This window comes from Amblyraja radiata, chromosome 30, assembly GCF_010909765.2.
Source record: "Amblyraja radiata isolate CabotCenter1 chromosome 30, sAmbRad1.1.pri, whole genome shotgun sequence".
Taxonomy (NCBI): domain Eukaryota; kingdom Metazoa; phylum Chordata; class Chondrichthyes; order Rajiformes; family Rajidae; genus Amblyraja; species Amblyraja radiata.
In genome coordinates, this window is record NC_045985.1 from 5,149,021 (window position 1) to 5,206,054 (window position 57,034).

Below are 57,034 nucleotides of genomic sequence, written 5' to 3' on the forward strand. Positions count from 1 at the left end.
GCAAGGCATCCAGGCCATCACGGACTATAGACCCACCAACACCACCCCCACATCCAGCGACGCCTCCTTCCTTATTTTATTTAGCGAATGCAAAGTCCTTTAGCCAAGCAGTTGCCTCTTGATCTGCTGTATGAAGGGTGACAAGTCCTCCTTTGAGTCTTTGTTGAGGGCATGCTTCAATGATGTGTTGCATTGTTTGCTGCTCTCCACAAGCACACCGTGGGGTTGGACTGCTGCCCCATTTGTGAAGGCTGGCCAAGCAGGGGCCATGTCCAGTCCTGAATCTATTCAGCGTCGTCCACTGCTTCCTTGGGAGATTGGTGCCAGGGACCGGTAGGGTGGGGTCTGACACCAGATGTTTATTTGGGACGTCCTTGGACTACCATTCCCTTTTCCAAGCTGATTGGATGGTGAAATCAGCTGGTGGTGGGTTCTTCCAAATTGGTCGTCTAGATGGAAGTCGAGCAGTGGGTGGGTTGAAGATGTCCATGTGAATTGGCAGGTGAGGGGAGTTTTTGGTCTTTTGGAGCATCCTTTGAGTGAGGACTACTCGCCGGATGTGTGGAGGGGCTATGTTGGATAGGACAGGGAGCCAGGGGATTGGTGTTGAGCGGATTGTTCCTGTGATGATCCTCATTGTTGAGTTCAGTTGAGTGTCTACATGGTGTGTGTGGGATGACCTGGACCAAACAGGGGCACAATATTCGGCTGAAGAAAATGCAAGGGCTAGTGCTGAAATGCGCAGTGTGGGGGCTGCTGCCCCCCACTTTGAGCCAGCAAGCTTACTGAGGAGATTGTTTCTGGACTTCACCTTAGCTGCTGTTCTTTTAAGATGATCCTTGAAGGATAGGGTCCTGTCAAGGGTCACTCCGAGGTAGGTTGGAGTGGGGGCATACTTCAGTTTGGTCCTGCTCAGATAGATGTTTGGTTCTCTTGTGGCTTCTGCATTATGGAGGTGGAACACACTGGAGACCGTTTTTGCTGGGCTTGGTTTTAGGCGCCAGGTTTTGCAGTACTCGTCCAGTTTAGCAAGGTCTTCATTGAGCACCTGTTCCAATGTACCAAAATCTGGTGCTTGGAAGGCCAAACAGATGTCATCTGCATAGATGAATTTGCGGGATTTGGTGGTGGGTAGGTCATTTGTGTAAAGGTTGAACAAGGTTGGGCCTAAAACTGACCATTGCGGGAGCCCATTCTTCTGCGTTCTCCATGCACTCTTGTTCTGTCCAAGGTGAACTCTGAACCTGCGGTTGGAGAGCAGAGATTTGATGGTTTCTGATACCCAGGCAGGGAGTGCTTTGGTGAGTTTTAGGAGGAGGCCTTTGTGCCACACAATGTCATAGGCTGCGGTGAGATCAAGGAACACTGCCCCGGTCTTCAGTTTGTTCTCAAAGCCGTTTTCAATGCAGGTGCTTAGGGCCAGAACTTGTTCTCCTGTGCTGCGGTCCTTGCGGAAACCTGCCTGATCCACACTGAGAATCTCTTCTACTCCTGGAGATATACGTTGTAGTATAAGGCGTTCTAAGATTTTGAGTGGGACGCAGAGTAGAGAGATTGGGCGGTAGCTTGCTGGTAGTTTTTCGTCTTTGCCAGGTTTTGGTATAGCAATGACTTTTGCTGTCCGCCATATCTTTGGGATGGAGTTAGTCTGTATGGCCCTAGTGTAGAGTTGGGTCAGCCAGGTTAGAGCTCGGGGGCCCAGGTGTTTCTTGAACTCTGGAGAGATGTTATCATAACCTGCTGCCTTTCCACATTTCAGGCCCTGCAGGACCTTCTCCAGTTCAGCCACCTCGAAGGGCTCAGGGTTTCTTTCCTTTCCTTCCTTGAGGAGCTTAAACACTTCTATGGCCGCTTCGACAGGGGCAATCTATAGACAGCCATCAAGGCTGTGCTCCCTGCCGATCACCAACCCCTCACACTCACCCCCTACGACGTATACATGGCACTGAGTAGGACTAATGCACGTAAGGCTGCTGGCCCTGACGGCATCCCCTGGCGCGTGCTCAGGGCCTGTGCTGCGCAGCTGACAGACGTCTGGACTGACATCTTCAACCTGTCACTTGCCCAAGCAGTTGTCCCCACGTGCCTTAAAACCACCTCCATCGTGCCAGTGCCAAAACACTCCACTGCGGCAAGCCTCAACGACTTCCGCCCAGTTGCACTTACCCCCATCATCACCAAGTGCTTCGAGAGGCTGGTCCTGGCACACCTCAAAAGCTGCCTACCCCCCACACTGGATCCCTATCAGTTTGCCTACCACAAGAACAGGAGTACGGAGGATGCCATCTCAAAGGCACTTCACTCCGCCCTCTCCCACTTCGACAACAGAGACACTTACGTAAGAATGCTGTTCATCGATTACAGCTCAGCATTCAACACCATTATACCATCAAAACTGATCACCAAACTCGGTAACCTGGGCATCGACCCCTCCCTCTGCAACTGGATACTGGACTTTCTAACCAACAGACCCCAGTCTGTTAGGTTAGACAAGCACACCTCTTCAACCCTCACCCTGAACACCGGCGTTCCACAGGGCTGTGTGCTGAGCCCCCTCCTCTACTCCCTCTTCACCTATGACTGCACACCTGTACATGGTACTAACACCATCATCAAGTATGCAGACGATACAACGGTGATTGGCCTCATCAGCAACAACGATGAGTCGGCCTACAGGGAGGAGGTCCAGCACTTAGCAGCATGGTGCGCTGACAACAACCTGGCCCTTAACTCCAAGAAGACCAAGGAGCTCATTGTAGACTTCAGGAAGTCCAGGGGCGGCACGCACACCCCCATCCACATTAACGGGACGGAGGTGGAACGTGTTTCTAGCTTCAGGTTCCTGGGAGTCAACATCTCCGATGACCTCTCTTGGACCCACAATACCTCAACTCTGATCAAGAAGGCTCACCAGCGTCTCTTCTTCCTGAGGAGACTGAAGAAGGTCCATCTGTCTCCTCAGATCCTGGTGAACTTCTACCGCTGCACCATCGAGAGCATCCTTACCAACTGCATCACAGTATGGTATGGCAACTGCTCTGTCTCCGACCGGAAGGCATTGCAGAGGGTGGTGAAAATTGCCCAACGCATCACCGGTTCCTCGCTCCCCTCCATTGAGTCTGTCCAAATCAAGCGTTGTCTGCGGAGGGCGCTCAGCTTCGCCAAGGACTGCTCTCACCCCAACCATGGACTGTTTACCCTCCTACCATCCGGGAGGCGCTACAGGTCTCTCCGTTGCCGAACCAGCAGGTCCAGGAACAGCTTCTTCCCGTCGGCTGTCACTCTACTCAACAACGTACCTCGGTGACTGCCAATCACCCCCCCACCCCCCGGACACTTATTATCACTTATTATTATTTATTCAAATCATTTGCTATGTCGCTCTTCCAGGGAGATGCTAAATGCATTTCGTTGTCTCTGTACTGTACACTGACAATGACAATTAAAATTGAATCTGAATCTGAATCTGAATCTGAAAATGAAGAAGTGTTTATGGAAGATGTTATTTTATTGTCTGTTCAAGGTAATGAACAATTACCACGAATAAAAGCTCGGCATCCCCATCTGGTGGCTGAAGGCGGCAATGCAATGACGGAATCTTCCTGACATGCATGGGGTGGAACAGTGGAGGTCTCTCAATGCAGGTGCAAGTAATAAACTTCTGGTAGAATTAGAAATGTAAAGAAGTATTTGTGGAGGAAGAAGTGTCAAGGGCCGAGACCCGGCATCAGGCCGAAATGATGCAAGTTTGCAGACTTTCGTATGTCCGTGAATTCAGGACTTCAACACAATCAATAACAGAAAATGTTTTAATGCGCAGCAGGACTGACAGGGTCAGGGCAAATTCCGACCAGAGACTCGGGATACCAATTCAGGTTCTCTCTCCACAGATCCTGCCGACGAACTGCGGACCCATCATCCCAAGTTCATCTCTGTTTCCCCCACCCACTTGACTATCTCAGCTTTGTCCACCCACACAACAGATATCTGGGCTCAGGGAAAAAGGACCGAGTCAGAGACTTTGCAACGCACTTTGTTAGGAGTTGGGAATGCTGATTATAAATCTGGAAGATTACGGACATGGGGGATGGAATGGCAACATTCCTTGAATGAGGAGCGAGGATTATTTACTAACATTGGAGTCAGGAAGAGAAGTTGTGTGGCCCTGCAGTTTAGGGAGGGAAACTCATGAGGAGTGATATAGATGCAAGCTCAGGTTAAGGCAAGAAAGAATTGCATTACTCCGTCACGGTACGTATGACAATTCAATACTCATGACCCTTTCCCTCTCCTGGGCTGAGGGCGGTGATTAAAGTTTCAGCTGGTAGATTGTGTAAATGAAGGGCAGAACCAGAGCCACATAATCACAGTGAAAACATTGTAAAAGGGATTGGATCACTGAACTTAAAACCGCCTACAATATTATATATTAATAGATGAATGCAATAGAGAAATGTAATCCCCTCTGGCTGAATTTGGACAAATCGCATGACCGGTCACATTCACAAGAACCGAATAGAAATGTTGTTTTTCCGAATTATGTGCCTGGTGCTTCTAGATAGATACAATTTATTGTCATTTGAGCCTCAGTGAGGCTCAAACGAAATTCTGTTTCCACAGCCATACAAACAAAGACAATTCCTAGACATACACACAATTTAGTTCACACAAACATCCATCACAGTGGACCCACTGTGATGGAAGGCAAAGTCTTTTCTCTCCCCTGTTCTCCATGACTCTCCCGATGTCGAAGCCCCAGGCGGGCGATGATAAGTCCCACGGCCATTTTAGGCCGTGCCGGGCGATTTACGGCCCCGCTCCCGGTCTAGAAGTCTCGAAGTTGGATCCCCCGGCGGGCGCTGGTGGGTCCCACGGCCATGAAGCCGCGCCGGGCGATGTACGACCCCGCTCCAGGTCGTTCCAACCCCGCGACACGGGCTGGAGAAGTCGCGTTGCGGGAGCTCCGGGAAGCGGTCTCTCTCTCACCCCGGACCCGCGAGCTCCCGATGTCCCGACAGTCCACCGGACCTGCGGCTGCGTTGCTGGAGCCTCCGAGCCCCAGGAGTCGAGTCGCAGCAGCAGCGAGTCACCACCGCTCCCCACGTTCCGAGGCCGGCCAGCCCCACGATGGTGATTAGTCCGCAGCTCCGCAGGTCCGCAGTCTCCCGAGCCCCCGGGTCGTTCAGGCTGGAGGCCGCTCCACGGTGCTAGGCCCCAACGACAACGGAGACCCGACAGGGAAAAGGTCGGGTCTCCCAGACAGGGAGGGATTTTGAACAGTTTCCCCCCGCCCCCCCCCCGCCGCCCACATATACACATTTAAATCCAGTATTAATAAAACACCAACACTACATTTAACTAGACAAAAAATAAAAAAAAGACAGACAGGCTGTAGGGGCCGCTGCAACAGGTGAGTCGCGCCGCCAACAAAAAGTACAGCAACTGAAATAATACTAAATATATTTGGACAGTATAACTTGCTTTTAAACTCTGTGAATATTTCTGTCTGCAAATTCATTCCAGCAATTCCGTTCCCATTCATGTCTGCATTTTAAATCGATTTACGCCTGTAGAATACTTTGGGGTCTCCTAAAAGAAATGCGAGGACATCGTGTAAATGTAAACAGAGACGGCGAGAAAGCGAAGGGAAGAGTCGGGGATCGAGCAGAGGAAAGTGGGAGCTGGTTGGAGACTGGCAGTGAGGGAGATGAAGCGTTAAAGCGGTGAACGAGAGCAGGAAGCAGCACCGATACAGACATGATGTACCTGAGAGAGAGGTGAGGGGGGGGGTCTGGCGGCGACTGAAACACGGAATGATCTACGTATCCTACAGAGAGACAGGCAGAGCCTGAGTACAACGGGATCCCACCTGGAACCGGGAATTCGGGTTGAACCCATTCTTCCAAAGATCCGTTCCGAAGAAAACTAATCTGTTGTGTGGAGAGCAAATGCTGCAAACACGCTGTAAATACAATGAGTCGACCCGGAGCTCAGGACCCGCCGCCCGCGGCTGCTGCTGAACCCGCGGGAAGGGAGATTGTTTCAGGCTTTATGTTTTCACAAAAGTAATTTCTGTTCCGTTGCCGGACGCAGTGAACGCGTTAAAATGAACGGATCGACAGACAGACAGCTCTGATTTCAGTTGCTGTTTATTTCACTCTTCACACATTTACATTCCCCCTGGTTTTATTTCCGCGCTCACTGGGGTTTGTTTCACGACGCGGAATTTGGGGATTAAATGGGAGCCGTTCGTTCAGCGCCGACCTGTTGTCCACCGGGTTTCTGCCTCACAGACCCTGAGCCCCGCTCCTGACGCCGGTCCCGGGACCCGACCCTTTTACACACCCGGAGCGGAACCGGAGCAGATTCTCAGCCACTGGTTTTCATCCACAATACCGAACAAAGGATAAAGTTTCTCCGTGAATTTATTCCCAGTGAAGGTGTGGAGATGGGACTTGGTGTCCGCGTCGTAAAATGAAACTGTCCCGGACTCGTAACTGAGATAAACTCCCACCTTCCCGGGGATGGGACGGGCGGGGAGACGGGATGGAGGGGAGGTGAGTGCATTAAACACGTCACCCGACCGCTCGATGCTCCAGACTCCAGTCTCCGGGGTCGGTGTGACCAGTCTGTTCCTCTCCACAGACTCTGCGGCGACTCCCAGCCTCCAGACCCGACTCCCCGCCACCTCCACCTCCCAGTAATGTCTCCCCGATGTGAATCCCTCCGATCCCAGCACACACAGCCAGTATGTAAACCTCTTCCCGGTGTCAGGGAGACTCCTCCGGGTCCCGGTCCGTCTCACCCTCTTCCGATCCTCAGACACCTCGAGCTGCGCATGCGCTGTTTCCACATCCAGGGTGACGGAGACTGGGGGGAGAAGCAGAGAATCAGAGAGTCCCCGGGGGTCGGGGGGAGACTCGGGCAGCGCGGCCCCGGGACCGGGGGAGAAGCCGCTCGGCCTCAGGCACAGGCGGGAGAACAACTGACGCCTTGCCCGGGGTTTCTCCCCCTTGCTGGTCGTGGTGGTAAATGGTGGTGGGGAGGGGTGGGGGGGGGCGTGTTGTGAAGGTTGTAGGAAGAGGAGGTTGATGCGAGTGGTCATTAGAGGTGGTTAAAGAGGAGGTAGAGTTGTGGTGGAGTCGCCTTGTTCATACTGAACGCGGGCGGACATGAGGGGCCAGGTGACGTGCTACTGTTTTTTTGAGAGGCGGTGAGACAGAGACAGAGGGAAGGGGTGTGACTGTCGGTTGTGTTCAGGGATCTCCCATCTCCAGCTGCCTGTGTGAAAGTGAATCTTCCCGGCAGCTGCGTTTGCTACTGGAATAAAACGACAATTCCCCCTCAGCCCATAATTCCACACACGCTCTGCAACTGCACGTTACTCACATGTGTCTGATAAATGAGGATAAATTAATCTATGTCCGTTTTATTTAACAGAATGAATTGCAGATGCAAGTTTACTAAAGAGACAGAATGTGCTGAAGTAATTAACAGAGGCTGCGTCAGCATCTTTGCAGAACATGGATAGGTTTTGTTTCAAAGACAGACACAAAATGCTGGAGTAACTCAGCGGGACAGGCAGCATCTCTGGAGAGAAGGATTGGGTGGCGTTTCGGGTCGAGACCGAAGGTAGGGGAGAGGGAGAGACCGAGATAAGGAAGTACAAGGTGTGAAAACGTTATCAAGGGGATGAAGCTCAAGAAAAATGTAGCATAGATCATTGTTAGCTGGGAGAAGGTAACAACAAAGCAAACAGAGATAAAATGTAATCGGAGACAGTCAAACTGGTTGGAGAACTGTGAATGGGGAGGGATGTAGAGTGAGTGAAAGGAAGGGCTACTTGAATTTAGAGAAGTTAATATTCATACCGCTGGGTTGTAAGCTGCCCAAATGAAATATGAGCTGATGTTCCTCCAATTTGCGCTTGACCTCACACGGACAATGGAGAAGGCCCAGGACAGAAATGTCAATGTGGGAATGGGAGGGAGAGTTAAAGTGTTTAGCAACCGGGAGATCTGGTATATTTAGGCGGACTGAGCGGAGGTGTTCAGTGAAGCGATCGCCAAGCCTGCACTTGGTCTCGCCATATAGACAATAGACAATTGGTGCAGCAGTAGGCCATTTGGCCTTTCGATCCAGCACCACCATTCAATCTGATAATGGCTATCATCCACAATCAGTACCCCACAATATACAGGAGTCCACACTGATACAGTGGATACAGTAGATGAGGTTGGAGGAGGTGCAAATGAACCTCTGCCTCACCTGAAAAGACTGTCGTGGTCTTTGGACGAAGTCGTTGGGAGGAGGTATAGGGACAGGTGTTGCACTTGAAATGGATACGAGTGCAGGTGAGGTACAGGGAAATGATGGGGGGGGTTCAAGAAGCTGCAGGAGGATGGGGTGGGGTATGGAGGGAGAAGGTGTGCGTGTGTGTGTGTGTGTGGGGGCGGGGGGGGGGGGGGGGGGGGGGATTATGTACAGTTTAAAAAAACCAGAGAATTGAATATTTTTACCGTAAGGTGAAAAGCTACACCGCTTAATGGCATCAGATATTTCTGTTATCATTGTGTTCAACACAAAGGGGCGATAGATCGTTTCAAAGGCCGGGGCAGCGTCTGTCACTGACAACGATTCAGTATCAACACTCGCACTGCAAACAGTAAACACATGGTGATACATTGAGCATGTCATTGGTGTTACATTACACATCCACACACAGTTTCAGTCAAGAGCATGTCCTACCTGCTCCCCCGACCAGCTTCATCCTGAAACAAATAAAACACAAAGCTCAATTCATTGAGATACAAGAAATGCAAAATGCCATCTTATATAAAACACAAAGTGCTGGAACACGGCGTAGCAGGCAGCGTTTCACGAGCATGTGGATTGGTGACGCTTCGGTTCGGCCCCCTCCTGTACATCATCGAGACCAAGCGTAGACTAAGTGACCCAGATCTGCGGAACATCCCGGTTACTAAACATTCCAACACCACTTCTCATTTCCATATTGTTCTTCCAGTCCTGGGCCTCCTCCATTGACAGAGTGAGGTCACACGCTAAATGGAGGATCGGCACCTCATATTCCGCTCGGGTAGTTTACAACACAGCAGAATGAACATTGACATCTCCAATGTTAGGTAACACCATCTCTCTCCCCATTACCCCATTTCTTCCATGTGCCCAGCTTAATGAGCTTCCACTTTTCACACCAACCCACTCTCTTACCCATTCCCCCAGAACCCTTTCTCCTCTAATCCTCCACCTGGCAACATATCTCTCCTCTTTTCTTACCTGACCCCCTTTCTACACTTTTCATCTCTAGCCGATGTCCACACAACTGCCAGTCAAACCTCCCTCGCCTGTATCCTTTGCCAGTCATGAGGCTTTGTCAAACTCCATCGCTTTTCCAGCTCCCCACCCCTCACAACAACAATCTGAAGAAGGGTCCCGACCCGAAACGTCACCCATCCAAATCCCCCACAGATGTTGCCAAACCCGCAGAGTTGCTCCAACACTTGATTTTGTTCCTGAATTTATTGGGACTGATGGTTCACATCCCAATAGAAACCATTCCATGGAACTTTAGGAGCTGCTGAAAATTCCCATTTCCCAACTCTGACCCCAGCTGACACAGCTTGAGGGTATTACACAAATGAACAAAGAACCAAGAATGTGTAAGGAGTGTTAGTGAAAAATGAGCAATTGATCTGAGGATCAAACTTACAGGAAAGACTGCACACTTCGTGAGTTTCTTTGGCTAATTAAAGGAAAATTAACGGAATTTAATATTATCTTGATTAGTACGGGTGTCAGGGGTATGGGGAGATTGCAGGAAAATGGGATTAGAACAGGTAGATCAGTCACGATTGAATGGCGAAGTAGACTTGATGGGCTACTACTTTTCCGATCACTTCTGAACTAATTAACTTATTATAGTCACATGTACTGATGTACGGCAAAAAGCGTTTGTTTGGATGCTGTCCTGTCAATGAAAAAATTGTACATGTGTAAAAACAAGCCGTCCACTGTGTGGAGATAAAGGATAAAGGGTACAACATTTAGTGCAAGATTAAACATTGAAGTATCAGATCATAATAAGAAAGTGAATTGAAGATGAAATATCAGGTGGTCTTTCAAAAGTTCCACTAGAGATTCAGTCAAGATAATATAGAACCCTCTACCACAGGAGTGGTAATTTCATGGGGAGGTGGATAAAGGTGGATAAACACGAGAGATGTGGCAACTGTGGGCACTGCTGGTGGATGTTGTGAGTAGGTGGGGAGAGGCTTGTGCGGAGCAGGAAAACTGACAGTAGTGGATGGGCCGAATGTCCATGATGTAGGGAGGGGAATTTGGGGCATCGATGTCGAATGTGGTGAGTAGATGGAACAGATGGAACATTGACCCAGTACTGAATTACTGGTAAATGCAGCATTTATTTCAGAAATTTAACCCACCATTTTGTGTCTGTGCACTCTCACTTATCCAAACTGTAGTGTAACTCCTTACCTTCAGAAATATCACATCGGCCTTGTGGTCGATCTGTTCCTGTAACTTTGAGAGTTCCTCTTGAATGGAATTTAAATTCTCTTGAATCTCTTGAAGATTTTTCTTCATTCTTTTTACAATCTTTTTCTCTTCCTCCTGGATATCTCCAAGGAAGCGCCGTTCTTTCTCAGTGAATATCTGGTGCAGTTCAGCAAACTGGGATGTGATCTGTGACTGAAGGTTGTGTGACTCTTCCTGTCAGATGAAAGATTAAAATCAATATATTATGTCACTCTGCTGTGTTTCTTCATGACATGGAAGGTGACATTTGGCGAGTGAATCTCGAGTCCTGAAGTGCAGGAATAGTCCCTTCGTAGCAACATGTCCATGCTGGGCTCTGTACGTATCTACACTAATTCTATTTACCCATATGTAATCCATAGCTATCATTACCTTGGCAATTCAAGAGCTCGTCTTGATAATTCTGAAATATCTGGTGAAAGTAATGTAACCGACAAGACTTTATGTAATGAACCGGATTTGATAAAAGGAACTTGAGGTTAAGAAGTCATTAGGAGGCAGTGACCATAATATGGTGAGTTTTAATCTACAATTTGAGAGGGAGAAGGGAAAATTGGAGGTGTCAGTGTTACAGTTGAACAAAGCGGACTATGGATCCATGAGGGAGGATTTGGCCAAATTGACTGTAAAGATACCCTAGCAGGGATGACAGTGGAAAAAAAATGGCAGGTATTTCTGGGAATATACAAAATGTGCAGAATCAATTGATTCCAAAGAGGAAGAAAGATACCAAGGGGAGTAAGGGGCGACCGTGGCTGACAAGGGAAGTCATGGATGGTATAAAAATAAAAGAGAAGACGTACAACGTAGCAGAGATGAGCGGGATACAAGAGGATTCAGTAATGTTTAAAGAGCAACAGAAGGTACCAAAAAGGCAATACGGCGAGAAAAGATGAAGTACGAAGGTAAGCGAGCCAAGTGTATAAAAGAGGATAGTAAAAACTTATTGTGGTATGTGAAGAGGAAAACATTAGTTAAGACCAAAGTTGGACCCTTGAAGACATCAAAGGTGAATTTATGATGGGGAACAAGGAAATGGCAGATCAGTTGAAAAGGTACTTTGGATCCGTCTTCACCAAGGATGACACAAACAAGCTTCCTGATGTACTAGTGGCCACAGGATCTGGGGTGACGGATGAACTGAAATAAATCCGCATAAGGCAGGAAATGGTGTTGGGTAGACTGATGGAACAGGATATGTGGACTCAGTATGGATAGAATTAAGGAATTGTAAGGGTAAAAAGACCCTAATGGGACTAATCTACAGCCCCCCAAACAGTAGCCTGAACATAGGGCGCAAGTTGAATCTGGAGTTAAAATTGGCATGTAGCAAAAGTAATGCTGTGGTTGTTATGGGAGATTTCAACATGCAGGTAGACTTGGAAAATCAGGTTAGTACTGGACCCCAAGAAAGGGACTTTGGAGATTGCCTTCGTGATGGATTCTTAGAACAGCTTGTATTGGAGCCTACATGGGAGAAGGCAATTCTGGATTTAGTGTAATGTAATGAACCGGATTTGATAAAGGACCTCGAGGTTAATGAGCCATTAGGAGACAGCGACCATAACATGGTCAGGTTTAATCTACAATTGGAGAGGGAGAAGAGTAGATTGGAGGTGTCAGTGTTGCAGTTGAAGAAAGGGGACTATGGGGCCATGAGGGAAGAGCTGGCCAAAGTTGACTGGAAAAATACACTAGCAGGGATGACAGTGGGACAAAAATGGCAGGTATTTTTAGGAATAATACAGAAGGTGCAGGATCAGTTCATTCCTAGGAGGAAGATTCCAAGGGAAGAAAGGGACGACCATGGCTGACAAGGGACGTCAGGGACAGTATAAAAATTAATGCGAAGAAGTACAATGTTGCAAAGATGAGCGGGAAGCAAGAGGATTGTGTAATGTTTAAAGAACAACAGAAGATAACCAAAAAGACAATATGGGGAGAAAAGATGAGGTACGAAGGTAAGCTAGCCAAGAATATAAAGCAGGATAATAAAAGCTTCTTTAGGTATGTGGAATTAGTTAAGACCAAATTTGGACCTTTGATGACCGAAAATGTGAATTTATTATGGGGAACAAGGAAATGGCAGATGAGTGAACAGGTACTTTGGATCTGTCTTCACTAAGGAGGACACAAACATTCTTCCTGATACAGTAGTGGCCAGAGGATCTGGGGTGACGGAGGAACTGAAGGAAACCACATTAGGCAGGAAATGGTGTTGGATAGACTGATGGGACTGAAGGCTGATAAATCCCCAGGCCCTGATGGTCTGCATCCCAGGGTACTTAAGGAAGTGCCTCTGGAAATCATAGATGCATCGGTGATTATTTTACAATGTTCTATAGATTCAGGAACAGTTCGTGTGGATTGAGGGGGGTAGCTAATGTTAGAGAAAACAGAGACCAGTTAGGCTCATATCGATGGTGGGGAAGGTGCAGGAGTCAAATCTTAAAGGTGTAATAGAGGCACATTTGGATAGCAGATCAGTAGAACAGGATCGGTCCTAGTCAGCATGGATTTACGAAGGGGAAATCATGCTTGACTAATCTACTGCAATTTTTTGAGGATGGAACTAGGAAAATGGACAAAGGAGAGCCAGTGGATGAAGTGTACCTGAACTTTCAGAAAGCATTTGATAAGGTCCCACATAGATTAGTGGGCAAAATTAGGGCACATGGTATTGGGGGTAGAGTGCTGACATGGACAGAAAATTGGTTGGCAGACAGGGATTAACGGGTCCGTTTCAGAATGGCAGGCAGTGACTAGTGGGGTACCGCAAGGCTCGGTGCTGTGACGGCAGCTATTTAAAATATATATTAATGATTTAGGTGAAGGGATTCAAAGTAACATTAGCAAATTTGCTGATGACGCAAAGCTGGGTGGCAGTGTGAACTGTGAGGAGGATGCTATGAGAATGCAGGGTGACTTGGACAGGTTGGGGGTGTGGGTGGGTGCAGTTTTATGTGGATTAGTGTGAGTTTATCTACTTTACTGGCAAAAACAGGAAGGCAGATTATTATTTGAATGGTGTCAAGTTGGGAAAAGGGGAAGTACAACGTGATCTGGGGGTCCTTGTTGAACATTCAATGAAAGTAAGCATGCAGGTACAGCAGGCAGTGAAGAAAGCGAATGGCATGTTGACCTTCATAACAAGAGAAGTTGAGTACAGGAGCAAAGCAGTCCTTCTGCAGATGGGCAAGGCCCTACTGAGACCACACCTGGAGTATTGTGTGCAGTTTTGGTCCCCTAATTGGAGGAAGGACTTTCTTGCAATTGAGGGAGTACAGCGTAGGTTTATAAGGTTAATTCCTGGGATGTCGGGACTGTCATATGCTGAGAGAATGGAGCGGCTGGGCTTGTATACTCTGGAAGTTAGGATGAGAGGGATTCTTATTAAGGGTTTGGACACGCTAGAGGCAGGAAACATGTTCCCGATGTTGGGGGAGTCCAGAACCAGGGGCCACAGTTAAATAATAAGGGGTTCGCCATTTAGAACAGAGATGAGGAAACACTTTTTCACACAGAGAGTTGTGAGTCTGTGGAATTTTCTGCCTCAGATGGTGTTGGAGGCTGTTTCTCTGGATACTTTCAAGAGAGAGATAGATAGGGCTCTTCAGCATAGCATAGCAATGTCAGGGGATATGGGGAGAAGGCAGGAACGGGATACTGAATGGGGATGATCTGCCATGATCGATTGAATAGTGGTGCTGGCTCGAAGGGCCGAATGCCCTTCTCCTGCACCTATTGTCTATTGTCTATTGCCCCAGTTGCACTATTTCCACCTCTCCGGATTTGGCTCACCGGGTTCTAAAATTTTCTCTCCACGAATTTGTTCAAATATCATTTAAATATTGTTATGGTACCTGAATCAACAACCTCCCCTGGCAGCTCGTTCCATATACCCACTGTCAAAGTTGCCCTTAATGTTCGTATTAATGTTCATAATCTGTTCCCTCTCACCTTAAACCTATGCACTCGCATGCTCGCACGCTTTACTTAGTGTAAAAGACTGAGTATTCACCCTGACATTTTGTTTCGTGATATTATACACCTGCAATAGATCATTCTTCAGACTCCTGCGCTCCAGTAAGTAAAGTCCTTGGCTGCCCAACCGCACCCAAGATCTCGGGTCCTCGACTACTGAGCTCTATAGAGGTGCCCATTATTACAGGCATCACAGGGATCAAAACTACACAAAATAATGAAATCGATAGTACAAAGCCTCACCTGAACTCCAGAAATATTCTCTTTCTGTTCCTGCTCCATTTGCTCGATCACTGATTTCTTTTCTGTGAGAGATTCGAAAGAAGATTTCACCTGTTCCTGGGGTTGGGGTTCAGATCAGAGAATAAAAATGTCAGACAATAAAGAAAATATTACACATTGATCAAAATCGGGTTGGTTTTACCTTGTAGAATTCAATTGCTTCATCTACCAGCATGAAGCTGTGAGTCTTGTGTTCCTGCACAGTTGCACATATCAAACAGATCAGCTTCTTGTCAGTTTCACAAAACAGCTTCAGTTCTTCCTGATGTTTCTCGCAGTGAAGTTTACTTTCCTTCGCGTTGAGATTCGGGCTCAGTGTTCGAGCTTTCTCAGACATTCTCAACAAGGCTCGATTCACCCTGAGGGTGCGGTCTGTAAACTCGTCTCTACATTCCGGGCAGGAGTTTCTCGCCTCCCTGTCCCAACTCTGTGTGATACAGGAGCGGCAGAAGTTGTGTCCGCAGTCCAGTGACACCGGATCGGTGAAGAAATCCAGGCAGATGGGACAAACTGCCTCCTCGCTGAAACTGTCGAAAATGTCTTTCGAAGCCATTTTATCTCCACTTCCTGGTTCAAAATGTTTTCTCTGACGTGGAGCTGCTGAATATGGGCGGTCACGTGACCGTCACGGTGGCGCAGCGGTAGAGTTGCTGCCTTACAGCGAATGCAGCGCTGGAGACCCGGGTTCGATCCTGACTACGGGTTCTGTCTGTACGGAGTTTGTACGTTCTTCCCGTGATCTGCGAGGGGTTTCTCCGAGATCTTCGTTTTCCCCCCACACTCCAATTTTTGGTAAATGTAAAAAATTGGATTCGTACATGTAAAAAATGTCCCTAGTGGGTGTAGGATAGTGTTAACGGCCGGGGATCGCTGGTCGGCGCGGACCCAGTGGGCCGAAGGGCCTGTTTGCGCGCTGTATCTCTAAACTAAATTAAACCCAGCCCCTGCAGTACCGTGTCGCTGCGCCCGCTGCCGTCCCGGGCAATGAATGCTATTTGGCTGCAAGTGTTCAGTGTGAAGATGTCCTGGCCGCTTCCAACTCATCTCACACGAGGGAGGGGTAGATTGGACATTAAACTGGCCTGAATATGGACGAGAAAGACTAAGGCAGGACAGAAAGGGACGGGGCCCGGCGCTAAGGAAGCCTCGGGTGTAACCTGAGGAGACGTTGCACCTGTTGGGCAGTGGAACCCGCCGCCCGCATCTCCGTTCACAGCCCGGGATCAGGATGGACGGAGACCTCCCTCCGCCCTTATTTTATTCCACAACAGTGCACCTGTCTCTCAAACAGCAGTAGACAAAAATGCTGGAGAAAATCAGCGGGTGCGGCAGCATCCATGAAGCGAAGGAATAGATCAGGTTTCGGGTCGAGACCTTCGTCAGGCTGAATATTAACACTATCCTGTACACACAATTTTACACATCCACCAAGTAAATTAACCTACATAGCTGTTCGTCTTTAGAGTGTGGGAGAAAACCGAAGATCTCAGAGAAAACGCACGCGGTCATGGGGTTGAACATAGAGACAGCACCCGTAGTCGGGATCGAACCCGGGTCTCTGGCGCTGCAAGCGCTGCAAGGCAGCAACTCTACCGCTGCGCCACCGTGGAATCAGTGAGTGTGGAACACGGAGCACTCAGATTCGAAAGCCCAATTGGCAGCATTTCCTCCCGCCCCTGCAGGTCATTCTTGCCGCTAATGCTTCCGAGATGGCGCCCAACCAAGGGGTCTATTTGCGTGCGATGCAGATCTACAATCACATATTACAATCGCCCCACACTCTTAAATCTCTACTCCCTCCTCAACATTTCTCACTTTAACTATGATCGGACTTTGCTGGTTTAACCTTGGACTAAACGTTATTCCATCATCGAGTATGTAAGTGGCTCGATTGTAATCATGTATTGTCTTTCTGCTGACTGGATAGCGCGCAACAAAAGTATTTCACTGTACTTCGAAACACGTGACAATAAACTAAACTGAAAAGCCTTATTCCCCTCAGATAGGCACAAAATGCTGGAGACCGCCTCTACCCGAAACGTCCCCCATTCCTTCTCTCCAGAGATGCTGCCTGTCCCGCTGAGTTACTCCAGCATGTTGTGTCTATCTTCGGTCAAACCAGCATCTGCAATTCCTTCCTACACTCCGAGCCATATTTCCCTTGTTGCTTCTCTCTCTCAAATCTGTGCCCATTTGAACCTCGCTCACATGGGAAAGACCCCGACCCCCTGCTCCCCATCCCCCCTCTCCACACCGGACCCGAGCTTGAACCCTATGTGAAAGCTTTCAAATTCCCTTCTCCACAGAGAACCTGCACCCGCTTCTCCAGCCTCACCCTCGACCCGAATCTCCTCATCCTTGAAACCATTCCAGTGAATATCTCCTGCGCCCTCCCGACGATCCTCGCTTCATTCATTAAGTTTGGTGACCAGAAATAGGCTTGATGCACCAGTTGGGTCCAAACCTGTATTTTATACCGATTCAACATAACCTCCTGATGAAGTAGGAAGGAACTGCAGATGCTGGTTTAAATCGAAGACAGTTACAAAATGCTGGAGTATCTCAGCAGGACAGGCAGCTACCCAGGAGAGAAGGAATGGGTGACGTTTAGGGTCGAGACCCTTATTCGGACTCTTTCACATTTTTTTCTACATCTCATTATATCACCGTCTATATATCTCGCTTCCCTTTCCCCTGACTCTCGGTCTGAAGAAGGGTCTCGACCCTAAACGTCACTCACTCCTTCTGTCCAGCGATGCTGCCTGGCCCGCTGAGTTACTCCAGGTTTTTGTGACTATGTCCTGATGTTGTACTGTGGGCCTTCATTGATGAGGTTCTGGATTCCCGTTGCCATTACTGGCTGCACTTCAATGTGATTTACGCAGGTAAAGCACTCTGTGGTCTCCGAAAAGAGATGCGAGGACATTGTATAAATGTTAGCGGGTTGTGACGCAGCAATGCTGAGAACTATACGCTGCCCAGTGGAACTGTCCCTTTCCCCTATCTATTGTACTGGAGTTTGACTTGATTGTAATCAGTGGCACAATCCAGGGACACAATTTTAAATATTTCCCCCCCACCGTAAATACAGTTTATCACCACAAATGCTAGAAAGAAAGAAACTGTCTGAAATATAATCACCGCAACACTCTTATTGTGTTTAAGATCCAAATCGTTCAAAGTGGTTGAAGATCAAATGTCCTTGGAATTGTCCGAGTGATCTACTCAGAGGGCAATTAGTGATGTGCAATAAATGCTGGTCTTGCAGCGACATCTACATCCTGAGAAATTGATCACTGACTTACATTAATTCCTTAATAAGAAGATTAAGTTTTGTTTATTGAGAACAGTATTTTATTAACTTGTGAAGTTGATGATAAAACAATGCAAATAATAGCACAATGTATTACTCAAGTTAGACAACCAGGCAGCTCTTGAGGTCTCTCCTGTTCGTTTCTCTCGTCATGCCGGGTTGTGTCTCAGTCACCGCCGCTGCTCCCACGTCGATGCCGGCCTCCAGCATCGCAATCTGTTCATTCTCTCTGCCCCAGATTCACCATCCCCACGGGCAAATGGTTCAGATATCGGCCGATTCTGCAGTATCGGGTTTTGCCAGCAGGTGGGGACCCTGCGCCGCGCAAACATTTAGACAGCTCGGTGATAGACACAAATGCTGGAGAAACTCAGCGGGTGAGGCAGCCTGAAGAAGGGTCTCGACCCGAAACGTCACCTATAACGTCTTGGCGTGCTGCATATTTTTAAACCATATTCTGCTATTTTGAAGTTCTACGTGCATGCGCTTCGTTTAATGTAATAGTTTATAATACTTGGTTCATCGTTGTTGATGTCCAGAATTCACTGGGACACAAGAGTCTGCAGATGCGGCACATGCATGAGGTGGAATAGTGGAGAGACCCTCAATGCAGGAGCGAGAAGGGGACTTCTGGTAGAATTAAATTGATCAAGAAACATTTGTGGAAGCTATGAGCGGATCCTCTTTGAGGGTAAAGACCCCCTAAACATGACGAATTGATACATTAATAGATGAAAGCAATAGATACATTTAATCCCCAAATGTAGACGATTTGGATGTGTATGTGGGCGGCATGGTTACATAGATACATAGAAAAGAGGTGCAGGATTAGGCCATTCGGCCCTTCGAGCCAGCACGGCCATTCAATGTGACCATGGCTGTTCATCCACAATCATTATCCCGTTCCTGTCTTCTCCCCATACCCGTTTATTCCTCAAGCCCTAAGCGCTCTATCTAACTATATTTTGAATGCATCCAGTGAAACGGCCTTCATTGCCTTCTGAGGAAGATAATTTCATACATTCACCCAACTCTCTGGGTGTAAAAGGTTTTCATCATCTCTGTTCTAATGGTTAGCCAGTTTGAGATGAGACTAACATTGGTTAAAATAAATTGTCCTTAGTATGTAGGATAGTGTTAGTGAACGGGTGATCAAGAATGGGTCCACAGGGCTAACACTCATTGGAATTTAGAAGGATGAGTGGGTCTCTGGTAGAAACATATACTTTTTTTTAGCGGATTGGACAGGCTGGATAGAGGAAACATGTTCCCGATGTTGGGGGAATCCAGAAACAGGGGTCATAGTTTAAAAATAAGGAGAAGGTCCAATCGTACTGAGATGAGGGAGAACCTTTTCACCCGGGGAGTTGTGAATTCGTGGCATTCTCTGTTAACGAAGGCAGTAGCGGCCAATTCACTGGGTGTGTTCAAGAGAGAGTTAAGTGTAGCTCTTAGCGTTAACAGAATCAAGGTATATGGGGGAGAAGGGAGGAACAGAGTGTTACTTTTTGAATGATCACCCATGACCCAATTAAATTCAACTCGATCGAAGGGCCGAATGGCCCACTCCTGCACCCGTTTTCTATGTTTCTATGTTTCTACGTTTCTTTTTTTTAAAATATTTTATTTTATTAGAAGTAAGTACAATCATATGGCACCAACGTGCCTAATATATATCTGCATAATACATTTTATGTACAGCTTCTTTTTTTTGTTATATTAAAGAAAGATTAGAATAAGGAAAATAAATTAGATAGTAAAGGATAGAAAAGCGTGAGATATATAGTGTGTGGAGAAAAAGAAGAAAGACGAATGAATGAAGAAAGTTGAGGAAAAGAAAATAGAAAAAAAGAGAATAAGACATAAAGAAAAAAAAAAAGTGGAGATCATTGTTTATAATCTTGACCAACCCTCGTCCAGTCCTGAAAGTTATTTTTTACAATTGTGTTGCACCATATGATTCCAAGAAGACGACAAATGGAGACCAACTCGTTATGAATTGGTCTGATTTATCCATTAGGAGGAATCGCATTTCCTCAAGATGTGCGGTGTCCAACATACTTGCAATCCACATTTTAAGCGTTGGCATTGATGTATTTTTCCAAAATTTAAGTATTAATTTTTTTGCTATTAAACCATAGTAAAAAAATAAATTTTGAGATGTGTTCAATTTATTCCCATCTTCCATTACTCCAAATATAATCATTTCAGTATTAGGTTCCATTCTTATCTTGAATAATTTTGTAAATATTTCGAAAATATCACTCCAAAATCTATAAGGTTTTGTGCAGGAGATTAAGGAGTGTGTTATAGTTGCGTTTTGGGATAGACATTTATCACAAATGGGGGATATATTTGGATAAAATTTGTTCAATCTTGTTTTTGAATAATATAATCTATGTAAAATTTCAAATTGAATTAGATTATGTCTTATATTAATCGAACATTTGTGAATATATATCAAATACTTTTCCCATGTAACCTTCGTAATTTTTATCATTAGTTCCCGTTCCCACTCTTCTCTAAGTACCTCTGTCGATGGTAGGTCTATATTTAGAATACTATTATATAAATATGATATTAATTTTTGTGAGTCAGCTTCAATATTCATTGCCTCTTCCAATAATTCAGGAGTTATTTTTTGATATCCTTGTATATATTTTTTCATGAAATCGCAAATCTGAAGATATTTAAAATATTGGTTGTTTTTCAGTTTAAATTTTAATTGTAATTGTTGAAATGATAGTAGGTTTCCCATTTCGTACATATCCTAGATCCTTCTAATTCCGAGACTTTCCCATTGGTTATATGTTTTATCAATAAGAGATGGTTTAAATAAAGGGCTATTCGCTATTGGCATTAACAATGATACATTTCTTAATTTTAAAGATAATTTTATTTGTTTCCAAATTCTTATTGTACCACATATAATTGGGTTCTTCTTATATATTGTGTTATTCAGTTTTTTCGGGGAGAAGAAGATCGTTCCTATATTACAAGGATGACAATCCTCTTTCTCCATTTTGATCCATTCTGTCTGTTGGGTAGAACTATCCAGCCAATAAATTATATTCTTAATATGCAATGCCCAGTAATAATACATAAAATTCGGAAGTGAAAGTCCCCCGACCTCTTTTGGTTTACATAAGTGTTTTTTCGTAATTCAATGTGATCAATAGTCCCAAATAAAATTAGTAATATTAGAGTCTAATTTAAAAAATATATATTTTGGTATATATACCGGTATAGACTGAAATAGGTACAGTAATTGTGGTAGAAAGATAATTTTTTATTGCATTTATTCTACCTAATAATGATAAAGGAAGTGTTTTCCAAAATTTAATCAGCGTATTAAGTTTATTTAATAAAGGTATGAAATTAACGTTGAATAATGCTTTATATTTTCTAGTAATCTGAATTCCCGAATATTTAAATTTTTCTGTTGCGATTTTAAAGGGGAACTTCAATAAGTGTGTACGTTCTTGAGGTTTTAAGGTAATGATTTCACTTTTATTCCAGTTTATTCTATATCCAGAAAAAGACCCAAATTCCTCTATTAAATTTTATAAATTTGGTATGCTCGTTTGTGACTTTGTAATATATAAAAGTGTATTGTCTGCATATAATGAGATTTTATTCTTTGAGTACCTGGTATTATAGCCCTGAATATTCGGATGAATTCTTATACTTACAGCCAGGGGTTCTATCATAAGGGCAAATAGCAGGGGTGATAGTGCACATACCTGCCTATTACCCCTTGATAGTTGAAATTTTTGAGATAACATGTTATTAGTTAAAATTCTTGCCATCTGTTTATCATATAATAATTTTACCCATGTTATAAAATTCTCTCCCATATTAAATTTTTGTAGTACTTTATATAAGTATTGCCACTACCTGATCAATTGCTTTCTCTGCATCCAAATAAATAATTGATATATCTTCTTCCTCTACTTTATGCGAGTACATTATATTAAACAGGCGTCTCAAATTATTAAATTAGTATATTTTGGGTGTAAAGCTCGTTTGATCAGGGTTTATCAATTTACTAATATATTTTCTTAATCTTCTTGCTAAAGTCTTTGCTAAGATTTTCTGATCTGTATTTAAAAGTGATATAGCTCTGTATGAGAGCTATATCACAAAGGGATGAACAGGGAGTTGATTTTTGAATGATCACCCACGGTCCAATTAAATGCCCCTCGATCGAAGGGCCGAATGGCCTACTCCTGCACCCATTTTCTATGTTTCTATGTTTCTACGTTTCTATGGTGACATTTTGGAGAGTGAATCCATTAATCTGGGATGGAACTGGGCCAATGGGCGGATTAAAGGCTGATTTATTTAACTCGGAAAAGTGTGATGCAAGTTGGTAAACAGGCCAGGGCAGTTTATACACATTATAAAGTTACACCCTGTGTTATTTTTAGCAGACTAGAGAAACATTGGAATGCAAACACACAGCTCCATGAACATTGCACCAGGGATGGGCAGGGTGGTGACGAAGGCGTTTGACGTATTTGCTGGGTCCGTGAGGGTATGAAATATAGGATTTGATACAACTGTACAATACACTAGTAAGTTCCACACCTACAGATTCAGGGACAGTTTCTGCCCATCTGTTATCAGGCAACTCACTCATATTTCCACAACCAGACAGCAGCGCTGAACTACTATCTACCTCTTTGGTGACCCTCGGACTGTACTTGATCGGAATTTGCCGGCTTTACCATGCACTAAACGTTGTTCCCTTGTCATGTATGTACACACTGGATGTGGCTTGATTTTCTGCTAACTGGGTCGCACGCAACAGGAGCCTTTCCCTGTAGCTCGGTACATGTGACAATAAACTAAACTGAACACCTGAACTGACTGCATTTATAGTACCTACCCCCTCACCTCCATCAGGGATCACAGCCGTCCTTCCAAACGAGACAGAGGTTCACGGTCACCTCATCTACTGCATCCTGTATTCCTGGTGACGCCTGGTGCACATTCGTGTGAAAGTCCGGAGTCGCCGACCATTTGGCTGAACACTTGCACTCGGTCCGCCAAGGGCTGCCGGATGCCACCAATTTTAACTCGTCTTCCCATTCCCACGTTGACCTTCCTGTCCTGGGCCCTCTCCGTTGCCAGAGTGAGGCCATACACAAACTGGAGGAACAGTGCCTCATATTCCCAACAACATCAATAACAGTATTATTTTATGTGCAGCAGGACTGACAGGGTCAGGGCAAATCTCGACCAGAGACTCGGGATGCGAACTCATGTCCTCTCTCCACAGATGCTGCCTGACCAACTGCGGACCCATCCCAAGCCCACTTGACTATCTCAGCTTTGTCCACCCACACAACAGAGGCCTGGGCTCAGGCAAAAGAACCGAATAGAAAGATTGTGTTTATTTGAATCATGTGCTTGATGCTTCTAATACTCCAATTGAAATAAACACAAATCGCTTCGGACAGTATAGTTTGCTTTTAAACTCTGTTTGTGAATGTCCCTGTCTGTAAATTGACTCCTGCATTTCAGTTGCCATTCCTGGCTGCACTTCAAAGAGAATTCCACCAGTAAAGTACTTTGTGGTCTCCTAAAAGAGATGCGAGGACATTGTGTAAATGTAAGCAGGTTGTTGCTGTACGCACTTGACCTTGGAGGGAATATTCCATTTCCGATGCGCAAACAGGGGTAGTGGATAGACGAAGTAGCCGATGGCGTCCGCGGGCTTGGAATGGACTTTGGTCACTCGGGTTTTCTCTGAGACGGAGACAGAGATGGCGAGAAAGCGAAGGGAAGAGTCAGGGCTCGAGCAGAGGAAAGCGGGAGCTGGTTGGAAACTGGCAGTGAGGGAGTTGAAGCGTTAAAGCGGTGAACGAGAGCAGGAAGCAGCACCGATACAGACATGATGTACCTGAGAGAGAGGTGAGGGAGGGGTCTGGCGGCGACTGAAACAAGGAATGATCTATATATCCTACGGAGAGACAGGCAGAGCCTGAGCACAACGGGATCCCACCTGGAACCGGGAATTCGGTTTGAACCCATTCTTCCAAAGATCCGTTCCGAAGAAAACTCATCTGTTCTGTGGAGAGCAAATGCTGCAAACACGCGGTAAATTCTATGAGTCGGCGGACTTTAGGGCCCGGGGGAGCCCGGAGCTCAGGACCCGCCGCCCGCGGCTGCTGCTGAACCCGCGGGAAGGGACATTGTTTCAATCTTTATATTTTCACAAAAGTAATTTCTGTTCCGTTGCCGGACCCGGTTAACGCGTTAAAATGAACGGATCGACAGACAGACAGCTCTGATTTCAGTTGCTGTTTATTTCACTCTTCCCACATTTACATTCCCCCTGGTTTTATTTCCGCGCTCACTGGGGTTTGTTTCACGACGCGGAATTTGGGGATTAAATGGGAGCCGTTCGTTCAGCGCCGACCTGTTGTCCACCGGGTTTCTGCCCCACAGCCTCTGAGCCCCGCTCCTGACGCCGGTCCCGGGACCGGACACTTTTACACACCCGGAGCGGAACCGGAGCAGATCCTCAGCCACTGGTTTTCCTTCCAAGTTGCGAAGAGAGGATAAAGTCTCTCCGTGAATTTATTCCCAGTGAAGGTGTGGAGATGGGACTTGGTGTCCGCGTCGTAAAATGAAACTGTCCCGGACTCGTAACTGAGATAAACTCCCACCCTCCCGGGGATGGGACGGGCGTGGAGAGGGGATGGAGGGGAGGTGGATGCATTAAACCCGTCATCCTGCCGCCAGATGCTCCAGACTCCAGTCTCCGGGGTCGGTGTGACCAGTCTCTTCCTCTCCACAGACTCTGCGGCGACTCCCAGCCTCCACAACTCACTCCCCGCCACCTCAACCTCCCAGTAATGTCTCCCCGATGTGAATCCCTCCGATCCCAGCAGACGCTGGTTGACTGTAAACCTCTTCCCGGTGTCAGGGAGACTCCTGTGGGTCCGGGTCCATCTCACCCTCTTCCGATCCTCAGACACCTCGAGCCGCGGATGCGCTGTTTCCACATCCAGGGTGACGGAGACTGGGGGGAGAAGCAGAGAATCAGAGAGTCCCCGGGGGTCGGGGGGAGACCCGGGCAGCGCGGCCCCAGGACCGGGGGTGAAGCCGCTCGGCCTCAAGCACAGGCGGGAGAACAACTGACGCCTTGCCCGGGGTTTCTCCCCCTTGCTGGTCGTGGTGGGGCGGGGTGGGGGAGGGGGGGGGGGGGGGGGGGGGGGGGTGGAGATTGTAGGAAGAGGAGGTTGATGCAAGTGGTAATTAGAGGTGGTTAAAGAGGATGTAGAGATGTGGTGGAGTCGCCTTGATCATGCTGAACGAGGGCGGACATGAGGGGCCAGGTGACGTGCTCCTGTTTTCTTGAGAGGCGGTGAGACAGAGGGAGGGTTGTGACTGTCGCTTGTGTTCAGGGATCTCCCATCTCCAGCTGCCTGTGTGAAAGTGAATCTTCCCGGCAGCTGCGTTTGCTACTGGAATAAAACGACAATTCCCCCTCAGCCCATAATTCCACACAAGCTCTGCATCTACACGTTACTCACATGTGTCTGATAAATGAGGAGAAATTAATCTATGTCCGTTTTATTTAACAGAATGAATTGCAGATGCAAGTTTACTAAAGAGACAGAATGTGCTGAAATAATTAACAGAGGCTGGGTCAGCATCTTTGCAGAACATGGATAAATGTCATTAGAAACGGGAATAGTGCCGGAGGATTGGCGTACTGCGCATGTTGTTCCATTGTTTAAAAAGGGGTCTAAGAGTAAACCTAGCAATTATAGACCTGTTAGTTTGACGTCAGTGGTGGGCAAATTAATGGAAAGAATACTTAGAGATAATATATATAAGCATCTGGATAAACAGGGTCTGATTAGGAACAGTCAACATGGATTTGTGCCTGGAAGGTCATGTTTAACTAATCTTCTTGAATTTTTTGAAGATGTTACTCGGGAAATTGATGAGGGTAAAGCAGTGGATGTTGTGTATATGGACTTCAGTAAGGCCTTTGACAAGGTTCCTCATGGAAGGTTGGTTAAGAAGGTTCAATAGTTGGGTATTAATGGTGGAGTAGCAAGATGGATTCAACAGTGGCTGAATGGGAGATGCCAGAGAGTAATGGTGGATGGTTGTTTGTCAGGTTGGAGGCCAGTGACGAGTGGGGTGCCACAGGATCTGTGTTGGGTCCACTGTTGTTTGTCATGTACATCAATGTTCTGGACGATGGTGTGGTAAATTGGATTAGTAAGTATGCAGATGATACTAAGATAGGTGGGGTTGCGGGTAATGAAGTAGAGTTTCAAAGTCTACAGAGAGATTTATGCCAGTTGGAAGAGTGGGCTGAAAGATGGCAGATGGAGTTTAATGCTGATAAGTGTGAGGTGCTACATCTTGGCAGGACAAATCAAAATAGGACGTACATGGTAAATGGTAGGGAATTGAAGAATGTAGGTGAACAGAGGGATCTGGGAATAACTGTGCACAGTTCCCTGAAAGTGGAATCTCATGTAGATAGGGTGGTAAAGAAAGCTTTTGGTGTGCTGGCCTTTATAAATCAGAGCATTGAGTATAGAAGTTGGGATGTAATGTTAAAATTGTACAAGGCATTGGTGAGGCCAATTCTGGAGTATGGTGTACAATTTTGGTCGCCTAATTATAGGAAGGATGTCAACAAAATAGAGAGAGTACAGAGGAGATTTACTAGAATGTTGCCTGGGTTTCAGCAACTAAGTTACAGAGAAAGGTTGAACAAGTTAGGGCTTTATTCTTTGGAGCGCAGAAGGTTAAGGGGGGACTTGATAGAGGTTTTTAAAATGATGAGAGGGATAGACAGAGTTGACATGGAAAAGCTTTTCCCACTGAGAGTAGGGAAGATTCAAACAAGGGGACATGACTTGAGAATTAAGGGACTGAAGTTTAGGGGTAACATGAGGGGGAACCTCTTTACTCAGAGAGTGGTAGCTGTGTGGAATGAGCTTCCAGTGAAGGTGGTGGAGGCAGGTTCGTTTTTATCATTTAAAAATAAATTGGATAGTTATATGGATGGGAAAGGAATGGAGGGTTATGGTCTGAGCGCAGGTACATGGGACTAGGGGAGATTATGTGTTCGGCACGGACTAGAAGGGTCGAGATGGCCTGTTTCCGTGCTGTAATTGTTATATGGTTATATGGTTATGGATAGGTTTTGTTTCAAAGATAGACACAACATGCTGGAGTAACTCAGCGGGACAGGCAGCATCTCTGGAGAGAAGGAATGGGCGGCGTTTCGGGTCGAGACCAAAGTTAGGGGAGAGGGAGAGACCGAGATAAGGAAGTGCAAGGTGTGAAAACGAGACCAAGGGGATGTGGATCAAGGAAAATGTAACATAGATCATTGTTAGCTGGGAGAAGGTAACAACAAAGCAAACAGAGATAAAATGTAATCGGAGACAGTCAAACTGGTTGGAGAACTGTGAATGGGGAGGGATGTGGAGAGAGTGAAAGGACATTTGAAGTTAGAGAAGTCAATATTTATACCGCTGAGATGTAAGCTGCCCAAATAAAACATGAGATGCTGTTCCCCCAATTTGCGCTTGGGCTCAGACTGACAATGGATGAGGCCCAGGACAGAAATATCAGTGTGAGAATGGGAGGGAGAGTTAAAGTGTTTAGAAACCGGGAGATCAAGGAGGGTTAGGCGGACTGAGCGGAGGTGTTCACCGCCTGCGTTTGGTCTCGCCATATAGACAATAGACAATAGGTGCAGGAGTAGGTCATTCGGCCCTTCGAGCCAGCACCGACATTCAATCTGATAATGGCTGATCATCCACAATCAGTAACTGACAATATACAGGAGGTGGAGGAGGTGCAAATGAAGGGGTGGAGATGGGAAGTTGTGGCTAGTGGTGGGATTGCATCTCCACCCAATGCCAGTGAGAGGCGGACACCAGCGAGTGGATTGTTTTGATAGGCCGATAGTTGGATTAATGCCAGAGATTAAATAACAAAAGGTGCGAGATAAGGGGTGAGAATCGTGAAGCCAGAGGAAGAGATATCTGTAGAGGTTGTGGTGGAGGGGAGTCCAGGATAGGTACAAGGAAAAGATGGGGGGTGATGGGGGAAGGAGGGACAAGGTGTGTGTGGACGGGTGGGCATGTGGGGGATGGAAGGTGTGTGTGTGTGTGGGGGGTGGGGTGGGAGGGGGTAGAGAAGGTGTGTGTGTGCGGGGGGGGGGGTGGGTAGAGAAGGTGTGTGTGTGTGTGTGTGTGTGTGGGGAGAGTGGGTGTGTGTGTGTGGGGGGGGGGGGGTGGGGGGGCGGGTAGAGAAGGTGTGTGTGTGTGGGGGGGTGGGGAGAGAAGGTGTGTGTGTGTGTGTGGGGGGGGGGAGATTACGTTTGTTGACAAAATTGAGAGTATTCTATATTCATACCGTCAGGTTGTAAGCTGCTCCACTTAATGACATCAGATATTTCTCTTATCATTGTGTTCAACACAAAGGGGCGATAGATCGTTTCAAAGGCCGGGGCAGCATCTGTCACTGACAACGATTCAGTATCAACACTCGCACTGCAAACAGTAAACACATGGTGATACATTGAGCATGTCATTGGTGTTACATTACACATCCACACACAGTTTCAGTCAAGAGCATGTCCTACCTGCTCTCCCGACCAGCTTCATCCTGAAATAAATAAAACACAAAGCTCAATTCATTGAGATACAAGAAATGCAAAATGCCATCTTATATAAAACACAAAGTGCTGGAACACGGCGTAGCAGGCAGCGTTTCACGAGGATGTGGATTGGTGACCCTTCGGTTCGGCCCCCTCCTGTACATCATCGAGACCAAGCGTAGACTAAGTGACCCAGATCTGCGGAACATCCCGGTTACTAAACATTCCAACTCCACTTCTCATTTCCATATTGTGCTTCCAGTCTTGGGCCTCCTCCATTAATCACAGAGGTCACACGTAAAATGGAGGATCGGCACCTCATATTCCGCTCGGGTAGTTTACAACACAGCAGAATGAACATTGACATCTCCAATGTTAGGTAACACCATCTCTCTTCCCATTACCCCATTTCTTCCATGTGCCCAGCTTAATGAGCTTCCACTTTTCGCACCAACCCGCTCTCTTACCCATTCCCCCAGAACCCTTTCTCCTCTAATCCTCCATCTGGCAACATATCTCTCCTCTTTTCTTACCTGACCCCCTTTCTATGCTATTCATCTCTAGCCGATGTCCACACAACTGCCAGGCAAACCTCCCTCGCCTGTATCCTTTGCCAGTCATGAGGCTTTGTCAAACTCCATCGCTTTTCCAGCTCCCCACCCCTCACAACAACAATCTGAAGAAGGGTCCCGGCCCGAAACGTCACCCATCCAAATACCCCACAGATGTTGCCGAACCCGCAGAGTTGCTCCAACACTTGATTTTGTTCCTGAATTTATTGGGACTGATGGTTCAACACAACAGAAACCATTCCATAGAACTTTAGGAGCTGCTGAAAATTCCCATTTCCCAACTATGACCCCAGCTGACACAGCTTGAGGGTATTACACGAATGAACAAAGAACCAAAGGAACAAAGAATTTTGTATTTTATTTTTAATATGTTTTATTATTTATTATTATTTATTTATTTTATTTTTTATGATACTGCCTGTAAGGGAAATTCATTTCGTTGTCTCTAACTGAGACAATGACAATAAATTTGAATACAATACAATACAACCAAGAATGTGCAAGGAGTGTTAGTGAAAAATCTGCCATTGATCTGTGGATCAAACCTACAGGAAAGGCTGCACACTTCGTGAGTTCCTTTGGCAAATTAAAGGAAAATAAACATAATTTAATATTATCTTGATTAGTACTGGTGTCAGGGGTATGGGGAGATGGCAGGAAAATGGGATTAGAACAGGCAGATCAGCCACGATTGAATGGCGGAGTAGACTTGATGGGCTAATACTTTTCCTATCACTTCTGAACTAATGAATTTATTATCGTCACATGTACTGAGGTACGGCGAAAAGCGTTTGTTTGGATGCTGTCCTGTCAAAGAAAAAACTGTACATGTGTAAAAACAAGCCGTCCACAGTGTGGAGATAAAGGATAAAGGGTACAACATTTAATGCAAGATTAAACATTGAAATATCAGATCATGATATGAAAGTGAATTGAAGATGAAATATCAGGTGGTCTTTCAAAAGTTCCACTAGAGATTCAGTCAAGATAATATAGAACCCTCTACCACAGGAGTGGTCATTTCATGGGGAGGTGGATAAAGGTGGATAAACACGAGAGATGTGGCAACTGTGGGCACTGCTGGTGGATGTTGTGAGTAGGTGGGGAGAGGCTTGTGCGGAGCAGGAAAACTGACAGCAGTGGATGGGCCGAATGTCCATGATGTAGAGAGGGGAATTTGGGGCATTATTGTCGGATGTGGTGAGTAGATGGAACAGACGGGACATTGACCCAGTACTGAATTACTGGTAAATGCAGCATTTATTTCAGAAATTTAACCCACCATTTTGTGACTGTGCACTCTCACTTATCCGAACTGTAGTGTAACCCCTCACCTTCAGAAACATCACACCGTCCTTGTGGTCTATCTGTTCCTGTAACTTTGAGAGTTCCTCTTGAATGGAATTTAAATTCTCTTGAATCTGTTGAAGATTTTTCTTCATTCTTTTTACAATCTTTTTCTCTTCCTCCTGGATATCTCCAAGGAAGCGCCGTTCTTTCTCAGTGAATATCTGGTGCAGTTCAACAAACTGGGATGTGATCTGTGACTGAAGGTTGTGTGACTCTTCCTGTCAGATGAAAGATTAAAATCAATATATTATGTCACTCTGCTGTGTTTCTTCATGACATGGAAGGTGACATTTGGCGAGTGTATCTCGAGTCCTGAAGTGCAGGAATAGTCCCTTCGTAGCAACATGTCCATGCTGGGCTCTGTACGTATCTACACTAATTCTATTTACCCATATGTAATCCATAGCTATCATTACCTTGGCAATTCAAGAGCTCGTCTTGATAATTCTGAAATATCTGGTGAAAGTAATGTAACCGACATGACCTTATGTAATGAACCGGATTTGATAAAAGGAACTTGAGGTTAAGAAGTCATTAGGAGGCAGTGACCATAATATGGTGAGTTTCAATCTACAATTTGAGAGGGAGAAGGGTAAATTGGAGGTGTCAGTGTTACAGTTGAACAAAGGGGACTATGGAGCCATGAGGGAGGAGTTGGCCAAATTGACTGTAAAGATACCCTAGCAGGGATGACAGTGGAACAAAAATGGCAGGTATTTCTGGGAATATACAAAATGTGCAGAATCCAAAGAGGAAGAAAGATACCAAGGGGAGTAAGGGGCGACCGTGGCTGACAAGGGAAGTCATGGATGGTATAAAAATAAAAGAGAAGACGTACAACGTAGCAGAGATGAGCGGGATGGAAGAGGATTCAGTAATGTTTAATGAGGAACAGAAGGTACCAAAAAGGCAATACGGCGAGAAAAGATGAGGTACGAAGGTAAGCGAGCCAAGTGTATAAAAGAGGATAGTAAAAACTTATTGTGGTATGTGAAGTGGAAAACATTAGTTAAGACCAAAGTTGGACCCTTGAAGACATCAAAGGTGAATTTATGATGGGGAACAAGGAAATGGCAGATGAGTTGAAAAGGTACTTTGGATCCGTCTTCACCAAGGATGATACAAACAAGCTTCCTGATGTACTAGTGGCCACAGGATCTGGGGTGATGGATGAACTGAAATAAATCCGCATAAGGCAGGAAATGGTGTTGGGTAGACTGATGGGACAGGAGATGTGGAGTCAGTATGGATAGAACTAAGGTATTGTAAGGGTAAAAATACCCTAATGGGACTTATCCACAGACCCCCAAAGAGTAGCCTGGACATAGGGCGCAAATTGAATCAGGAGTTAAAATTGGCATGTTGCAAAAGTAATGCTGTGGTTGTTATGGGAGATTTCAACATGCAGGTAGACTTGGAAAATCAGGTTGGTACTGGACCCCAAGAAAGGGACTTTGTAGATTGCCTTCGTGATGGATTCTTAGAACAGCTTGTATTGAAGCCTACCAGGGAGAAGGCAATTCTGGATTTAGTGTAATGTAATGAACTGGATTTGATAAAGGACCTCGAGGTTAATGAGCCATTAGGTGGCAGCGACCATAACATGGTCAGGTTTAATCTACAATTGGAGAGGGAGAAGAGTAGATCGGAGGTGTCAGCGTTGCAGTTGAAGAAAGGGGACTATGGGGCCATGAGGGAGGAGCTGGCCAAAGTTGACTGGAAAAATACACTAGCAGGGATGACAGTGGAACAAAAATGGCAGGTATTTCTAGGAATAATACAGAAGGTGCAGGATCAGTTCATTCCTAGGAGGAAAATTCCAAGGGGAGAAAGGGACGACCATGGCTGACAAGGGACGTCAGGGACAGTATAAAAATTAATGCGAAGAAGTACAATGTTGCAAAGATGAGCGGGAAGCAAGAGGATTGTGTAATGTTTAAAGAACAACAGAAGATAACCAAAAAGACAATACGGGGAGAAAAGATGAGGTATGAAGGTAAGCTGGCCAAGAATATAAAGCAGGATAATAAAAGCTTCTTTAGGTATGTGAAGAGAAAAAAATTATTTAAGACCAAAGTTGGACCCTTGAAGACCGAAAATGTGAATTTATTATGGGGAACAAGGAAATGGCAGATGAGTTGAACAGGTACTTTGGATCTGTCTTCACTAAGGAGGACACAAACATTCTTCCTGATATAGCAGTGGCCAGAGGATCTGGGGTGACAGAGTAACTGAAGGAAACCACATTAGGCAGGAAATGGTGTTGGATAGACTGATGGGACTGAAGGCTGATAAATCCCCAGGGCCTGGTGGTCTGCATCCCAGGGTACTTAAGGAAGTGGCTCTAGAAATCGTGGATGCATTGGTGATCATTTTACAATGTTCTATAGATTCAGGAACAGTTCCTGTGGATTGAGGGGGGGGGAGAGGGGGGGGGGTAGCTAATGTTAGAGAAAACAGAGACCAGTTAGGCTGATATCGATGGTGGGGAAGGTGCAGGAGTCACATCTTAAAGGTGTAATAGCGGTACATTTGGATAGCAGATCAGTAGAACAGGATCGGTCCCAGTCAGCATGGATTTACGAAGGGGAAATCATGCTTGACTAATCTACTGCAATTTTTTGAGGATGGAACTAGGAAAATGAACAAAGGAGAGCCAGTGGATGTAGTGTACCTGAACTTTCAGAAAGCATTCGATAAGGTCCCACATAGATTAGTGGGCAAAATTAGGGCACATGGTATTGGGGGTAGAGTGCTGACATGGACAGAAAATTGGTTGGAAGACAGGGATTAACGGGTCTGTTTCAGAATTGCAGGCAGTGACTAGTGGGGTACCGCAAGGCTTGGTGCTGTGACGGCAGCTATTTACAATATATATTAATGATTTAGGTGACATTAGCAAATTTGCTGATGACACAAAGCTGGGTGGCAGTGTGAACTGTGAGGAGGATGCTATGAGAATACAGGGTGACTTGGACAGGTTGGGGGAGTGGGTGGATGCAGTTTTATGTGGATTAGTGTGAGATTATCTACTTTACTGGCAAAAACAGGAAGGCAGATTATTATCTGAATGGTGTCAAGTTGGGAAAAGGGGAAGTACAACGGGATCTGGGGGGTCCTTGTTGAACATTCAATGAAAGTAAGCTTGCAGGTACAGCAGGCAGTGAAGAAAGCGAATGGCATGTTGACCTTCATAACAAGAGAAGTTGAGTTCAGGAGCAAAGGGGTCCTTCTGCAGATGGGCAAGGCCCTACTGAGACCACACCTGGAGTATTGTGTGCAGTTTTGGTCCCCTAATTGGAGGAAGGACTTTCTTGCTATTGAGGGAGTACAGCGTAGGTTTACAAGGTTAATTCCTGGGATGTCGGGACTGTCATATGCTGAGATAATGGAGCGGCTGGGCTTGTATACTCTGGAAGTTAGGATGAGAGGGATTCTTATTGAAACATCTAAGATTATTAAGGGTTTGGACACGCTAGAGGCAGGAAATATGTTCCCGGTGTTGGGGGAGTCCAGAATCAGGGGCCACAGTTGAATGATAAGAGGTTAGCCATTTAGAATGGAGATGAGGAAACACTTTTTCACACTGAGAGTTGTGAGTCTGTGGAATTCTTTGCCTCAGAGGGTGTTGGATGCTGTTTCTCTGGATACTTTCAAGAGAGAGATAGATAGGGCTCTTCAGCATAACATAGCAGTGTCAGGGGATATGGGGAGAAGGCAGGAACGGGATACTGAATGGGGATGATCTGCCATGATCGATTGAATAGTGGTGCTGGCTCGAAGGGCCGAATATCCTTCTCCTGCACCTATTGTCTATTGTCTATTGCCCCAGTTGCACTATTTCCACCTCTCCGGATTTGGCTCACCTGGTTCTAAAATTTTCTCTCCACGAATTTGATCAAATATCATTTAAATATTGTTATGGTACCTGAATCAACAAACTCCCCTGGCAGCTCGTTCCATATACCCACTATCAAAGTTGCCCTTAATGTTCGTATTAATGTTCATAATCTGTTCCCTCTCACCTTAAACCTATGCACTCGCATGCTCGCACGCCCCACTTAGTGTAAAAGACTGAGTATTCACCCTGACATTTTGTTTCGTGATATTATACACCTGCAATAGATCATTCTTCAGACTCCTGCGCTCTAGTGAGTGAAATCCTTGGCTGCCCAACTGCTCCCAAGATCTCGGGTCCTCGACTACTGAGCTCTATAGAGGTGCCCCTTATTACAGGCATCACAGGGATCAAAATTACACAAAATAATGAAATCGATAGTACAAAGCCTCACCTGAACTCCAGAAATATTCTCTTTCTGTTGCTGCTCCATTTGCTCGATCACTGATTTCTTTTCTGTGAGAGATTCGAAAGAAGTTTTCACCTGTTCCTGGGGTTGGGGTTCAGATCAGAGAATAAAAATGTCAGACAATAAAGAAAATATTACACATTGATTCAGATTCAGATTCAGATTCAATTTTAATTGTCATTGTCAGTGTACAGTACAGAGACAACGAAATGCATTGAAGTCCTTGATCAAAATCAGTTTGGTTTTACCTTGTAGAATTCAATTGCTTCATCTACCGGCACGAAGCTGTGAGACTTGTGTTCCCGCGCAGTTGCACATATCAAACAGATCAGCTTCTTGTCAGTTTCACAAAACAGCTTCAGTTCTTCCTGATGTTTCGCGCAGTGAAGTTTACTTTCCTTCGCGTTGAGATTCAGGCTCAGTGTTCGAGCTTTCTCAGACAGTCTAACCAAGGCCCGATTCACCCTGAGGGTGCGGTCTGTAAACTCGTCTCTACATTCCGGGCAGGAGTTTCTCGCCTCCCTGTCCCAACTCTGTGTGATACAGGAGCGGCAGAAGTTGTGCCCACACTCCAGTGTCACCGGATCGGTGAAGAAATCCAGGCAGATGGGACAAATTATCTCCTCGGTCCAACTCTCGACCTGGTGTTTCGAAGCCATTTTATCTCCACTTCCTGGTTCAATGTTTGTCACTGACGTGGAGCTGCTGAATGACGTCGAGGTCACGTGACCGTCACGGTGGCGCAGCGGTAGTGTTGCAGCCTAACAGCGAATGCAGCTCCAGAGACGCGGGTTCGATCCTGACTACGGGCGCTGTCTGTACAGAGTTTGTACGTTCTCCCCGTGATCTGCGTGGGGTTTCTCCGAAATCTTCGTTTTCCTCACAAACTCAAAGGCTTGGGAAATGTAAACAATTGGCTTGGTAAATGTAAGAAATGTCCCTAATTGGTGTAGGATACTGTTAACGTGCGGGGAACGCTGGTCGGCGCGGACCCGGTGGGCCGAAGGGCCTGCTTGTGCACTGTATCTCTCAACTAAATTAAACCCAACCCCCACAGTACCGTGTCGCTGCGCCCGCTGCCGTCCCAAGCAATGAGTGCTATTTGGCTGCAAGTGTTCAGTGTGAAGATGTCCTGGCCGCTTCCAACTCATCTCACACGAGGGAGGGGTAGATTGGACATTAAACTGGCCTGAATATGGACGAGAAAGACTAAGGACAGAAAGGGACGGGGCCCGGCGCTAATGAAGCCTCGGGTGTCACCTGAGGAGACGTTGCACCTGTTGGGCAGTGGAACCCGCCGCCGCATCTCCGTTCACAGCCCGGGATCAGGATGGACGGAGACCTCCCTCCGCCCTTATTTTATTCTACAACAGTGCACCTGTCTCTCATGCAGCAGTGGACAAAAATGCTGGAGAAAATCAGCGGGTGCGGCAGCATCCATGAAGCGAAGGAATAGATCAGGTTTCGGGTCGAGACCTTCGTCAGGCTGAATATTAACACTATCCTGTACACACTAGGGACAATGTTACACATCCACCAAGTAAATTAATCTACATAGCTGTTCGTCTTTAGAGTGTGGGAGGAAACCGAAGATCTCAGAGAAAACGCACGCGCTCACGGGGTTGAACATAGAGACAGCACCCGTAGTCGGGATCGAACCCGGGTCTCTGGCGCTGCAAGCGCTGCAAGGCAGCAACACTACCGCTGCGCCACCGTGGAATCAGTGAGTGTGGAACACGGAGCACTCAGATTCGAAAGCCCAATTGGCAGCATTTCCTCCCGCCCCTGCAGGTCATTCTTGCCGCTAATGCTTCCGAGATGGCGCCCAACCAAGGCATCTATTTGCGTGCGATGCAGATCTACAATCACATATTACAATCGCCCCACACTCTTAAATCTCTACTCCCTCCTCAACATTTCTCACTTTAACTATGATCGGACTTTGCTGGTTTAACCTTGCACTAAACGTCATTCCATCATCGAGTATCTGTCCATTGTAAGTGGCTCGATTGTAATCATGTATTGTCTATCTGCTGACTGGATAGCGCGCAACAAAAGTATTTCACTGTACCTCGAAACACGTGACAATAAACTAAGCTGAAAAGCCTTATTCCCCTTAGATAGGCACAACATTTATTATGGTGAATTTATTATGGGGATCAAGTTGGGTGAGTGGGCAGATGAGTTGAGCCGGTACTTTGGATCCGTCTTCACTAAGGAGGACACAAACAATATTCCTGATGTACTAGTGGCTAGAGGATCTTGGGTGACGGAGGAACTGAAGGAAATCCATATTAGGCAGCAAATTGTGTTGGGTTGAATGATGGGACGGAAGGCTGATAAATCCCCAGGGCCTGATGGTCTGCATCCCTGGGTACTTAAGGAAGTAGCTCTGGAAATCGTGGATGCATTGGCGATAATTTTCCAATGTTCTATAGACTCAGGATCAGTACCGGTGGATTGGAGGGTGGGCAATGTTATCCCACTTTTTAGGAAAAGCGGGAGAGAGAAAGTGAATTATACACCAGTTAGCCTGACATCGGTGGTGGGGAAGATGCTGGAGTCAATTATAAAATATGAAATAGCGGCACATTTGGATAGCAGTAACAGGATCGGTCCGAGTCAGCATGGATTTACGAAGGGGAAATCATGCTTGACTAATCTTCTGGAATTTTTTCCGGATTTAACTAGGAAAATGGACAAGGGAGAGCCAGTGGATGTAGTGTACCTGGACTTTCAGAAAGCATTTGAACACGGTCCCACATAGGAGATGAGTGGGCAAAATTAGGGCACATGGTATTGGGGGTAGAGTGCTGACATGGATAGAAAATTGGTTGGCAGACAGGAAACAAAGAGTGGGATTAACGGGTCCCTTTCAGAATTTCAGGCAGTGACGTGGGGTACCGCAAGGCTCAGTGCTGGGACCGCAGCTATTTACAATATGCATCAATGATTTAGACGAAGGGATTCAAAGTAACATTAGCAAATTTGTAGTCGGCACAAAGCTGGGTGTCAGTGTGAACTGTGAGGAGGATACTATGAGGATGCAGGGTGACTTGGACAAGTTGGGTGAGTGGGCAGATGCATGGCAGATGCAGTTTAATGTGGATAAATGTCAGGTTATCCGCCTTGGTAGCAAAAACAGGAAGGCAGATTATTATCTAAATGGTGTCAAGTTGCGAAAAGGGGAAGTACAACGGGATCTGGGGGTCCTTGTTCATCAGTCAATGAACGTAAGTATGCAGGTACCGCAGTCAGTGAAGGGACCGAGTGAGACCACAACTGGAATATTGTGTGCAGTTTTGGTCCCCTAATTTGAGGAAGGACATTCTTGTTATTGAGGGATTGCAGCGTAGGTTTACAAGGTTAATTCACAGGATGGCGGGACTGTCATATGCTGAGAGAATGGAGCGGCTGGGCTTGTATACTCTGGAGTTTAAAAGGACGAGAGAGGATCTTATTGAAAAATATGATTATTAAGGGTTTGGACAAGCTAGAGGCAGGAAACATGTTCCCGATGTTGGAAGAGACCAGAACCAGGGGCCACAGTTTAAGAATAAGGGGTAAGCCATTTAGAACGGAGACGAGGAAACATTTTTTCTCACAGAGAGTTGTGAGTGTGAAACGCCGATTCTCTGGATACTTTCAAGAGAGAGCTGGATAGGGCTCTTAAAGGTAGCTGAGTCAGGGGATATGGGGAGAAGGCAGGAACAGGGTACTGATTGGGGATGATCAGCTATACGCACATTGAATGACGGTGCAGGCTCGAAGGGTTGAATGGCCTACTTCTGCACCTATTGTTTATTGTCTATTGTCTAAAATGCTGGAGTAACTCAGTGGACGGGCAACATCTCCGGAGACAAGGAATGGGCGACGTTCGGGTCGAGACCCTTCTTCGGACTCTTTCACTCATCTGTTCTATATCTCTTTATATCGCCGTCTATATCTCTCGCTTCCCATTCCCTGACTCTCAGACTGAGGAAGGGTCTCGACCCGAAACGTCACCCATTCCTTCTCTCCACAGATGCTGCCTGTCCCGCTGAGTTATTCCAGCATGTTGTGACTATCTCCTGATGTTGTACGCTGGCCAGCGGAGAGGGGCGGTTTCAGGCGGGGGCCAGCGGGGAGCGTCCTGCAGCCGTGGGAGGGGGACCACATCAGGCGGGGGCCGGCTGGAGCGTTCTGTCGACGGCGACGGCTTCAGGCTGGTTCTGGTGGGGAGGGTTCTGCAGCCAGGGGAGGGGGATGGATTCAGGCGGGGCCTGCCCGGGGCCGGTTGGGAGGGGGGGGGGTGGTAGGAGCTTACTACCGATGCATACTCCTGCTGTGCGCTGCCGTTGCCGATGCTGTGGATGGGGAAGGGACCTTTCTGGAGGGCAAGTACGGGTGTTGTGGGCCGAAGGAACTGGTTTCCAGATGGCAAGTACGGACACTGTGGGCTGAAGTGATTTTATGTGGGCTAGTACAGGCGTTGTGGGCCGAAGGGACTGGTTTCCAGAGTGCTAGCATGGATGTTGTGGGCCGAATGAACTTTTCGGGCTAGTACAGTTGTTGTGAGCAAATGGACTTGTTCCGAAGGGATAGTACGGACATTGCGGGCTGAATTGACATTACTTGGGCTAGTACGGGTGTTGTGGGCCGAATGGAATGCAGCTGTGGACGGTTTCAGGCTGCCTGTCGGAGGCCTGTGGGGGGGGGCGGGGGAGCGTCCTGCAGCTGGGGACGGGACGGATTATTGAACACGGATAAATGTGATTCAAATTGGTAAAACAGGCCTGGGCAGATTATACACATTGTAAAGTTACACCCTGTGTTATTTTTAGCAGACTAGAGAGACATTGGAATGCAGCCACACAGCTTCATGAACATTGCACCAGGGATGGGCAGGGTGGTGACGAAGGCGTTTGATAAATTTGCTGGGTCTGTGAGGGTATGAAATACAGGATTTGATGCAACTGTACAAGACACTAGTAAGATCTACACCTACAGATTCAGGGACAGTTTCTTCCCAGCTGATATCAGGCAACTGAATCATACTTCCACAACCAGAGAGCGGTGCTGAACTACTATCTACCTCTTTGGTGACCCTCGGACTGTACTTGATCGGAATTTGCCGGCTTTACCATGCACTAAATGTTCTTCCCTTATCATGTATCTATACACTGGATGTGACTTGATTTTCTGCTAACTGGATCGCACGCAACAAGAGCTTTTCACTGTAGCTCGGTACACGTGACAATAAACTAAACTGAACGCCTGAACTAACTGCATTTATAGTACCTACCCTCTCACCTCCATCAGCGATCACAGCCGTCCTTCCCAATGAGACAGAGGTTCACGGTCACCTCATCTACTGCATCCTGTATTCCTGGTGACGCCTGGTGCACATTCGTGTGAAAGTCCAGAGTCGCCGACCATTTGGCTGAACACTTGCACTCGGTCCGCCAAGGGCTGCCGGATGCCAACCATTTTAACTCGTCTTCCCATTCCCACGTTGACCTTTCTGTCCTGGGCCCTCTCCGTTGCCAGAGTGAGGCCATACACAACCTGGAGGAACAGTGCCTCATATTCCCAACAACATCAATAACAGTATTATTTTATGTGCAGCAGGACTGACAGGGTCAGGGCAGATTTCGACCAGAGACTCGGGATGCGAACTCATGTCCTCTCTCCACAGATCCTGCCTGACCAACTGCGGACCCATCCCAAGCCCACTTTACTACCTCAGCTTTGTCCACCCACACAACAGAGGTCTGGGCTCAGGCAAAAAACTCTTGAGTCAGAGACTTTGCAACCCACTTTGTTGGGAGTTGGGAATGCTGATTACAAATCTGAAAGATTACGGACATGGGGGGTGGAATGGCAACATTCCTTGAATGAGGAGCGAGGATTATTTACTAACATTGGAGTCAGGAACAGAAGTGTGTCCCGCAGTTTAAGGAGGGAAAGTTGTGAGGAGTGAAATAGATGCAAACTCAGATTAAGGACAAGTAAGAATGTCATTACTCCGCCCCGGTACATATGACAATTAACAACTCATGACTATTTCTCTCTTTTGGGCTGAGGGCGCCGATTAAAGTTTCACCTGATGGATTGGGTGAAAGAAGGGAAGAAACAGAGGCAAATAATCAGAGAGGAAAACATGTAAAAGGGGTTGGTTCATTGAAATCAAACCCACTTACAATATTGTAGGTCAGTAGATTAATACAACAGATACATTTAATACCCTGTTGTAGTTGAATAATTCGCACGACCAGTAACATTCATAAGAACCGAATAGAAAGATTGTGTTTATTTGAATGATGTGCTTGGTGCTTCTAATACTCCAATTGAAATAAACACAAATCGCTTTGGACAGTATAGTTTGCTTTTAAACTGTTTGTGAATGTCCCTGTCTGTAAATTGACTCCTGCATTTCAGTTGCCATTCCTGGCTGCACTTCAAAGAGAATTCCACCAGTAAAGTACTTTGTGGTCTCCTAAAAGAGATGCGAGGACATTGTGTAAATGTAAGCGGGATGTTGCTGTACACACTCGAACTTGGAGGGAATATTCAATTTCCGATGCGCAACCAGGGGTAGTGGATGGACGAAGTAGCCGATGGCGTCCGCGGGCTTGGAATGGACATTGGTCACTCGCGTTTTCTCTGAAACAGAGACGGCGGGAAAGCGAAGGGAATAGTCGGGGCTCGAGCAGAGGAAAGCGGGAGCTGGTTGGAAACTGGCAGTGAGGGAGATGAAGCGTTAAAGCGGTGAACGAGAGCAGGAAGCAGCACCGATTCAGATATGATGTACCTGAGAGAGAGGTGAGGGAGGGATCTGGCGGAGACTGAGACAAGGAATGATCTACATATCCTACAGAGAGACAGGCAGAGCCTGAGCACAACGGGCTCCCACCTGGAACCGGGAATTCGGTTTGAACCCATTCTTCCAAAGATCCGTTCCGAAGAAAATTAATTTGTTGTGTGGAGAGCAAATGCTATAAATTTAAAGAAGCGGCGGACTTCATGACCCGGGGGAGCCCGGAGCTCAGGACCCGCCGCCCGCGGCTGCTGCTGAACCCGCGGGAAGGGAGATGGTTTCAATCTTTATATTTTCACAAAAGTAATTTCTGTTCCGTTGCCGGACGCGGTTAACCCGTTAAAATGAACGGATCGACAGACAGACAGCTCTGATTTCAGTTGCTGTTTATTTCACTCTTCCCACATTTACATTCCCCCTGGTTTTATTTCCGCGCTCACTGGGGTTTGTTTCACGACGCGGAATTTGGGGATTAAATGGAAGCCGTTCGTTCAGGTCCGACCTGTTGTCCACCGGGTTTCTGCCCCACAGCCCCTGAGCCCCGCTCCTGACGCCGGTCCCGGGACCCGACCCTTTTACACACCCGGAGCGGAACTGGAGCAGATTCTCAGCCAGTTTTCATCCACAATACCGATCAAAGGATAAAGTTTCTCCGTGAATTTATTCCCAGTGAAGGTGTGGAGATGGGACTTGGTGTCCGCGTCGTAAAATGAAACTGTCCCGGACTCGTAACTGAGATAAACTCCCACCCTCCCGGGGATGGGACGGGCGGGGAGACGGGATGGAGGGGAGGCGGATGCATTAAACTCGTCACCCCGGCGCTCGATGCTCCAGACTCCAGTCTTCGGGGTCGGTGTGACCCGTCTCTTCCTCTCCACAGACTCTGCGGCGACTCCCAGCCTCCAGTCCCGACTCCCCGCCACCTCCACCTCCCAGTAATGTCTCCCCGATGTGAATCCCTCCGATCCCAGTACACGCGAATTGACTGTAAACCTCTTCCCGGTGTCAGGGAGACTCCTCCGGGTCCGGGTCCATCTCACCCTCTTCCGATCCTCAGACACCTCGAGCTGCGGATACGCAGTTTCTACATCCAGGGTGACGGAGACTGGGGGGAGAAGCAGAGAATCAGAGAGACCCGGGGGTCGGGGGAGACTCGGGCAGCGCGGCCCCGGGACCGGGGGAGAAGCCGCTCGGCCTCAGGCACCGTCGGGAGAACAACTGACGCCTTGCCCGGGGTTTCTCCCCCTTGCTGGTCGTGGTGGGAAATGGTGGTTGTGCGGGGGGGGGGGGGGGGGGGGGGGGGGGCAGTGGGGCTGAGGGGGCTGGGTTACATGGGGCTGTGAAACCCCGGGGGGGTGGGGTGGGGGGGGGGGGGGGCATGGGGTGGAGCTTGTAGGAAGAGGAGATTGATGTGAGTGGTAATTAGAGGTGGTTAAAGAGGAGGTAGAGATGTGGTGGAGTCGCCATGTTAATACTGAACGAGGGCGGACATGAGGGGCCAGGTGACGTGCTCCTGTTTTCTTGAGAGGCGGTGAGACAGAGGGAGGGGTGCGGCTGTCGCTTGTGTTCAGGGATCTCCCATCTCCAGCTGCCTGTGCGAAAGTGAATCTTCCAGGCAGCTGCGTTTGCTACTGGAGTAAAACGACAATTCCGCCTCAGCCCATAATTCCACACAAGCTCTGCATCTACACGTTACTCACATGTGTCTGATAAATGAGGAGAAATTAATCTATGTCCGTTTTATTTAACAGAATGAATTGCAGATGCAAGTTTACTAAAGTGAAAGAATGTGCTGAAGTAATTAACAGAGACTGGGTCAGCATCTTTGCAGAACATGGATAGGTTTTGTTTCAAAGACAGACACAAAATATTGGAGTAACTCAGCGGGACATGCAGCATCTCTGGAGAGAAGGAATGGGTGGCGTTTCGGGTCGAGACCGAAGTTAGGGGAGAGGGAGAGACCGAGATAAGGAAGTACAAGGTGTGAAAACGTTAACAAGGGGATGGAGATCAAGAAAAATGTAGCATAGATCAATGTTGGCTGGGAGAAGGTAACAACGAAGCAAACAGAGATAAAATGTTATCGGAGACAGTCAAACTGGTTGGAGAACTGTGAATGGGGAGGGATGTCGAGTGAGTGAACGGAAGGGCTACTTGAATTTAGAGAAGTTAATATTCATACCGCTGGGTTGTAAGCTGCCCAAATGAAATATGAGCTGATGTTCCTCCAATTTGCGCTTGGCCTCACACTGACAATGGATGAGGCCCAGGGCAGGAATGTTAATGTGGGAATGGGAGGGAGAGTTAAAGTGTTTAGCAACCGGGAGATCTGGTATATTTAGGCGGACTGAGCGGAGGTGTTCAGTGAAGCGATCGCCAAGCCTGCACTTGGTCTCGCCATATAGACAATAGACAATTGGTGCAGGAGTAGGCCATTTGGCCTTTCGATCCAGCACCGCCATTCAATCTGATAATGGCTGATCATCTACAATCAGGATCCCACAATATACAGGAGTCCACACTGATACAGTGGATACAGTAGATGAGGTTGGAGGAGGTGCAAATGAACCTCTGCCTCACCTGAAAAGACTGTCGTTGTCTTTGGACGAAGTCGGAGGGAGGAGGTATAGGGACAGGTGTTGCATCTCCTGCGGTTGCAGGGAGAAGTACCTGGAGAGAGGGAGGTTTGGGTGGATAGGGACGAGTGAAACAGGGAGTTGCAGAGGTAATGGTCTGCGGAAAGCGGAAAGGGGTGGGGATGGGAAGTTGTGCCTAGAGGTGGGATTCCATCTCCACCCAACACAAGTGAGAGGCGGATACCAGCGAGAGGATTGTTTTGATATGCCAATTGTTGGATGAATGCCAGGGAGGAAAGGACACACGGTGTGAGATAAGGATGGAAGGGGTGTGAATCGTGAAGCCAGAGGTAGGGATGTCCGTGGAGGATGTGGTGGAGGATGTGGTGGAGTATGTGGTCGAGGATGTGGTGGAGGGGAGAAATGGATACGAGTGCAGGTGAGGTACAGGGAAATGATGGTGGTGGGGGGAGGGGGGGGGGTCAAGAAGCTGCAGGAGGATGGGGTGGGGGATGCAGGGAGAAGGTGTGTGTGTGTGTGTGTGTGTGTGAGGGGGGGGGGGGGGAGATTATGTTAGTTTAAAAAACCCCAGAGAATTCAATATTTTTACCGTAAGGAGAAAAGCTACTCCACTTAATGGCATCAGATATTTCTGTTATCATTGTGCTCAACACAAAGGGGTGATAGATCGTTTCAAAGGCCGGGGCAGCATCTGTCACTGACAACGATTCAGTATCAACACTCGCACTGCAAACAGTAAACACATGGTGATACATTGAGCATGTCATTGGTGTTACATTACACATCTACACAGAGTTTCAGTCAAGAGCATGTCCTACCTGCTCTCCCGACCAGCTTCATCCTGAAATAAATAAAACACAAAGCTCAATTCATTGAGATACAAGAAATGCAAAATGCCATCTTATATAAAACACAAAGTGCTGGAACACGGCGTAGCAGGCAGCGTTTCACGAGGATGTGGATTGGTGACGCTTCGGTTCGGCCCCCTCCTGTACATCATCGAGACCAAGCGTAGACTAAGTGACCCAGATCAGCGGAACATCCCGGTTACTAAACATTCCAACTCCACTTCTCATTTCCATATTGTTCTTCCAGACCTGGGCCTCCGCCATTGACAGAGTGAGGTCACACGCTAAATGGAGGATCGGCACCTCATATTCCGCTCGGGTAGTTTACAACACAGCAGAATGAACATTGACATCTCCAATGTTAGGTAACACCAGCTCTCTCCCCATTACCCCATTTCTTCCATGTGCCCAGCTTAATGAGCTTCCACTTTTCACACCAACCCGCTCTCTTACACATTCCGCCAGAACCCTTTCTCCTCTAATCCTCCATCTGGCAACATATCTCTCCTCTTTTCTTACCTGACCCCCTTTCTACACTTTTCATCTCTAGCCGATGTCCACACAACTGCCAGGCCTCCCTCGCCTGTATCCTTTGCCAGTCATGAGGCTTTGTCAAACTCCATCGCTTTTCCAGCTCCCCACCCCTCACAACAACAATCTGAAGAAGGGTCCCGACCCGAAACGTCACCCATCCAAATCCCCCACAGAGGTTGCCGAACCCGCAGAGTTGCTCCAACACTTGATTTTGTTCCTGAATTTATTGGGACTGATGGTTCACATCACAACAGAAACCATTCCATAGAACTTTAGGAGCAGCTGAAAATTCCCATTTCACAACTCTGACCCCAGCTGACACAGCTTGAGGGTATTACACGAACGAACAAAGAACCAAGAATGTGCAAGGAGTGTTAGTGAAAAATCTGCAATTGATCTGAGGATCAAACTTACAGGAAAGACTGCACACTTCGTGAGTTTCTTTGGCTAATTAAAGGAAAATTAACGGAATTTAATATTATCTTGATTAGTGCGGGTGTCAGGGATTTGGGGAGAAGGCAGGAGAATGGGGTTTGCACAGGTAGATCAGCCACGATTGAATGGCGAAATAGACTTGATGGGCTAATTCTGCTCCTAACATTTCTGAACGAATGAACTTATTATAGTTACATGTAGTACGGTGAAAAGCCTTTGTTTGCATGCTATCCTGTCAAAGAAAAGACAGTACATGAATAGAGAAATAGAAACATAGAAAATAGGTGCAGGAGGATGCCATTCGGCCCTTCGAGCCAGCACCACTATTCATTGTGATCATGGCTGATCGTCCCCTATCAATAACCCGTGCCTGCCTTCTCCCCATATCCCCTGACTCCACTAGCCCCGAGAGCTCTATCTAACTCTCTCATAAATCCATCCAGTGATATGGCCCCCACTGCCCTGGGAAGGGCAGGGAATTCCATAAATTCACAACTCTCTGGGAGAAAAAGTTTTTTCTCACCTCAGTCTTAAATGTCACAGACTGTATTCTAAGACTGTGGCCCCTGGTTCTGGACTCGCCCAACATTGGGACCATTTTCCCTGCATCTAGCTTGTCCAATCCTTTTATAATTTTATATGTTTCTATAGGATATCCCCTCATCCTTCTAAACTCCAGTGAATACAAGCCTAGTCTTTTCAATCTTTCCTCATATGACAGTCCCGCCATCCCAGGGATCAATCTCGTGAACCTACGCTGCACTGCCTCAATCACAAGGATGTCCTTCCTCAAATTAGGAGACCAAAACTGAACACATACTGCACTCTCTAGTCCTATACTGAAATCCTCATGTTATGAAGGCCAACATTCCATTAGCTTTCTTCTCTGCCTGTTGTACCTGCACGCCAACTTTCAGTGACCGGTGTAAAAGGACACACAGGTCTCGCTGTACCTTCCCCTTACCTAAGCTATAAACACAATCCGTCCACAGTGTAGTGATAAAGGATAAAGGGTACAAAATTTAGTGCAAGATTAAACATTGAAATATCAGATAATGAGAAGAAACTGAATTGGTGATAAAATATAAGGTGGTCTTTCAAAAGTTTCACTAGAGATTCAGTCAAGATAATATAGAACCCTCTACCACAGGAGTGGTAATTTCATGGGGACGTGGATAAAGGTGGATAAACACGAGAGATGTGGCAACTGTGGGCACTGCTGGTGGATGTTGTGAGTAGGTGGGGAGAGGCTTGTGCGGAGCAGGAAAACTGACAGCAGTGGATGGGCCGAATGTCCATGATGTAGAGAGGGGAATTTGGGGCATTATTGTCGGATGTGGTAAGTAGATGGAACAGACGGAACATTGACCCAGTACTGAATTACTGGTAAATGCAGCATTTATTTCAGAAATGTAACCCACCACTTTGTGACTGTGCACTTTCACTTATCCAAACTGTAGTGTAACTCCTCACCTTCAGAAATGTCACATCGTCCTTGTGATCGATCTGTTCCTGTAACTTTGAGAGTTCCTCTTCAATGGAATTTAAATTCTCTTGAATCTCTTGAAGATTTTTCTTCATTCTTTGTACAATCTTTTTCTCTTCCTTCCGGATATCTCCAAGTAAGCGCTGCTCTTTCTCAGTGAATATCTGGTGCAGTTCAGCAAACTGGGATGTGATCTGTGACTGAAGGTTATGTGACTCTTCCTGTCAGATGAAAGATTAAAATCAATATATTATGTCACTCTGCTGTGTTTCTTCATGACATAGAAGGTGACATTTGGCGAGTGAATCTCGAGTCCTGAGGTGCACAAATAAGCCCTTCTGCCCAACATGTCCATGCTGGGCTCTGTACGTATCTACACTAATTCAATTTACCCGTATGTAATCCATAGCTTTCATTACCTTGGCAATTCAAGAGCTCTTCTTGATAATTCTGAAATATCTGGTGAAAGTAATGTAACAGACCAAGACCTTATCAAATCAGTTTAATTGTGTAATGAACCGGATTTGATAAAGGGAACTCGACGTTAAGGAGCCATTAGGAGGTAGTGACCATAATATGGTAAGTTGTAATCTACAATTTGAGAGGGAGAAGGGTGTCAGTGTTACAGTTGAACAAAGGGGACTATGGACCCATGTGGGAGGAGCTGCCCAAAGATGACTGGAAAGATACCTTAACAGGGATGACAGTGGAACAACAATGGCAGGTATTTTTGGGAATAATACAGAAGGTGCATGATCAGTTTATTCCAAAGTGGAAGAAAGATTCCACGGGGAATAAGGGGCGACCGTGGCTGACAAGGAAAGTCAGGGACGGTATACAAATAAAAGAGAAGTACAACGTAGCAAAGATGAGAGGGAGGCAAGAGGATTGGGTAATGTTTAAAGTGTAACAGAATATACCAAAAAGACAATACGGGGAGAAAAGATGAGGTACGAAGGTAAGCTAGCCAAGAATATAAAGCAGGATAGTAAAAGCTTCTTTAGGTATGTGAAGAAGAGATCATTAGTTAAGACCAAAGTTGGACCCTTGAAGACTGAAAAAGGTGAATTTATTATGGTGAACAAGGAAATGGCTGCTGAGTTGAACATGTACTTTGGATCCGTCTTCACTAAGGACGACACAAACTATCTTCCCGATATAATAGTGGATAGAGGATCTGGGGTGACGGAGTAACTGAAGGAAATCCATATTAGGCAGGAATGTTGTTGGGCAGACTGATGGGACTGAAGGCTGATAAATCCCCAGTGCCTGATGGTCTGCATCCCAGGGTACTTAAGGAAGTGGCTCTAGAAATCGTGGATGTATTGGTGATCATTTTCCAATGTTCTATAGATTCAGGATCAGTTCCTGTGGATTGGAGGGTAGCTAATGTTATCCCACTTTTTAAGAAAGGTGGGAGAGAGAAACCAGGTAATTATAGACCAGTTAGCCTGACATCGGTGGTGGGGAAGTTGCTGGAGTCAATCATAAAATATGAATTAGCGGCACATTTGGATAGCAGTAACAAGATCGGTCCGAGTCAGCATGGATTTACGATGGGGAAATCATGCTTGACTAATCTTCTGCAATTTTTTGAGAGTGTAACTAGGAAAATCGACAAGGGAGAGCCAGTGGATGTAGAGTACCTGAACTTTCAGAAAGCATTTGATAAGGTCCCACATAAATTAGTGGGCAAACTGAGGGCACATGGTATTGGGGGTAGAGTGCTGACATGGATAGAAAATTGGTTGGCAGACAGAAAACAAAGAGCGGGGAAACGAAATATTCCAGGATTTTGTTGCTTCAGGTGTGATAGAATTGGAGGGGCAAGAGGTGGAGGTGTTGCATTGCTTATCAGGGAAGACATTACAGCAGTGCTTTGTCAGTATATATTATAGGGCTCGTCTAGGGAGGCTATTTGGGTGGAACTGAGAAATGGGAAAGGGGTAGCAACACTTATAGGGGTGTATTATAGACCGCCAAATGGGGAGCGAGAATTGAAAGAGCAAATATGTAAGGAGATTGCAGATATTAGTAGGAAGCACAAGGTAGTGATTGTGGGAGATTTCAATTTTCCACACGTAGACTGGGAAACACATTCTGTAAATGGGCTGGATGGGTTGGAGTTTGGAAAATGTGTGCAGGATAGTTTTTTGCAGCAATACATAGAAGTACCTACTAGAGAAGGGGCGGTGCTGGACCACCTGTTAGGAAATGAGACGGGCCAGGTGGCAGAGGTATGCGTTGGGGAACTGTTCGGGACCAGTGATCACAATACCATTAGTTTCAATATAATTATGGAGAGGGTCAGAACTGGACCTAGGATTGAGATTTTTGATTGGAGAAAGGCTAACTTTGAGGAGATGCGAAAGGATTTAAAAGGAGTAAATTGGGACATTTTGTTTTATGGGAAAGATGTGGAAGAGAAATGGAGTACATTTAAAGGTGAAATTTTAAGAGTACAGAATCTTTATTTCCCTGTTCGGTTGAAAGGAAATAGTAAAAATCGGAAAGAGCCATGGTTTTCAAGGGAAATTGGACACTTGGTTCGGAAAAAGAGGGAGATCTACAATAATTATAGGCAGCATGGAGTAAATTAGGTGCTTGAGGAGTATAAAGAATGTAAAAAGAATCTTAAGAAAGAAATTAGAAAAGCTAAAAGATGATATGAGGTTGCTTTGGCAAGTAAGGTGAAAGTACACCCAAAGGGTTTCTACAGCTATATTAATAGCAAAAGGATAACGAGGGATAAAATTGGTCCATTAGAGAGTCAGAGTGGACAGCTATCTGCAGAGCCAAAAGAGATGGGGGAGATATTGAACAATTTCTTTTCTTCGGTATTCACCAAGGAGAAGGATATTGAATTATGTGAGGTAAGGGAAACAAGTAGAGTAGCTATGGAAACTATGAGATTCAAAGAAGAGGAAGTACTGACACTTTTGAGAAATATAAACGTGGATAAATCTCCAGGTCCGGACAGGATATTCCCTAGGACATTGAGGGAAGTTAGTGTAGAAATAGCAGGGGCTATGACAGAAATATTTCAAATGTCATTAGAAACGGGAATAGTGCCGGAGGATTGGCGTACTGCGCATGTTGTTCCATTGTTTAAAAATGGGTCTAAGAGTAAACCTAGCAATTATAGACCTGTTAGTTTGACGTCAGTGGTGGGCAAATTAATGGAAAGGATACTTAGAGATAATATATATAAGCATCTGGATAAACAGGGTCTGATTAGGAACAGTCAACATGGATTTGTGCCTGGAAGGTCATGTTTGACTAATCTTCTTGAATTTTTTGAAGAGGTTACTCGGGAAATTGATGAGGGTAAAGCAGTGGATGTTGTATATATGGACTTCAGTAAGGCCTTTGACAAGGTTCCTCATGGAAGGTTGGTTAAGAAGGTTCAATGGTTGGGTATTAATGGTGGAGTAGCAAGATGGATTCAACAGTGGCTGAATGGGAGATGCCAGAGAGTAATGGTGGATGGTTGTTTGTCAGGTTGGAGGCCAGTGACTAGTGGGGTGCCACAGGGAACTGTGTTGGGTCCACTGTTGTTTGTCATGTACATCAATGATCTGGATGATGGTGTGGTTAATTGGATTAGTAAGTATGCAGATGATACTAAGATTGGTGGGGTTGTGGATAATGAAGTAGATTTTCAAAGTCTACAGAGAGATTTATGCCAGTTGGAAGAGTGGACTGAAAGATGGCAGATGGAGTTTAATGCTGATAAGTGTGAGGTGCTACATCTTGGCAGGACAAATCAAAATAGGACGTACATGGTAAATGGTAGGGAATTGAAGAATGCAGGTGAACAGAGGGATCTGGGAATAACTGTGCACAGTTCCCTGAAAGTGGAATCTCATGTAGATAGGGTGGTAAAGAAAGCTTTTGGTGTGCTGGCCTTTATAAATCAGAGCATTGAGTATAGAAGTTGGGATGTAATGTTAAAATTGTACAAGGCATTGGTGAGGCCAATTCTGGAGTATGGGGTACAATTTTGGTCGCCTAATTATAGGAAGGATATCAACAAAATAGAGCGAGTACAAAGGAGGTTTACTAGAATGTTGCCTGGGTTTCAGCAACTAAGTTACAGAGAAAGGTTGAACAAGTTAGGGCTTTATTCTTTGGAGCGCAGAAGGTTAAGGGGGGACTTGATAGAGGTCTTTAAAATGATGAGAGGGATAGACAGAGTTGACGTGGATAAGCTTTTCCCACTGAGAGTAGGGAAGATTCAAACAAGGGGCCATGACTTGAGAATTAAGGGACAGAAGTTTAGGGGTAACATGAGGGGGAACTTCTTTACTCAGAGAGTGGTGGCTGTGTGGAATGAGCTTCCAGTGGAAGTGGTGGAGGCAGGTTCGTTTTTATCATTTAAAAATTAATTTGGATAGTTATATTGACAGGAAAGGAATGGAGGGTTATGGTCTGAGCGCAGGTATATGGGACTAGGGGAGAATACGTGTTCAGCACGGACTAGAAGGGTCGAGATGGCCTGTTTCCGTGCTGTAATTGTTATATGGTTATATGGTTATATGGTTATTAACGGGTTCCTTTCAGAATGGCAGGCAGTGACTAGTGGGGTACCGCAAGGTTCGGTGCTGGGACCGCAGCTATTTACAATATACATTAATAATTTAGATGAAGGGATTCAAAGTAACATTACAAATTTGCAGATGACACCAAGCTGGGTGGCAGTGTGAACTGTGAGGAGGATGCTATGTGAATGCAGGACTTGGCAGGTTGGGTGAGTGGGCAGATGCAGTTTAATGTGGATTAATGTGAGTTTATCCACTTTGGAAGCAAAAACAGGAAGGCAGATTATTATCTAAATGGTGTCAAATTGGGAAAAGGGATCTGGGGGCCTTGTTCATCAGTCAATGAAAGTAAGCATGCAGGTACAGCAGGCAATGAAGAAAGCGAATGGCATGTTGGCCTTCATAAGAAGAGGAGTTGAGTATAGGAACAAAGAGGTCCTTCTGCAGTTGTACAAGGCCCTAGTGAGACCACATATGGAGTATTGTGTGCAGATTTGAACCCCTAATTTAAGGAAGGACATTCTTGCTATTGAGGGAGTGTAGTGTAGGTTTACAAGGTTAATTCCGGTATGGCGGGACTGTCATATGTTGAGAGAGTGGAGCGGCTGGGCTTGTACACTCTGGAGTTTAGAAGGATGAGAGGGTTTCTAATGGAAACAGAAAAGATTGTTAAGGGTTTGTACACGCTAGAGGCAGGAAACATGTTCCCGATGTTGGGAGAGGCCAGAACCAGGGGCCACAGTTTTAAGAATAAGGGGTAAGCCATTTAGAACGGAAAAGAGGAAATACTTTTTCACATAGAGAGTTGTGAATGTGGAATTCTCTGCCTCAGAGGTGGTGGAGGCTGGTTATCTGGATGGGGCTCTTAATGATAGCGGATTCAGGGGATACGAGGAGAAAGCAGGAACGGGATACTGATTGGGGATGATCAGCCATTGAATAATGGTGCTGGCTCGAAGGGCCGAATGGCCTACTCCTGCACCTATTGTCTCTTGTCTATTGTGTGTTGTCTATTGTCCATTGCCCCATCTGCGCAATTTCCACCTGGCCCACCAGGTGCTAATATTATCTCTCCACCAATTTGTTCAAATATATTTTAAATATTGTTATGGTACCTGAATCAACTACCTCCCCAGGCAGCTCGTTCCATATACCCACCACAAAAGTTGCCCTTAATGTTCGTATTAAATCTGTTCCCTCCCACCTTAAACTTATGCCCTCGCATGCTCGATGCCATACTCAGGGTAAGAGACTGAGTATTCACCCTGACATTTCGTTTCGTTATATTATACACATACAATAGATCATTCTTCAGACTCCTGCACTCCAGTGAGTAAAGTCCTTGGCTGCCCAACCGCTCCCAAGATCTCGGGTCCTCGACTACTGAGCTCTATAGAGGTGCCCATTATTACACGCATCACAGGGATCAAATCTACACAAAATAATGAAATCGATAGTACAATGCCTCACCTGAACTCCAGAAATGCTTTCTTTCTGTTCCTGCTCCATTTGTTCGATCTCTGATTTCTTTTCTGTGAGAGATTCGAAAGATGATTTCACCTGATCCTGGGGTTGGGTTTCAGATCAGACAAGAGGAATGTCAGGAAATAAACAAAAACATGACACAATGATGTGATCAATATCGGTTTGCTTTTACCTTGTAAATTTCAACAGCTTCTTCTATCGGTATGAAGCTGTGAGACTTGTGTTCCCGCCCATCTCGACAGATCAGACAAATCACTTTCTTGTCAGTTTCACAAAACAGCTTCAGTTCTTCCTGATGTTTCTCGCAGTGAAGTTTACTTTCCTTCTCTTTGAGATTTAGGCTCAGTGCTCGAGCTTTCTCAGTCAGTCTCGCCAAGGCCCGATTCACCCTGAGGGTGCGGTCCACAAACTCGTCTCTACATTCCGGGCAGGTGTTTTTCGCCTCCCTGTCCCAACTCTGTGTGATACAGGAGCGGCAGAAGTTGTGCCCGCACTCCAGTATCACCGGATCGGTGAAGAAATCCAGGCAGATGGGACAAACTACCTCCTCGGTCAAACTCTCGACCTGATCTTTCGAAGCCATTTTATCTCCGCTTCCTGGTTCAAAATGTATTCACTGACGTGGAGCTGCCGAATATGGCCATGGTCACGTGGCAGTTACGGTGACGCAGCGGTAGAGTTGCTGCCTGACAGCGAATTGCTTCCCGAGACCCGGGTTCGATCCTGACTACGGGTTCGGTCTGGACGGAGTTTGTACGTTCTCCCATTAATCTGTGCGGGTTTTCTCCGCTTCGGTTCTTCAGGGGCTTGGAAAATGTTTTTAAAAAATGGCTTGGTAAATGTAAAAAATGTCCCTAGTTGGTGTAGGATAGTGTTAATGTCTGGGGATCGCTTGTCGGCGCGGAACCGGTGGGCCGAAGTGCCTGTTTGCGCGCTGTATCTCTCAACCAATTAAACTCCTACTGTACCGTGTCGCTGCGCCCGCTGCTGTCCCGGGCAATGAATGCTATCTGGCTGCAAGTGTTCAGTGTGATGATGTCCTGGCCGCTTTCAGCTCGTCTCACACGAGGGAGGGGTAGATTGGATAATACAATGGCCTGAATATGGACGCGAAAGAGTAAGGCAGGACAGAAAGGGACGGGGCCCGGCGCTAAGGAAGCCTCGGGTATAGCCTGAGGAGGTGTTGCACCTGTTGGGCAGTGGAACCCGCCGCCCGCATCTCCGTTCACAGCCCGGGATCAGGATGGACGGAGACCTCCCTCCGCCCTTATTTTATTCCACAACAGTGCACCTGTCTCATGCAGCAGTCTTCGGGGTAATCTATGTTTGCGTGTATTGTTTAAAGGATATTATATGACCCTCTAAAATTCATTGCAGGTTGCAAAGGTTCACCGTGTCTACTGATCAGTTTATTTTAGTTTGGTTTACTTTAGAGATACAGCGCGAAAACAGGCCCTTCGGCCCACCGATTCCGCACCGACATGCGAAGTCCGTGCATCCAGGGATCCCCGCATATTAACACTCTAGTGCACACATAAGGAACAAATGTCCACATCCGCCAAGGCAATTAACCTACATACCTGTACGTCTTTAGAATGTGGGAGGAAACCGAAGATTTCGGAGAAAACCCACGCGGTCTCGGGGAGAACCTATAAACTCCGTACAGACGGCATCCGTAGTCGGGATCGAACCCGGGTCTCTGGCGCTGCAAGCGCTGCAAGGCAGCAACTCTACCGCTGCGCCACCGTGGAATCAGTGAGTGTGGAACACGGAACACTCAGATTCGAAAGCCCAATTGGCAGCATTTCCTCCCGCCCCTGCAGGTCATTCTTGCCGCTAATGCTTCCGAGATGGCGCCCAACCAAGGCGTCTATTTGCGTGCGATGCAGATCTACAATCACATATTACAATCGCCCCACACTCTTAAATCTCTACTCCCTCCTCAACATTTCTCACTTTAACTATGATCGGACTTTGCTGGTTTAACCTTGGACTAAACGTTATTCCATCATCGAGTATCTGTCCACTGTAAGTGGCTCGATTGTAATCATGTATTGTCTTTCTGCTGACTGGATAGCGCGCAACAAAAGTATTTCACTGTACCTCGAAACACGTGACAATAAACTAAACTGAAAAGCCTTATTCCCCTCAGATAGGCACAAAATGCCGGAGACCGCTTCTATCCGATACGTCACCCATTTCTTCTCTCCAGAGATGCTGCCTGTCCCGCTGAGTTACTCCAGCATGTTGTGTCTATCTTCGGTTCAAACCAGCATCTGCAATTCCTTCCTACACTCCGAGCCATATTTCCCTTGTTGCTTCTCTCTCTCAAATCTGTGCCCATTTGAACCTCGCTCACATGGGAAAGACCCCGACCCCCTGCTCCCCATCCTCCCTCTCCACACCAGATCCGAGCTTGAACCCTCTGTGAAAGCTTTCAAATTCCCTTCTCCACAGAGAACCTGCACCCGCTTCTCCAGCCTCACCCTCGACCCGAATCTCCTCATCCTTGAAACCATTCCAGTGAATATCTCCTGCGCCCTCCCGATGACCCTCGCTTCATTCATTAAGTTTGGTGACCAGAAATAGGCTTGATGCACCAGTTGGGTCCAAACCTGTGTTTTATACCGATTCAACATAACCTCCTGATGAAGTAGGAAGGAACTGCAGATCCTGGTTTAAATCGAAGACAGTTACAAAATGCTGGAGTATCTCAGCAGGACAGGCAGCGTCTCAGGAGAGAAGGAATCGCTGCCGTTTAGGGTCGAGACCCTTCTTCGGACTCTTTCACATTTTTTTCTACATCTCATTATATCACCGTCTATATATCTCGCTTCCCTTTCCCCTGACTCTCGGTCTGAAGAAGGGTCTCGACCCGAAACGTCACTCACTCCTTCTGTCCAGAGATGCTGCCTGTCCCGCTGAGTTACTCCAGCATTTGTGACTATGTCCTGATGTTGTACTCTGGGCCTTCATTGATGAGGTTCTGGATTCCCGTTGCCATTACTGGCTGCACTTCAATGTGATTTACGCAGGTAAAGCACTCTGTGGTCTCCGAAAAGAGATGCGAGGACATTGTATAAATGTTAGCGGGTTGTGACGCTGCAATGCTGAGAACTATACGCTGCCCAGTGGAACTGTCCTTTTCCCCTATCTATTGTACTGGAGTTTGACTTGATTGTAATCAGTGGCACAATCCAGGGACACAATTTTAAATATTTCCCCCCACCGTAAATACAGTTAATCACCACAAATGCTAGAAAGAAAGAAAT

At 46.4% G+C, this 57,034-nt stretch overlaps 2 protein-coding genes across 3 annotated transcripts; both read right to left on the reverse strand.

Moving 5' to 3' along the window:
* Window positions 1-5,551: 5,551 nt before the first annotated feature.
* On the reverse strand, window positions 5,552-54,348 carry LOC116989918 (nuclear factor 7, brain-like). Its single transcript, XM_033047472.1, has 8 exons — window positions 54,019-54,348; window positions 35,286-35,369; window positions 14,803-14,898; window positions 10,516-10,749; window positions 8,749-8,771; window positions 8,520-8,656; window positions 6,817-6,870; window positions 5,552-5,589 (listed from the first exon to the last, which is right to left on the reverse strand). The coding sequence occupies exons 1-8, from the start codon at window positions 54,343-54,345 to the stop codon at window positions 5,552-5,554; spliced, it is 993 nt and encodes a 330-aa protein (XP_032903363.1). The 5' UTR covers window positions 54,346-54,348.
* Window positions 24,564-29,056, reverse strand: LOC116989795 (E3 ubiquitin-protein ligase TRIM39-like). 2 transcript variants are annotated; one of them, XM_033047377.1, is made up of 3 exons: window positions 28,794-29,056; window positions 28,565-28,701; window positions 24,564-25,187 (listed from the first exon to the last, which is right to left on the reverse strand). In XM_033047377.1, exons 2-3 carry the CDS (start codon window positions 28,614-28,616, stop codon window positions 24,655-24,657), a joined length of 585 nt encoding a protein of 194 aa, XP_032903268.1. In that variant the 5' UTR covers window positions 28,617-28,701; window positions 28,794-29,056; the 3' UTR covers window positions 24,564-24,654. The 2 variants fall into 2 exon arrangements, with proteins under 2 accessions (XP_032903268.1, XP_032903267.1); XM_033047376.1 differs by lacking the exon at window positions 28,794-29,056 and having other exon boundaries at window positions 28,565-28,783.
* Window positions 54,349-57,034: the final 2,686 nt, after the last annotated feature.

Bases quoted from the DNA above. Each gene is read 5' to 3' on its own strand.
- LOC116989795 (XM_033047376.1), bottom strand. From the start codon at position 28,760: ATGTGTAATGTAACACCAATGACATGCTCAATGTATCACCATGTGTTT. The intron at 25,188-28,564 runs GTATGAATATAG...TTCTCCCCCCAG, and splicing joins GAGCAGCTTACAACCTGACG to TCTCCGTCACCCTGGATGTG.
- LOC116989918 (XM_033047472.1), bottom strand. From the start codon at position 54,345: ATGGCTTCGAAAGATCAGGTCGAGAGTTTGACCGAGGAGGTAGTTTGT. The intron at 6,871-8,519 runs GTAAAAATATTC...TTCTCCCCCCAG, and splicing joins GTGTAGCTTTTCACCTTACG to TCTCCGTCACCCTGGATGTG. The intron at 5,590-6,816 runs ATCGGAAGAGGG...CATTTCTTTTAG, and splicing joins GCAGCTCGAGGTGTCTGAGG to GAGACCCCAAAGTATTCTAC.